This window comes from Engystomops pustulosus, chromosome 2, assembly GCF_040894005.1.
Source record: "Engystomops pustulosus chromosome 2, aEngPut4.maternal, whole genome shotgun sequence".
In the NCBI taxonomy this organism is placed as follows: Eukaryota; Metazoa; Chordata; class Amphibia; order Anura; family Leptodactylidae; genus Engystomops; species Engystomops pustulosus.
Genome location: NC_092412.1, coordinates 200,434,957 through 200,507,045, shown reverse-complemented (window position 1 = coordinate 200,507,045; position 72,089 = coordinate 200,434,957). Strand labels below are relative to the sequence as shown.

General features: G+C 43.8%; 1 long non-coding RNA gene across 2 annotated transcripts; it reads right to left on the bottom strand.

Moving 5' to 3' along the window:
• Nucleotides 1-16,975: 16,975 nt before the first annotated feature.
• LOC140116711 (uncharacterized) lies at nt 16,976-55,200 on the bottom strand. 2 transcript variants are annotated; one of them, XR_011852931.1, is made up of 7 exons: nt 54,891-55,200; nt 36,692-36,731; nt 26,996-27,091; nt 24,585-24,649; nt 22,342-22,424; nt 17,578-17,682; nt 16,976-17,433 (listed from the first exon to the last, which is right to left on the bottom strand). It is a non-coding gene; the product is annotated as an uncharacterized lncRNA (long non-coding RNA). The 2 variants fall into 2 exon arrangements; XR_011852930.1 differs by having other exon boundaries at nt 16,976-17,682.
• Nucleotides 55,201-72,089: the final 16,889 nt, after the last annotated feature.

The window sequence follows — 72,089 nt, the reverse complement described above, 5'->3', positions numbered from 1 at the left end:
ACAGCTAATGAAGCTGCACCATGGAGGGGCTCTGGTAATGAGCCCTTTTTATTTCTACATTATTATTAATATGTATTGTCTGTTCTTCTGTAGTAGAATGGACTGTCAAAGAGTCAGAATATAACAATATATCATTCAAGTCCTGTACATTTGAGGTGGAGCCCCAAACTTTTAGTAGTTCCAAAGATGCCTAATTAGATGTAGATCTGGAGAAATCAACAAATTTGTCTTTCTAAAAATGTAGGTAGATGTTGAGTCAAAGTAAAATCCATGTGAATATCATGATGCCAGATGTTTTCCTACAGATATTTTTTTAATTCAATTTTATTGAGCAACAATAGAACAATACAAACATTCTAGATTTTTGCAGAATAAAGATAAAACATACCACCACATCCAATAGTCAACAGCAGTTCAAGCAAAATACAGTTTTTATTATTGTTACATGATGGTTACTTGTAAAACAGGAGGAAAGTATAAAAGGGACCTAATATAATAATAAAGTAGAATTCTCTATCAATATCATGCTTGGCGGAGCCTCTATTAAAAGTAGTCACTCCAGAAACTCCAAAACGGTCAAAATTTTCTACACCACAGCAACACAGGATAACATCTGATTAACATGTAATTTCCACATGCTCATGGTTGGTATGTTTTAAGTTACCGCCGTAGTGCTATAAATTTGTGCACCCTAAACAGAGATTCCCCATGAAAAATTGAAAAATAATGGGACCATTCATCATTAGGTAGACCTAAATAATGGGACCATTCAACAGATCGATCTCTGGTGGGCACGCCACTAGAGATGAGCGAACATACTCGTCCGAGCTTGATGCTCGTTTGAGCATTAGCGCACTCGAAACTGCTCGTTGCTCGGACGAATACTTCGCCCGCTCGAGAAAATGGCATCTCCCGCCGTTTTGCTTTTTGGCTGCCAGAAACAGAGCCAATCACAAGCCAGGAGACTCTGCACTCCACCCAGCATGACGTGGTACCCTTACACGTCGATAGCAGTGGTTGGCTGGCCAGATCAGGTGACCCTGGAATAGACTAGCCCCTGCCTGCGCTGCTCGGATCATTCTGTGTCTGGATGCCGCTAGGGAGAGAGCTGCTGCTGGTCAGGGAAAGCGTTAGGGTGTTCTATTAGAATAGTGTTAGGCATGAGTGATTCTACAAGAACCCAACAGCCCTTCTTAGGGCTACAATAACGTTATACTTTTTTTTAAAAATTTGCTTGTGGCTGGGCTTGCTGGCACTAGTAGTGCAGCTAGTACCATATTGTGAGGAATTTGCAGGGGGACTTGCTACCGTTGTGTTTAGCTCTTAGTGACACACATATCCACCTCAAACACCAAAGTGGGACAATTTATTAGGGGTTTGATAAGAATTAGGCAGAGTCTGCTGATTTTTTTTTTTTTTTACCTTTATTTCATTTTATAGCTCAAACTCATCTTGCAAAGCAGTGTGCTTCCAGTGTCGGCTACAAAATAGCCATAGGAGAACCCCAACGGCTTACTTAGGCCTACAATAGCGTTATATTTTCCTTTTTTTTGTTTGCTTGTGGCTGGGCTTGCTGGCACTAGTAGTGCAGCTAGTACCATACTGTGAGGAATTTGCTGGGAGACCTGCGACCGTTGTGTTTAGCTCTTAGTGACACGCATATCCACCTCGTTATAGAGGATAGTGACCATACATGGTGCCCAGCATGCGTAGAATACACAGACTACAGGAATCAGGACTCTAGATGCAGCATCACCCTTTCGTTGTCCTTTTTCTACCACCTCTACCAGTTGTGTGCTGTCAGTGTAGGTTAGAAACTAGCCATAGCAATAGGATATGTTTTGTTAAAAAAAAAAAATAATAAAAAAAAAAATAAACACACACAAAAAAAAAAATTAAAAGTTTACACTTTAATTTGGAAAATGTTTAACCCGAGGGCTAGGGGTAGAGGACGAGGGCGTGGACGTGGGCGTCCAACTACTGCAGGGGTCAGAGGCCGTGGTCCTGGGCGGGGTAAGACACCACCTGCTGATGAGGGAGCAGGGGAACGCCGCAGAGCTACACTCCCTAGGTTCATCATGTCTCAAGTTACTGGGACTCGTGGTAGAGCACTGTTGAGGCCAGAACAGTGGGAAGAGGTGATGTCGTGGATTGCGGACAATGCTTCTAGCCATTTGTCCACCAGTCAGTCTTCCACGCAGTCCACCCATGTCACCGAAATCAGCACTCCTCCGGCTCCTCCACCTCAGCCTCCTTCCCCCCAGTCTGCCCCCTCCCAGCAAAATTTGGCATTTGAAGCGGCATACTCTGAGGAACTTTTTTCTGGACCCTTCCCACAGTCACAAACCACTTGTCCGGTCGCTGCTGAGCAATTTTCCGATGCCCAGGTTTTCCACCAGTCGCAGTCTGTGGGTGATGATGACATTATTGACGTAGTGGAAGAAGTGTGTAAAGAGGTGTCGGACGATGAGGAGACACGGTTGTCAGACAGTGGTGAAGTTGTTGTCAGGGCAGGAAGTCCGAGGGGGGGGGGCAGACTGAGGGATCGGAGGATGATGAGGTGACAGACCCAAGCTGGGTTGATAGGCCGGGTGAACACAGTGCTTCTGAGACGGAGGCGAGTCCTATAGCAGAACAGGTTGGAAGAGGCAGTGGTGGGGCCAGACGGAGAGTCAGGGCCAGAGCTGGTGCATCAGCGCCAAATGTTGCCCGTAGTCAAGCTCCCGTGGAGGTTCTTTAAAGAAACACCGGATGACCGACGGACTGTGGTGTGCAACCTTTGCCAAACCAGGATCAGCAGGGGTTCCACCACTACTAGCTTAACTACCACCAGTATGCGCAGGCATATGAATGCTAAACACCCCACTCAATGGCACCAAGCCCGTTCACCTCTGGCCGGGCACACCACTGCTCCTTCCCCTGTGTCATCTGCTAGTCAGCCCCCTGCCCAGGTCCACGGCCCAAACACCTCCCGTGCGAAAACCCCATCTTCGCCTCCAAGATCCTCCACAGCATCCACCAGCGTTCAGCTCTCCATAGCCCAGACGCTGGAGCGCAAAAGGAAGTATAGCGCAACCCACCCACACACCCAAGCCCTCAACGTCCACATCTCCAAGTTGCTTAGCCTGGAGATGCTGCCCTATAGGCTGGTAGAGACCGAGGCCTTTCGAAACCTCATGGCGGTGGCCGCCCCTCGGTATTCGGTCCCCAGTCGCCACTACTTTTCCCGATGTGCTGTCCCAGCCCTGCACAAGCACGTGTCAGAGAACATCATCCGTGCCCTGACCAATGCCGTTTCTGACAAGGTCCACCTGATCACGGACACGTGGACGAGTGCTGCCGGGCAGGGCCACTATATATCGCTGACGGCACATTGGGTTAACTTGGTGGAGGCTGGGACCGAGTCTGACCCTGGGGCTGCTCATATACTGCCAACGTCGAGGATTGCGGGGCCTACCTCGGTCCAGGTCTCAAAGGCCTACTATGCCTCCTTCTCCTCCACCTCCTCCTCCTCCGAATTACCATCCGTGGGCATGGCGCCATAGTATCATAGTATATAAGGCTGGAAGGAGACGCAAGTCCATCAAGTCCAACCTTCAAGAATTAAATAAATGTTTTATCCCCATAACCCGTGATATTTTTTCTCTCCAGAAAGGCATCCAGGCCTCTCTTGAACATGTACATAGAGTCGGCCATAACAACCTCCTGCGGCAGAGAGTTCCATAGTCTCACTGCTCTTACAGTAAAGAACCTTTGTCTATGGTGATGGTAAAATCGCCTCTCCTCTAGGCGTAGAGGATGCCCCCTTGTCCTGGTCACAGGCCTAGGTATAAAAAGATCTTTGGAGAGATCCTTGTACTGTCCGTTCAGGTATTTGTACATTGTAATGAGGTCTCCCCTCAGTCGTCTTTTTTCTAAACTGAATAATCCCAAATTTTGTAATCTGTCAGTGTATTCTAATCCCCCCATTCCCCTAATAATCCTGGTTGCTCTCCTCTGCACCCGTTCCAGCTCTATTATATCCTTTTTATACACTGGTGCCCAAAACTGTACACAATATTCCATGTGTGGTCTGACCAGGGATTTGTATAAGGGCAAAACTATGTCTTTATCATGAGAATCTATTCCTCTCTTGATACATCCCATTATTTTATTTGCTTTAGCAGCAGCCGCCTGGCTCTGGTCACTAAAATTAAGTTTACCATCCACCAATACGCCCAAGTCCTTTTCAGCTTCAGTTTTACTAAGTAATTGACCGTTTAGAACATAATTATACTTTTTGTTTCCATGGCCCAAGTGCATAACTTTACATTTATCTACATTAAACCTCATCAACCATTTCTCTGCCCATCCCTCAAGCTTCCACAAATCCCTCTGTAATGCTAAACTATCGACCTCAGTATTTATTACTTTACACAGCTTAGTATCATCTGCAAATATTGAAACTTGACTGTGTAAACCCACTACAAGGTCATTAATAAAAATATTAAAAAGAAGTGGCCCCAATACTGACCCCTGTGGCACTCCACTGGTAACATCAACCCAATCTGAGAATGTGCCATTAATGACCACCCTCTGTTTTCTATCACTAAGCCAATTACTTACCCAGATACACAGATTTTCTCCTATTCCCAGCAGTCTCATTTTATATACCAACCTTTTATGTGGCACGGTGTCAAATGCCTTTGAGAAGTCCAGATATACAACATCCACAGCGTCCCCCAGATCCAGTCTTGAACTTACCTCCTCGTAGAAACCAATCAGATTAGTCTGACAGGACCGATCTCTCATAAACCCATGCTGACGCTGGGTTATAAGGTTGTGCACAGTGAGATACTCCAGGATAGCATCTCTAATAAACCCCTCAAATATTTTCCCCACCACAGCAGTTAGACTTACGGGTCTGTAGTTTCCAGGATCGCTATTTGATCCTTTTTTGTATATTGGTACCACATTTGCTATGCGCCATTCCTGTGGAACATAACCAGTCCTCAGTGAATCTTCAAATATTAAAAATAACGGTCTGTCTATAACCGTACATAATTCATGCAGAACCCGGGGGTGTATGCCATCTGGCCCCGGTGATTTATCTATCTTAGTGGTTGCGAGGCGGCGCCGTACCTCTTCCTGGGTTAAACTGTTGACATTATAAAAAGAATTAACATTATTCCTCATTGTGTCTTCCACCAGGGGATTTTCCTGGGTAAAGACAGTTGAGAAGGCGACATTCAGTAGATTGGCCCTTTCCTCGTCTCCTTCCACCATGACCCCCATGTTATTTCTAAGGGGACCCACACTCTCTGTTTTTAGTTTCTTATCATTTATATACTTGAAAAATAATTTGGGATTATTTTTGCTCTCCCTGGCAATATTTCTCTCAGTCTCTATTTTTGCGGCCTTTATCTGCTTTTTACAGGATTTATTTTTCTCTCTATAATCCTGTAATGCCTCATCGCTACCTTCACGTTTTAGCACCTTAAACGCTTTATCTTTCTCGCTTATTGCTTTCCTTACAAGACTAGTTAGCCACATAGGCTTTTTCTTGTTCCTTTTATGCTTTTTACCATAAGGTATGTGTTTCTCACAGGACTTTTTCAGAATATATGAGAAAAAGTCCCATTTTTGGGGGGGGCTTTTGTCCTTGAGAGCATTATCCCAGTCTATGCCTTTAAGGTCTTCCCTTAGTTGCTGAAAATTTGCCCTCCTGAAGTTTAGAGTGTTGGTTGCCCCTTCACTAACGCTCTTAGTAAAGCGTAATACAAATTCAATGATATTATGATCACTATTCCCCAGGTTCCCCCCAACCTGTAGTTTTGATATCCTATCAGGTCTGTTGGTAAGGATAAGGTCCAGCAGTGCCCCCCCTCTTGTTGGCTCCAGGACTAGTTGCGACAGGTAATTGTCTTTTGTTGTTGACAAGAACCTGCTACCTTTGAAGGACCTGCAGGTTTCTGCCCCCCAGTCAATATCTGGGTAATTGAAGTCCCCCATGATAAGTACTTCACTATGCTTTGAAGCCGCATCCATTTCACTTATCAGCATTTCCTCTGCTGCCTCCATTATATTTGGAGCCTTATAACAAACCCCTAGTAATATTTTATTTTTATTTTTCCCTCCTCTTATCTCCACCCATAGGGACTCCACATTTGCGTTACTGATGTCATCTCGCAGGACGGGCTTGAGGCAAGAATTCACATATAAACAAACCCCTCCACCTTTTTTATTTATACGATCCTTTCTAAAAAGACTATAACCATCTATAGTAACAGCCCAGTCATAGCTACTGTCCAGCCATGTCTCGCTGATACCCACTATATCAGTCGGTAGCTCTAGGCACAGCAGCAGTGCCATTGCTAAGCGACAGCAGGCGGTGCTCAAACTTCTGAGCCTAGACGATAAAAGGCACACCGCCCAAGAGCTATTACAGGGCATCACGGCGCAGACTGATCTGTGGCTGGCACCGCTGAACCTGAAGCCAGGCATGGTTGTGTGTGACAACGGCCGTAACCTGGTGGCGGCTCTGCAACTCGGCAAACTGACACATGTGCCATGCCTGGCCCATGTGTTAAATCTCATAGTTCAGCGTTTCCTCAAGACATACCCCAATCTGTCTGATTTGCTCACAAAGGTGCGCCGCATCTGTGCGCATTTCAGGAAGTCCAGCACAGATGCTGCCACTCTCAGGGCAGTGCAGCGCCGCCTCCAACTGCCCGCTCACCGACTGTTGTGCGACGTGCCCACGAGGTGGAATTCAACATTAACCATGTTATCCAGAGTTTACCAGCAGCGCAGAGCGATTGTAGACTGCCAGATGTCAACTTCCACCAGAACTGGTAGTCAGGTCAGTCAGCTTCCTCAAGTCTACAATGAGGAGTGGACGTGGATGTCTGATATCTGTCAGGTGCTGAGTAACTTTGAGGAGTCAACACAGATGGTCAGTGGCGATGCCGCCATCATCAGCCTCACCATCCCGCTGCTTGGCCTGTTGAAAAACTCTCTGGTCAGCATGAAGTCGGAAGCTTTGCGCCCGTCACAAGAGACGGGGGAAGAAGATTCCCTTGTTGATAGCCAAAGCACCCTTAGGTCTGTTTCTCAGCACATATCGGAGGAGGTGGAGGAGGATGAGGAGGAAGAGGAAGAGGAGGAGAATGTTGGCGAGACAGAAGAGGGGACCATTGTTCAGTCCTTCACTGTTCAGCGTGTATGGGCAGAAGAAGAGGAGTTGGAGGAGTTGGAGGAGGAGGAAATGGGCAGTCAGGCCAGTGAGGGGAGTGAATTTTTGTGCGTTGGGACTCTGGCGCATATGGCAGATTTCATGCTAGGCTGCCTATCCCGTGACCCTCGCGTTCAAAGAATTTATTCCAGCACCGATTACTGGGTATTCACTCTCCTGGACCCACGGTACAAGCAAAATCTTTCCACTCTCATCCCTGGAGAGGAAAGGAGTGTGAGAATACTTGGTGCACAAGCTGAAACAGTATTTCCCTTCTGACAGCGCTAGCAGCAGAGGGCGTACTTCTGCGGGACAAGTAGCGAGGGAGAGTAGGCGAGCAGGCAGCTTGTCCAGCACTGGCAGGGGTACGCTTTACAAGGCCTTTGCCAGTTTTATGTCACCCCAGCAAGACACTGTCTCGGCAGAGTAGGGCTGATCTTTACAGAAAGATGGTGAGTGAGTACGTAGCTGACCATACCATCGTCCTAAATGATCACACAGCTCCCTACAACTACTGGGTTTCAAAGCTGGACATGTGGCACGAACTGGCGCTGTACGCCTTGGAGGTTCTTGCCTGCCCTGCCGCTAGCGTGTTGTCCGAGCGGGTTTTCAGTGCAGCTGGTGGCAGGGCCGGCTCCAGGTATCAGTAGGCCCCTGGGCGAAAGAGCCTCAGTGGGCCCCTTTGCAGTGAACTCACGTGCCAGCATTAAAAATTCAAAAACTAAAAAACTGTCTCCTGTTCCCTGAAATATTCCCCAGTTTATCATCCCAAACAGTCATGTCACGGTCAGGGCAGTTTTGAGGCATTTAACCAACAGGGCGAACCTAAAAATGTGTGCCCCTCCACTCTGCCAAGTAATAAAACTGAAACTTCAACTCAGCTGCTGCGGAACCTCTAACACACACCTGAGCTGCTGCGGAACCTCATAACACACACCTGAGCTGCTGCGGAACCTCATAACACACACCTGAGCTGCTGCGGAACCTCATAACACACACCTGAGCTGCTGCGGAACCTCATAACACACACCTGAGCTGCTGCGGAACCTCATAACACACACCTGAGCTGCTGCGGAACCTCATAACACACACCTGAGCTGCTGCGGAACCTCATGACACACACCTGAGCTGCTGCGGAACCTCATAACACACACCTGAGCTGCTGCGGAACCTCATAACACACACCTGAGCTGCTGCAGAACCTCATAACACACACCTGAGCTGCTGCGGAACCTCATAACACACACCTGAGCTGCTGCGGAACCTCATAACACACACCTGAGCTGCTGCGGAACCTCATAACACACACCTGAGCTGCTGCGGAACCTCATAACACACATCCCTGCTTACACAGAACCCTCTCTGCTTCTCATGTGCATTTGAGATGATTAATATCATTCACACATCCACACAACCAGCAAGACATATATACAGGCAGACAGACATGCATACAGATACAGGTACATGCAGATAGATACAGAGACATGCATAAAGATAGACAAGCATGGAGGCAAACACACACACACTGACAGACAGATACATGCAGGCAAACACATCACACATACCATACACTCACTATATACACATCCATACATGTCACATACCATCACACTCCCTGAAGTGTCTGCAGCAGCCCTGGAATCATACAGAGGAGTCTTCAGGCTTCTCCTCCTCCTCCACCTCTTCGTCCCGATTTCTGAGCTGCCGGATTTCAGCTTTACTGCAGCTCCATGGGAAGAGGTGATAGGGGGAGGGTTTAACCCATAATGTGCTGCACCACACAGGCAGCTCTGCAGCCTCTGCCTGTGCTGTGTCTTGTCTGAGTGGGGGAGGAACAGTGCAGGACACAGCTCAATCACAGGAAGTAAAGATTGAAGATGTGCACAGCGTGTGTGGGCCCCCGGCAGCTCTCTGGGCCCCGGCACCTGCCCAGGTATGCCAGGTGCTGGAGCCGGGCCTGGCTGGTGGCATCATCACCGATAAGCGTACACACCTGTCGACTGACAGCACTGACAGGCTGACGCTTATCAAGATGAATAAAGCCTGGATTCCTCCGGATTTTCATTCTCCAACAGGTGAAAGAAGCTCAACCTGAATAATGTATGCACTCCTCCTCCTTATTGTCCTCCTTCTCCTCCTCTTTGTACACTAAAGCATAGGAAACTGGCTATTTTTTGCCAGGGCCAACTGGCTCTAGCTATAGTACTCTATGTATTTAATTTTTCTGGAGGGCCACCTACCCGGTCCTCTGTTTTAAGCAATTTTTGGGAGTGCCACATACAGGCACTAAATCTATTTAATTTTTCTGGAGGACCACCTACCTGCTCCTCTGGTTTGAAAACTTTTTTGGACTGCCACATACAGGCACTCAATTTATTAAATTTTTCTGGAGGACCACCTACCTGCTCCTCTGGTTTGAAAACTTTTTTGGACTGCCACATACAGGCACTCAATTTATTTAATTTTTCTGGAGGACCACCTAACTGCTCCTCTGGTTTGAAAACTTTTTTGGACTGCCACATACAGGCACTATCCAAATTAAATTGTCTCCATAGCAGCCTCCACATGTCGTCTTTTTAGCTGGCTCCACACGTTGTCTCCATTGCTACCTCCACACGTCATCGCCATAGGTGCCTCCAAAAGTCGTCCATATAGCTGCCTCCATACATGGTCTCCTTATCAAACGAACTGTGTCAGGCAGAATTTTGGGTTGTTTTCATGGATTCCACATCAAACTTGTTAACTTTGTCGCCACCCTGCTGTGTAATCCACAAAATATACTGGCAAACTTTTATCATTTACCAGTATTATTTCTGCGCTTCTTGCGCATCTGTTTACATTCCCCTCACCCGCCATATCCTAAACTTATAAGAACGCTACTACACTTGATCTTATACAAAAGGTTCTTAGAAGTGCTGTTTGGGGAGTAGCCTAGAGACAGGGGCTTGGATTGGCGAAAGCTCGCCTGGCTGCGGAGCGCCAGCTCCATCTCAAAATCCAACTAACATAGTTTTAACTGCAGCACCTTTAATCTACTACTAGTTCACTGCCTCCATACATGGTCCCCTTATCAAACGAGCTGTGTCGGGCAGAATTTTGGGTTGTTTTCATGGCTTCCACATCAAACTTGTTAACTTTGTCGCCACCCTGCTGTGTAATCCACAAAATATACTGGCAAACTTTTATCATTTACCAATATTATTTCAGCGCTTCTTACGCATCTGTTTACATTCCCCTCACCCGCCATATCCTAAACTTATAAGAACGCTACTACACTTGATCTTATACAGAAGGTTCTTAGAAGTGCTGTTTGGGGAGTAGCCTAGAGACAGGGGCTTGGATTGGCGAAAGCTCGCCTGGCAGCGGAGTGCCAGCTCCATCTCGAGATCCAACTAACATAGTTTTAACTGCAGCACCTTTAATCTACTACTAGTTCACTGCCTCCATACATCGTCCCCTTATCAAACGAGCTGTGTCAGGCAGAATTTTCAGGTGTTTCACCAGATACGTAGTGGAACGCGGCCCATCTGTCGCCGCCATGCTGGAGACCTGAAGTTGCAATCATAGCAGCGCAATATGGATGCCCCATACTGTCGCTCTTAATCATGGAAGTCGTCTCCATGGCTGCCTCCACATGTTGTCCCCTTATCAAAAGAGCTGTGTCAGGCTCATTTTTCGGGTGTTTCACCAGATACGTTATGGAACTTGGTCACTATGTCGCCACCATGCTGTGTTATCGACTAAATATACCGTCAACCTTTTGTTCACATAGGAAATCATTTCACCTCCTTTGGTGAAACCTGAGTCCATTTCGGGTATGTCGCCATGAGACTCTCTAGCCTGCCACTGCTGCCTCTGCCTCTGCATGCCGTCCCCTATAGTGTTAGGGTCAATTATTGTATGTTTTAGATGCTATCTAGTCAAATCAGCAATTAGGGGGTAGTACAATGGAGGGTTACATTATTAAAATATAACTTTTATTAATCATTCATAAAAAACACCATTTAGGTGGATACAAATAAATATGTCAACAGGGGTAACAATGGGCACTCATCACCCGATACCCATGCGGAAGTGTATGTATGTGATAACACAGAGAGCTTAAACACAAATCACTGTGGAATGCCTTAACTCAATAGATGACGGTCTCCTACCATGATTCCAGTGTCATCCAGCTCGACGGGTAGGTAGTGGGGGCAACTTTGAACTGTCCTGTCCCTCAGGCCACCCCTTTAACTCCTGCCCTGACAAGGACAGTCCACATCTGTCCTTATCACTAAGGTGTATGCCCGCTGTCAGCGTCACTTATCCCTGACGCGTTTCGTCATTAGACTCTTCAGAGGGATAGGAACTAGTATCGCCTTCCACCCTTTGCGGTTAGGCGTGCGTGGAGCATATCAAGTTCGATGAAAGCATGTTATCCAGCAGTGCTTAGGGAGATTCCTGCACCTCTCCTGTCCTGGTGGTGGACTCGGAGAGTCTGTGTGCAGGTTGGCGGTGATGAGCGCCACAATACAGGCACTTCCGCCTCATAAAGACCAGAAGCCCCGCCTCCGCAACCTGTGATTGGGCACACCTCCATCCCTCCTTAACTGCTATAGGTCAAACCTTTGTCCGTCGTATGCGCGCGGCGGACCGCGTTGAGAGCATCTTCTCAGACGGACCTGAGTGAGAACTATTGCTTCATAACAGAACGGAAAGGCGGAGGAGAGTGCGCATGCGCAGAATCAAATGGGGGAGGTCTATGGGTCGCGTCTCCTAGAGACGCTGATGCGTCCAGCCCCCGTGCTGGACGTGAATGTACTCATAGTGGTATGACAGAATCTTACGGAGGATACCAGATCAACAGCGATGTGGATATCGGGCTAAACTTAATGCATAACAACTCGACTCTATTATGTACAGTACACAATCACAAATATTAGTGAACGTTTGATGACCACATAATGAGTCGGTGAGTAGTGCTGTGAACTCAATGCCCCAACGGATCAGCATTTTAAATGGAGCAAATTTAAATTAATATACAGCATATTTATGCTAATGATAGGGACAATATAGGTGGAATACACAGTTATTGCTAGAGATAGGAACTCACTGGATGGAATACCAGATTTAGCAGCTGCTATTACTGGCGATGCCATTGCCGTGCAGGGACAGGGACATTCAACATTTATCATTAGGAGTAGTTATTGTGTCATACTGTGGAAGTCCTGAGGTCCCTCTAGAAATGATATAGGGTCAGGAGGTCCTCACAGGAATGACACAAAAGACAGTTGATCGTTGAGCCCTTTAGGCTGGATAGTATCCAGCCTATAGATCCACTTCGCCTCCTTTTGGAGGATCCTTTTGTCCCAGTTGCCACCCCGTTCAGGATAAGGGACTTTCTCGATCCCCATAAAGCGTAGAGCTGTTGCGTCACCTTTATGGTGTAACCATATATGGTTAGATATGGGTTTATCCCTTTTATGGGTTATATCCCCTAGATGTTCTCCCACTCTTCTGCGCAGTTCTCTGAAGGTCTTGCCTATGTACTCAAGGCCACACTTACAGGTGACCTTATAGATTACACCCATACTTTTACAGTTTATGTAATCTCTAATGTTAAATTGGGCCCCGGTCGTATTACTCCTGAAAATTTTCCCAGTCTGTATGTATGGGCATGCGATACACCCACCGCAACGAAAACTGCCCGTTATTTGTCTATCCAGCCATGTGCCCGGTGGTTTAGGTGGTGTATAATGGCTGTTGACTAACCGATCTCGAATTGATCGAGTTTTTCGAAAGGTTATTGATGGCATTGGGCCCACTAGGCATTTTACATGCTCATCCATAAGCAAAATAGGCCAGTGTTTTTCTATGATTTTCCGGGCCTGGTCGGCCCCATTGTCAAACGTGGCTATTACCCTAAGACTTTTGTCTTGTGTTTTTGCCTCGGATGAGCTCCTCAGTAGGTCACTCCGATTCCTGCTGAGGCTGTGTTGATATGCCTCTCTGAGAGTCCTGTCCGGATAGCCACGTTCCAGAAATCTGTGTCTCAGTTCTGCGGCTTGTACTCGGAACTCCCTCTTCGTGCTACAGTTGCGACGTACCCGCAAGTACTGGCCCTTGGGGATGCCTCTCCGAAGTGCCAAGGGGTGATGACTGTCCCACTTAAGTAGTGAGTTAGTCGCCATCGGTTTGCGGTATATGGATGTCTCCAGGGAACCATCCTCCGATTTCCTGATAAGCACATCAAGAAAAGGGAGCTCTCGGTTGTGCATCTCGGACGTGAACCGAAGTCCTATATGGTTGTCATTTAGTGACTCCACAAATTTTTGGAAGCCTTCAGGCTCCCCCTTCCACAGTACAAAGACATCATCGATGTATCGCAAAAATAATTCTACATTTTCGATACCCTGTGGTGGGTTTTCACCAAAGACCGTGGTGGCCTCCCACCAGCCCAGGAGCAAATTGGCGTAGGAGGGAGCACAAGGGCTCCCCATTGCCGTGCCCCTGAGCTGGTGGTAAACCCGGCCATCAAAGAGAAAAACGTTTCTTGTGAGCGTAAAATGCAAAAGATCCCGAACAAAATTATTATGCAATCGATATTGTGTGCCCCGTGTTGATAAAAAATATTCTACTGCCTCCAAGCCTTTGTCATGGGGAATGGAGGAGTACAGGGCCTCCACATCGATACTCCCCAGTATCGTTCCCTCTTCCACCGTAAGACCCTCCAGATGGCTCAGAAGGTCAGACGTATCCCTCAGGTATGATGGTAATGATAGAACAAAGGGGCGTAAAATCTTATCAATGTAGATCCCTAAGTTCTGATTAAGTGAATTCACCCCCGACACGATGGGTCTCCCTTTAAGGGGTGTAACCCCTTTGTGTATCTTCGGGAGACAGTACTGTATCGAAAATGTAGAATTATTTTTGCGATACATCGATGATGTCTTTGTACTGTGGAAGGGGGAGCCTGAAGGCTTCCAAAAATTTGTGGAGTCACTAAATGACAACCATATAGGACTTCGGTTCACGTCCGAGATGCACAACCGAGAGCTCCCTTTTCTTGATGTGCTTATCAGGAAATCGGAGGATGGTTCCCTGGAGACATCCATATACCGCAAACCGACGGCGACTAACTCACTACTTAAGTGGGACAGTCATCACCCCTTGGCACTTCGGAGAGGCATCCCCAAGGGCCAGTACTTGCGGGTACGTCGCAACTGTAGCACGAAGAGGGAGTTCCGAGTACAAGCCGCAGAACTGAGACACAGATTTCTGGAACGTGGCTATCCGGACAGGACTCTCAGAGAGGCATATCAACAAAGCCTCAGCAGGAATCGGAGTGACCTACTGAGGAGCTCATCCGAGGCAAAAACACAAGACAAAAGTCTTAGGGTAATAGCCACGTTTGACAATGGGGCCGACCAGGCCCGGAAAATCATAGAAAAACACTGGCCTATTTTGCTTATGGATGAGCATGTAAAATGCCTAGTGGGCCCAATGCCATCAATAACCTTTCGAAAAACTCGATCAATTCGAGATCGGTTAGTCAACAGCCATTATACACCACCTAAACCACCGGGCACATGGCTGGATAGACAAATAACGGGCAGTTTTCGTTGCGGTGGGTGTATCGCATGCCCATACATACAGACTGGGAAAATTTTCAGGAGTAATACGACCGGGGCCCAATTTAACATTAGAGATTACATAAACTGTAAAAGTATGGGTGTAATCTATAAGGTCACCTGTAAGTGTGGCCTTGAGTACATAGGCAAGACCTTCAGAGAACTGCGCAGAAGAGTGGGAGAACATCTAGGGGATATAACCCATAAAAGGGATAAACCCATATCTAACCATATATGGTTACACCATAAAGGTGACGCAACAGCTCTTCGCTTTATGGGGATCGAGAAAGTCCCTTATCCTGAACGGGGTGGCAACTGGGACAAAAGGATCCTCCAAAAGGAGGCGAAGTGGATCTATAGGCTGGATACTATCCAGCCTAAAGGGCTCAACGATCAACTGTCTTTTGTGTCATTCCTGTGAGGACCTCAGGACCCTATATCATTTCTAGAGGGACCTCAGGACTTCCACAGTATGACACAATAACTACTCCTAATGATAAATGTTGAATGTCCCTGTCCCTGCACGGCAATGGCATCGCCAGTAATAGCAGCTGCTAAATCTGGTATTCCATCCAGTGAGTTCCTATCTCTAGCAATAACTGTGTATTCCACCTATATTGTCCCTATCATTAGCATAAATATGCTGTATATTAATTTAAATTTGCTCCATTTAAAATGCTGATCCGTTGGGGCATTGAGTTCACAGCACTACTCACCGACTCATTATGTGGTCATCAAATGTTCACTAATATTTGTGATTGTGTACTGTACATAATAGAGTCGAGTTGTTATGCATTAAGTTTAGCCCGATATCCACATCGCTGTTGATCTGGTATCCTCCGTAAGATTCTGTCATACCACTATGAGTACATTCACGTCCAGCACGGGGGCTGGACGCATCAGCGTCTCTAGGAGACGCGACCCATAGACCTCCCCCATTTGATTCTGCGCATGCGCACTCTCCTCCGCCTTTCCGTTCTGTTATGAAGCAATAGTTCTCACTCAGGTCCGTCTGAGAAGATGCTCTCAACACGGTCCGCCGCGCGCATACGACGGACAAAGGTTTGACCTATAGCAGTTAAGGAGGGATGGAGGTGTGCCCAATCACAGGTTGCGGAGGCGGGGCTTCTGGTCTTTATGAGGCGGAAGTGCCTGTATTGTGGCGCTCATCACTGCCAACCTGCACACAGACTCTCCGAGTCCACCACCAGGACAGGAGAGGTGCAGGAATCTCCCTAAGCACTGTTGGATAACATGCTTTCATCGAACTTGATATGCTCCATGCACGCCTAACCGCAAAGGGTGGAAGGCGATACTAGTTCCTATCCCTCTGAAGAGTCTAATGACGAAACGCGTCAGGGATAAGTGACGCTGACAGCGGGCATACACCTTAGTGATAAGGACAGATGTGGACTGTCCTTGTCAGGGCAGGAGTTAAAGGGGTGGCCTCAGGGACAGGACAGTTCAAAGTTGCCCCCACTACCTACCCGTCGAGCTGGATGACACTGGAATCATGGTAGGAGACCGTCATCTATTGAGTTAAGGCATTCCACAGTGATTTGTGTTTAAGCTCTCTGTGTTATCACATACATACACTTCCGCATGGGTATCGGGTGATGAGTGCCCATTGTTACCCCTGTTGACATATTTATTTGTATCCACCTAAATGGTGTTTTTTATGATTGATTAATAAAAGTTATATTTTAATAATGTAACCCTCCATTGTACTACCCCCTAATTGCTGATTTGACTTTTATACTGGAGGTTCGTGTATAATCTATACTGTATTTATTCGGCTGAACATTAGATGCTATCTAGCCTCATTCGGTCACTCTGTCATGGCCATGCTGTTGCCCATAATTTTGGCATAATGGTGTGATTAAGCAGCCTCAGAGGCATCCATGCATGCTGCCCCTGCTGTTTCCTGTCCATTTCCGTGGTGTTTCCATCCTTTTCTGAGGTTCCCAGGTGTTTGGCCAAGCTTCCCTGTGCAGAGCCTTGGTCCCCTTGAAAAATGCTCGAGTCTCCCATTGACTTCAATGGGGCTCGTTATTCGAGACGAGCACTCGAGCATCGGGAAAAGTTCGTCTCGAATAACGAGTACCCGAGCATTTTAGTGCTCGCTCATCTCTACACGCCACCATAGAGAACAGAGTAGGCAAGAAAGCAGTTGATGAATTCCATATGCTATGACTTGTCAAGCAAGTCTGATCATATGCCAGAAATCTGCATTAGGTGAGTGCCTTCTAGGATTTTTGAATCATTTTGAAGAGAGAGACCGGTGTGAGGTAAGCCCAGTGGATAATATACAATCGGGTCAGCCTGTTATTGTTAGATGGTGAAACTGTGGTGCTTGATTCTAACAAATCTGAAATGAGTTCCTCTGCAATGTTATCCTTCCACACATCTAAAACTTTCAGGGGGTATTGGAGACTTTGCCAGAAAGCTGGTGGGTATACAATGTAGAGACAAGACCTAGTGGTCCATGAGATTGACAGGGCAGAAAAGAAAGTTCATACAGGCAGTATATACCTTTATACACAGCTCTCACCAACAGCGAACTTCCCCAAAGCTGCCTCTTACGGTGCACAGGAACTGGTCCGGAGCCTGACCGAACATAGAACACTTGTGAAGGCAAAACCCATTGACCCAGCACGACATAGATAGGCATAAGATTGACACACTCCAATATATCTGGATACAGCCATTCTGGGTACAGATGATCCTTTAAAGAGTACAAACCCGACTCACTTGTGTCCTCCAAAATAGGCGTCTTCACTATGACCAGCCTTGATCCTGGGCCTGCTCTGCCACACTTTGCAGGAGACTCGAGATGGGGCCATTGTTTCTGTGCAACTATGGTAGGGGGAAACAATTGTTGCTTTTGTATATCGTAAATCCACATTTTATCTTGCATATTTTAGTTTCAAAAAAAGAAAAAGTCAAAAAAGGAACCAAAACTCCATCCTCCATCCTTTGAAATAAAATGACAACACAAAAATTTGCTAAATCACAAAAACGATTGTATGAATAGTATTCATTAAAACAGTAAGACTTCAACTTTCATCACCGTATTCAGGAGTCTGCGGCATGATCATTCAAGTTACCAACTTTTCTTTAAAATGTGCTGCATCTCATATTTTCCCAAAGGCCTCTCGCCCTCCAGCTTCAGATCACATAGGTAGCTTTAGCTATTAATTCTCTCACATCCAGTACCTTGTTAAAACTGAAGATATATATAAGCGGTGTTCTGTGCCAATTACTAGGAAAACATACAGTGTTTATTGCTAATGTGGTGAAGTAGGAATAAATAATATGGTAATGTCGTATTAATTCTGCAGAAGTAAAGTAACGCTGTGTAAACTCCCAGTGATGGTCTTTAGAATGTGCTAAGCTGCCATTACTTTACATAAGTGTTTCCCTGAGGCAGGTCGCTAGGCTTCAGACCCTGAGTTATGGGATAAGGTTAATAACAGCCAACATTCAGCAACGGACCTTCTGGCAGATGAGCTTTAACTGTAAGAGCTTTCTTTACAAGTTTTATTTAACGTTAAATAAAAGTATCTTAATTAAAAAGCACTATGATATTTTATTATGTTCAGTTGTTGTTTTTAGCCATTGATTTTTTTCTTGTTCATAATTTTTATGGGATTTTTAATAATTACATATATTATATATTTGCATAGAAAAAAATATATGTATGCAAAAAATTCTGGTTGTGTTTTAAACTTGCTTAGAGTTGGTCAGTATGACATGTATTTCTGTCACTACTACTTAAAGGAAACCTACCACTGCTCGCATGATAAAATCATGCGAGCAGACCACCTGGTAAGCTATTTAATACTGATGCCGGCACATACTTTAGTTAGGCACGGCGATCGTTAGTTTAGATAAAAAAATGTTTTACTTACATATGAAAATATTCCTCCGGTGCTACCCCTACGTCATCTTCGGAAGGGACATGCCTTCCGATCTTTAATTATTCACGCCTCCTTCATTGTAGCCATTTCCTTCGGGTGCCGAGAGCCGTGACGCTACCAAGCTCTCGGCACCTATCGCTGTCCGGCTGTGTGAGAGTTAGTATCTGCGCATGCGCGATAGGTGCCGATTTCAGTTCTGGTGCTGTATTTTTTCTTATCTGAGTTTAGCTGCTTTTTTATGTACTGCACTTGGTTCTGGTGTTGAAAAAATGTACAAACTTGGTTTTGGTGCTGTATTTAATGTAAGTACTGAATTCGGTTCTGGTAAGTATAGAATTTGGTTGTGGGGCTGTATTTATGGTATGATCATAAATGATCATAACTTTTGAAGTCATAAATGTGATTATAAACTTATATCTCATACTGTCAAGTGTAACTTTAACTGTGGATATCTCAGAGTCCGTGGAATCTAGAAACACAATCCTTGTGCAATATTAAAAGGCACATTGTCCTCTTTAAAATGACACCAGAAAACCAAAATTGATATATAAAAGGTGTTCCAAAGATATTATCATTTATAGATTAGCATATATAGAGAAAATACACTTTATAATGAAAGGGAGAAAGACCTTTTAAAATTGAATTCAAAAAACAAATGATAGTTTTACAGGTGTGGGCAGCAATACGGCCTTTTAACCACCTTAAGACAGCATTTCTAGTTTGAGTTTGATCATTACATCATACTAGCTTCTACTCCTTTTTGTTGCAAATAGTTTTACTGCGTAACGATGGATCTCTCAGTATATAGAAGTACACCATTGTGTCCCTGTTACCATCCTGGACTTGTGAACCTAAATCCTCATGATAGATCCCCTAAGTATTAAGGATCAACTCCACTATCTCATATACACCCATAAAGGCTTTACCTAGAGTCCACGCTCCACAGATATTGTGGGATATTTATATTGTACAAGCTTCTTTTTTTAACTTAAATTATACAGGCTCACGCCAACAATAGAAATAGAAATTTAGATCTCTGCCTATGCTACCCAAATGTGTTATGTTATATAATAGTCATTGGCTACTGTGACAATGCAAGAAGGATTGGCTGGTGGGATAAGTGCAGGCTGCGTACCATGCACAATAGAACAATAAAAGGTGGAATAAATCCCGTACTCAAAACAGCTTGAGTTCTAATTACTTAGAATTTGAGATGAGCAAATCATTTTGCCTATTTCACTTTTGGCAAGAATTCAGGCTGCTTCTCAGCAGGTGAAACATTTCATGGAAACAGGGTGCTTTGTATCATTTTAGTTTTAATGACTTACTCTGGCACCAGGACAGCAAATCTACGAGGCAAACTATGCGGATGCTTAGCGAAGAAGAGAATGCAATGAGTGAAAGACAATTTCACTGGTCATCTCCGCTGTCTCCTGGGAGCTTTATTATCAAGCACCATGTATCTAGTCCTAATGTAATCCGCCAACGGTTTGTTTAACGTATAGATAATAACACATACTTCTGATTTCGAGGAACATCCTGCAAATCCACGGTGATTTCTTTCATATTTTTTTCCATTTTTTTCATCAAAAAAAATCTGGTACCAAAATGAAGCATGACAGACCATGAATACTAACACATAGATCCTGACTGTGGTAATCTTCTGATATTCATTATCCATAGCCTCCTTCCTGCTAAAATAAGCTTTCAAAATTATGCTAATGAGCCAAAAGGGTGTAGGGGGTTACCAGATCCTTTCCATGCTGCAGTTTCATAGGCTGTTACATTGTTCCACTGCTCCTGCACATTGTAACAGCCTGTGCACTATATAGGGGTTCTGGTAATGTCCCCAGAGCTCTTCTGACTCATTAGCATAATTTTAAAGGTTGATTTTAGAAAGAAGGAGTCCATGGACAACAAATATGTGAAAATATATATACAAATATTAAACCTGTGCTAAGGAGTAGATGACCGTTATTCCTGGAGCCTGTGAAGGAGAGCAGCCTCTTTACCATATAATGAATGTAAACACCAGTTGAGCTACTGCAGGCTACATGGCCCAAAAAAAGACATTGGGGGTCATTTACCCACGTTTTGCCGGCGGGTTACCCGAATTTTTCCGTTTTGCGACGATTTTCCCTGAATTGCCCTGGGATTTTGTCGCACACGCTCGGATTGTGGCGCATCGGCGCCGGTGTGCATGCGACGGAAATCGGGGGTGTGGCCGTACGAAAACCAGACGGATTCGGAAAAACCGCCACATTTAAAAAAAAAGTGTCGCCTGACACACGCTTGCATGCACTCGCCCCGACTTGGTGAAGTTCAGTGCATCCCGACGAACTTCAGCGCAGCAGGGACACCTAGTGGACATGGGGGGAACTGCCTTAGTGAATCCTTCACCGAATCCTTCACACAGAACGCGCCACTGGATCGCAAATGGACCGGGTAATTAAATCTGCCCCAATATTGTCTAGAGGAGGACAGGGGGATCTGGAGGAAGTCAGAGAGTTCTGGAGAGGACAATAGAGTCTGGCGGAGGAGAGAGGGATCTGAAGGAGAACAAAAGGGCCTGGAGGACGACAGAGGGGAGTGGAGAGGACAATAGGATCTGAAGGAGAACAGAAGGGTCTGGAGGAGAAGAACAGAGGACGCTGGAGGAGGGAAGTGAGATGTCTAGAGAACAGCACAGTTATCTTGAGGAAGACAAATACAGTAAAAGGGTCTGGTGGAGGATAGAGGTGTTTGGAGGAGGACAGAACAGTTTGGGGGAGGACAGAAGAGACTAGAGTTGCCAAAAATCCAAAAGGTGAAGTTTATTGAAACTGTACACCCCCTCTAATGAGTTTTTTTCTCCACTGCACGGACTTGGTTTTCTTTTTTTCTAACTATAGTTGTAGCTATACTCTACAGGCAGTCCTTGGGTTATGTACAAGATAGGTTCTATAGGTTTGTTCTTAAGTTGAATTTGTATGTAAGTCGGAACTGTATATATTTTATCATTGTAACCCCAGCCAAATTTTTTTTAGTGTATGTGACAATTGGATTTTAAAAATGTTGGATTGTCATAAGAACTAGGATTAACAATAAATTCTTAATTGCAGACACCTTTGATAACTGTTATAGCTGATTATTGTAGCATGGGGCCAAGGTACAGTAAATTACCAATTACCAGAGGTCTGTTTGTAACTAGGAGTCGTCTGCAAGTCGGGTGTTAGCTAGGGAACCGCCCGTATATGGAGGAAGCTGTTTTTCCAATTCTGGACAAAGCTTTTAAACCAAAGCATTATTATTGGATGGCCATAAATTAGGTCACAAACATTGTCATATGAAAAGTAAAATAGATAACTTGATTCTATTAAGAAAAAACTGAGACTTAGAAACTCTTGTCATGGCAACACTCTGGACTAATTTCATCTATGTACTTCCCATCCAAGATACAATACAACATTTTTTCTCAATCCTCACATCACACAAAAACTAAGATTTCTGCAAAAATACTATATGAATCATGACAGTCATTTTCCAATTGCATCACCACCTGTTCCATTCTTTGTACAAAAGAAAACTGATCTGCAGCCTGCGGCTTTTCACAAACCTCAGCCTGGATCCAGACCCACAGGGCTTCAGTAAGCGATGAGCTTGTCTTAGCGAAGGGTTTTAACGTTCGCTCCGTATAATCTGTGAAGCAGAATTTCATAGTAAGGGAGAAAACCATTCACCCTCCCAGAAGCCCAATGTACTTACTATACTACATAATAATGCTGAATTGGTTTGTGATATTTTTAGTGGTCAAAAAAAATAATAAAGTAGCTTACATTAAAAATAAGATTGATAGAGTAATTGTCAAAAAGCAAAATCATTGTGAAAAAAAAAGAAAAATAGATCTAAAGCACAACCAATAAAATAATAAATTCAATGGGGCAGATTTATCAAGCTGTCTGAAAGTCAGAATATTCTTAGTTGCCCAGCGTAACCAATAACAGCTCAGCTTTGTTTTTACCAGTGCTCATGAATATCTTAAAGGGGAGCTGTGATTGGTTGCCATGGTCAACTATGAATATTCGGACTTTCAGACAGTTTGATAAATCTGCCCTGTTTGTCTTTTTGTCTTAACTTTGTAGAAGTGCCAAAAATAAGTGTAGCATGCCCAAAAACTCTACAGCTCAAGATCAACCCAATTATAATTTACCAGTATGAGACCTGGTGTCATATTTGTTAGAGCAACCTTCATTGTACCGGTATAATTGATGCACTTCTCTAGTATGGAGCCTTATATCTATTGTAAGGAGCTATAAAAACCTGTGTGCACATAGATTGTATAGTCAGGCCTATAATACTGGAGCAACCAAGCAGTCATATAATACTAGAGACCCCAAAAACAGGCACTACTACTGGAGACCCCCAGAGCAGGCACTACTTCTGGGAACACCCTTGAACAGACAAACCCAGGGCAGAGCATATGGCGAACAAGAGGAGGAGCCGAGCAGTGTAGTGCACATGTCTTTACCACTCAGATCCCCTCTCGCTGCACTGGCCTGGGTCTTAAGGCGGGCCCTTACAGCCAACGTCAGAAGCCAGGGCAGACCAAGTGATACCAGGAGTGATGAGCTCTTGTCTTATCTGCTCACTGCTGTCCAGCCTTCTGCACCAATAAGCATTGCCATCACTGCTCACACCACCTATTAGCTATCTTACCTGGGCCAAAACTTTTCTTTACTATCTATGTTTTGAATAACTTTTTTGTCCAGGGTAGGACTACTGGGGCCTCCACAGATCACAAGATGGGTGTAAGTCCCTACCAGCAGTTGATAGATCCCCTCCAGTGACTGATACATAGTGAATGGAACCAACAGAAGATTCATCTGACCCAAGTGTAGTGATCATGTAGGCTTTCACTGCAATGGTTACACAAGCCTCTGTTCATTGTGTAGTGGTCTGCCACCTGTTCTGCTGATCCCAGGAGGTGCCAAGTGTCACACAACCCACCAAATTTTTCCTATGGATAGGCCATTCATATACTAAGACTGGTAAACCCTGTAAAATGCAATGGCCATCTGCAGTTAGGAAGTTTGTATTAAAAAAAAAGAAATTGTTTTCTTTGTAACTAATAGTACGGCCAATATATTGTTTTTGGCATGAACATTGTATTGTATAGATAACCCCTTTACTTTCACATGTTAAAGTTTCATTGATAGTATATTCAAAGTTGTTTATAGTTGATGTAGGGGTTGTTATTTTTCTAGAGAATTTTGCAGTTAAACAACCTACACAATATCTGCACCTAAAGAATCATTACCCTTTAAATTTAACCAGTTGTCGCCATTTTTCCTCTTATCATGTATTTTCACTGTCAAAACAATCTTAAGTCCTAAATTTGGCCCTTCCTATATACAAAATACAACATGGTTTATTTGGAATGATATCTGATAAGATTTTATCATCCTTCAATAGATCCCAATGTTAAAAAATGTTCTTCAGCACTTTTTTATATCCTGTGTTAATTGGTATTAACAGTTTTATATTATTATCCTTTGTAGTATTTTCCTTTATTTGTTTTATTCTTTATTAATATATGAAATTTATGTTTTTTTGTTTCTATAAGTCATTTGTACCAAATAAAGGGGTTTTTCTAAGAAACAGATTTTGCCTTGTATCCATTTGAAGTGCTGAATAATTGTATTATTGAGATTAAAACTTTTTTGATCTCTGCGACAATTGGATTTTAAAAATGTTGGGTTGTCATACGAATCAATATTAACAATAAAGCTTCATTACAGACACTTCTGATAACTGTTACAACTGATCATTGTAGCCTAGGACTAAAGTACAATAAATTACCAATATCCAGAGGTCCGTTTGTAACTATGAGTCGTAACTATGAGTGTTCTTAAGTAGGGGACCGCCTGTAATAGAGAGAAAAGGTAACCATATTGCTGGATATATAGTGTGAATACCTCGCAAAACAGTGTCCCAAACTAAACACACAAAATACATAATGTGAATATTTCCCATCCCGGTATGTAATAGATCATAAACTAAAAACATTACAAAATTCATAGTGTAACTATTGGCCCATATAAAGTGTTAGTAAATGCCAGATACAATACAATAAAACATGTGATGTGAATGTTGCCCAACAGAACTCATGAGCCCCTAGGGTGGGCAAGGCGGAGTTTATCCCACGGAATGCAAGGAAAATTCATGCTTGGAACAAGATCAAAACAATCCCAATAAACAAGGAGCTCTCTATTTCATCATAGACATACAAAAGGTCCAAGGGCCCTCTATGAGCTCACCCTGGAGGTGAACCCCAAACATACTATGGATGAGGTCAAGAACCTGGTTTCAATAGGCACTTATATGTGTAAATATTTTTGTAGTTGAGAATTATTAGGCATATCTAGCCATGCTTTCATATTAAATAGATTTGCTTCCCATCATTAAAGTTTAATACAGTTGTTCAGTTTCATCCAACTCATTATAATTCATTGGAACATCATAACAGGGACTGGTTGGCCCAATGAACACAGCGATAATCATTCACTATGCATACATTATGATGTTGACTGGGTCTAATTTTTGGACTATATCTGAAAATAAATTTTAATGAGTTGCCACTGTCCAGAACAAAGTGCTAACTATTAAAAACAAACATTTTTCTGTGCAAATCAGTATTGGGCAAAATCCATCAGCCAAATACTATTGCATTGCAAGTTTCAATCTATCATGCAGCAAAGATACTTTTCCACAAAAGATCATCAACAAGTAAACGTTGTTGATACTCAAAGTCTACTAAAAAAATAACATCTTAACCTTATTCCTGAAATCACCTCCAGAGGGAACACAAAGTTTAAGCAGTACACTGATCTTAGTATTATTTTTCAGATCAGCTTGATTCTAGGTGGTCTCACATATTGGCCCCCCTAACAATAACAAGAAAGTCCAATATCTCGCATGACATCTCAAGCTGAGATTTCCTTATATGGCATATATTTAACCCTATATATGATATAGAAATTATGTTGACTTGATGTAACAAGTCCATTGAGAGTAAATTTTTCCTCACTATAGACATTATTCAACAGTCCACAGGATCATAATTATATGATTACTGGGAGCCCCTGTAAAAATACACAATCTTTTTTACTCTAATCAATAGCAATCCACAATTACATGTACAATAAACTGCAACATCCCCCACCGGGGCCTAGCCTTTTTTTGTGGTCTGGAGACAGTTGGGGCCCAGAATACAATATGTGTGAAGAACACATTGCAGATGTTTCGATACATCTGCAATGTGTTCTTCACACATATTGTTCTTGGCATACTATTGTGAAGAACACGTGTCTTCCGATAGGTTAGCAGATGTTCGAAACATCTGCAATGTGTTCTTCACTGTGTTCTTTCAATGTGTTCTTCACTTAAATGATCCTGTGTTCACTGTTTTAATTGTATTCTTCACTGTTCTTCACTGTGCTTCGTTAACTAAATGCTCGATCTCGAGCTGGCGAAAAACTAATCCGAGCAACGAGCCGTTTCGAGTACTCTAATACTCGAATGAGCATCAAGCTCGGACGAGTATACTCGCTCATCTCTAGACATAACCTACCTTTCTACAGGTACGGAGCAGTACGGTGCCGCACGTGTGCGCGCCGTGCGGCCATTGCCGTCTATGGGGGATGTATAATTGCAGTATATACGTCCCCCATTCGGCAGTGCAAATGTAGCCTTACTCTGATTTTCTTTCACCTACTGTCAGGACAATGTATCCTGAAGCAATAGAAAGAATTAAAACAGATATTGAGGGAGGAAGAACAGATAGATATGCATTATATATATATATATATATATATATATATATATATATATATATATACAGAGAAGTTATTTTGAGTTCATGCAGACCTGTTATATGATTTGATCTGTTCTCATGACTATACTCATTACAGATAATGGTATTCTTTCCTGCCTAATAAGACACAAAGAAAGAACTTCCTATTCACGCACGACCAGCTGAGTTAAGAGTGGGAGGGAGACATCTTTGAAGTTGTTTACTGATGCCCTCATACCTTATCCTCTGTGATTATCAGGCAGCAAATCATTTCTAAAGCTGGGTTCAACACTGTGCACTAACACTCCATTATCATTTATTTAACATAGTTGTAAAAAAAACATCTCAAATTACACTTCAAGTTACACATTAACAAGGGGACAGGCATTGGTCCTTTATTTACAGATGCTGTACTTACATCCATCAATGTAATTACCTCCGGAGGTTAATCAAGATTCTTCCGTAACATTCTGCTTTTTTGTGCCATCCTGCTTTTTCCATTGAAATGTGGCTTCTGAGGGGAACAGAAAGTATTTCTATATTATTTATATATCTGCTTTGTGACTGTGCATCTTTCAAGTGTGTAGACTTTTTTTTGGATATCTCTATTTATCTTCTGTAAGATGTTTCATATTTTCAAAGCACCGTGTGAAGATGCATTTCAGCATCTAAATACAAGGATGTTGTGAAAGATTTTGGGGGAAGCATACAATAAATTAGAGGGTATATTTTACTATTTTAAAAAGCTGTAGATCTGTTCAAATAGCCAACGTTTTCTCCTCACAGGCTGCATCCACACTTGGGGGGGGGGGGATTTAACAATGTGTCTCAGGTTCCGCCAGTCCCTAGCTGGAAAACACTTGTCTTTTCCTGCGCCAGATTTATCACTATAATGATGAATTCTGGTGCAGGATAAGACTGTCGGTTCCTACTTTAGACCTACTTTTAGTTGGTCTAGACCAGTGGTGGCGAACCTATGGCACTGGTGCCCTTTCTGTGGGCACCCTGGCCATCCCCCCAGCACACCAGACAAGACTCAGAGAATCTTCCTGCAGTTCCAAGCAACTTAAAAGATGCTGCTTTCAGTCGTATTTTGATACTTCCTTCGCTACTTGGGACTGTAGGAAGAGGGAGAATTAGACAGGGTCGAATTATCTTTGAAGGACCTCCTGCTGGCCCCACGATTCTCTGTGTACAGTGGGTCACTGGAAAGAAGCTAAAATGATGCAAATTTTCCATCTTTCTACTGTGTTGCTGTCCTCAGGAGGCCAATATGATTGAAAGTTGTTGAACAAGGAGCAATAAGTTACTGCTTTCATTTTTGATTGCCACCTCGCGATAAATAAGGGGGGTTTTGGGTTGAAGTTTTGTCACTCGGCCTCTAAAAGGTTCGCCATCACTGGTCTAGACTGTGCGACAGAACATTGGGCGCATGGACGATTTCCCACAAGCCACGCCCATTTCTCTCAGGGGCCATGCCCCCTTTTTTTGTACAAGTCGGGAAAGTGCCAAAAAAGGTCTAAAAGCCTTGATAACTGTGGTGCAAGGCATTTTAGACAATGGGGGAGATTTACTAATTCTGGCGCAGGCACGACTGTCGGCATCGGACATAATTCTCCGGAAAGCACAGCCTGATGTATTAGAGTGGCACAATAGACCAGGAAAAAATGGTCAGAGAGCAAAATTAAGGCGCAGTTCATGTAAATGTAATACAGCAGCTGAGGAGAGGAGATTTCACCAAATTGTTAACTTTTGTTAACAGTCCCGCTACAAAACGTAATAGTTAACACAATGCTAACACACATGTTAACTATATGTTAACAAATAGGTCCACTGAAAGCTAACATGTGAGTTAACATTGCGTAAATATCAAATGTTAACAGCAATGTAAATACGCAAATCTCCTCTTCTCAACTGTTGTATTGCATTTTGAAACGCAATAAAGACAGCAGGTGTGAACGCAGCCACATCTGGTTGTTTGTGAATATCAATTTTTATATAAGGCTGGGGGCCTTATATTCCTGGATAACGCCTTTAAGATATAGCCAGACATTGCACCATTTGCACATGCCAAACATGGGCCCAGCTGTGACACCTAGGGGGGATTTATAAATGCACTTGCGCCACAATTCGGGAGCTTTTGCGTCTAAAATCACCTTGCAGCACAGTTATTAAGGCTTTTAGAACTTTTTTTTGGTCACTTTTCTGACTTGCCTGATTAGGGGGCATGACTTTCGGGAGATGGGGTGTGACTTGGCGGAAATCATCCGTGCGTCCAAAATTCTGGCGCAGTTTAGACAAACTAAAAGTAGGTCTAAAGTATTAACCGATTGTCTTATACGACACCAGATCTGGCATAGCTGTTTTCCAGCTAGAGACTGGTGGAACCTGAAGCACATTGTTAATTCCTCCACACACACACAGTCTGCTTGCAACTACTATCTACAGATATTGGAGGAGGAAGGCTCCTTTCACACTTGCGTTTTTCACACGCATGTTCTGTATGTGTATTTGATGTGCACAACTTGCATTGAACTCTGACCCATTGGTATAGATTTATTAAAGCCCCTGCACCAGTTTTCTGGCTGACTTTGCACATTCTTTTCAGTGCAAACTGTTTGCACAGTTATTTAAGAAGTCCTAGACACATTTGTGTCGCAGCTGCTATATACTGCACTGAAATGGAACGTGCAACACATTTATTATACAGAGTCTGACAGAATTGTGTTGCACACCCTGGGGCACATTTACTTACCCGGCCCATTCGCGATCCAGCGGCGCGTTCTCTGCACAGGATTCGGGTCCGGCTGGGATTTAAGATGGTAGTTCCTCCGCCGTCCACCAGGTGGCGCTGCAGCGCCGAAAATAATCTTAACGCCCCGGAATGCACCATCCCATAGAAGGTGAAGGTGAGCGCTCCCCAAGCGACACATTTTCGGTTTTTAAATGCGGCGGTTTTTCCAAATACGTCGGGTTTTCGTTCGGCCACGCCCCCCCGATTTCTGTCGCGCGCATGCCGGCCCCGATGCACCACAATCCGATCGCGTGCGCCAAAAACCAGGGGCAATTCATGTACAAGCGGCGCAAATCGGAAATATTCGGGTAACACGTCGGGAAAACGCGAATCGGGCCCTTAGTAAATGACCCCCCCTATGTTTAAAGTCCTCCAAAAAAAGTTGGTGCACTCTTCAGAGCAGTGCAGAGTGCGCCAGATTCATGAAGAACGTGCGCCACAGTTTGCACTATTTTTGATAAATGTGTTTTAGTGGGTTTTGTCACAATTGCATTTTTCTTCACGCACATTTTTTTAATGCATGTTAGTTTTACAAGTCTAAGGCCCCTTTTACACGTGCGTTGCAGATCACATCAAAGTCTGATCAGCGTGCAACAGGGTTTGGTGAGTAAAAAACTGACATTTTTCAACCAGTTTTTAATTAACCCAACAATACAGACAAACAAAGGATAACCTATTAGTGCTAATACCAAGTCTCAATAAGTACTGTTGATGCCCTATCAAAAATGATTTCTTGACTCATGATGAACCCATTAACTAATGCATACATTTAGGAAAATTCATACACCAGATACTATGAAAAATGTATTTATTAGATATGTGTTAAAATATATATTTTGTTTCAGTAAAAACAAGATAACTGACAATGGACGCTCAAGATAATGACATGATCATACACAACTGAACTAATACACAATATATATAATACATATTTATGAATATTGTATATTAGTTTATTTGTGTTTGATCATGTCATTATGTTGAGCATCCATTATTTGTGGTCAGTCATCTTGTTTTTACTGAAACAAAATATATTTTTAATACATATCTAATAAATACATGTTTTATAGTATGTGGTGTATGGATTTTCCTCCATTTTTGCATCAGTAAATGGATTGTTCAGTTTTCAGTCAGCGTTTGCTCAGTGTCTCAGTTTTTGACACTCGTTTTAGGGGCTTTTTCAATGTGAAGATATGTATATATGTATGACTGTGGTCTATCTTTAATATGGCAATTGATCAGTGAAAAATACATTGCACTTCCATGTGTTCACAATTGGAACCTTTCTTCTTACTCACCTTCCGTTCTTTAAAGGTGCCTGGGGCCCACCAGTGAAATTGATACTGACGCTCCACCCAACTGCTACATAGAATTATTACCCATATCACAAGAGTTAGGCTATATTCACACTGCCGTTGCCCGCCTGTACCGTACCGTAGAAGGCAACGGCAGTGCACGGGGAGAGAAGGAGGAGGTGAGTGCAGCTCACCCCCGCCCCTCTCCATAGGAAGTAATGGCGCACGGCTCCGTACTACGGGTAAAGATAGGACAGGTTCTATCTTTTTCCCAGGAACGGAGCTGTATGGTGCCGCACGTGTGCTGCACCATACCGCTCCCGTAGGGCGCCGTGCGCCCATTGCCGTCTATGGAGGACGTATATCGGCCGTGTATACGTTGGCCGTATATACGTCCTGCATACGTTAGTGTGAATGTAGCCTTAAGGGAAATTTTAGGTACAGGTAGGGAGGCAGTGAAATAAAGAATACAGAAATTCACCTTGCCTCTTTTCCAGTGCACAGCTCTCGGTTTGTAAACTGAGGCTACAGTGAGAATATCAGGACATTATTGTTGTGGATTTATAGGAATTACCCCTGGTTTCCTGGCTTTCTGCTGCTGGCTGGGCTGTGGTCAGGAGGATGTGAGTGTCAGATCCAATGTTACCAATTAGTGACTGATGACCACATATAGAATTACTGAAGATAATAACCCTACATACGCACCTACATAATACAACACAGGAAATAATGGAATCTGGTACCTCACAGATGACATGTCCTTTGGGTTCTGACATGCATAATGTCTTCTCTTTGTCATGAATTATTGCTGAAGAATTTTCCACAAATTTTTTTGATGCCTTCAACTCTCAGTAGCACATATCCACACAGTGCAACTAAAAATACCACAGTCACTATTAGAAGAACTACAACACACAGCAATTTCCTTATGAACACATTAGGGCACATTTACTTACCCGGTCCGGAGGAGATCCCGAAAGTGCGGCGACAATGCACTGTGCCACGATTCACTTACATTTGTGCGCTTGACTTGCTGAATGTGTCGATTCCCCGTTCAGGTCCGCCAGAGTTCACCATCTTCTTCCTGGTGCATGTAAGTGCATGGTTTGTGACTCAATTTTTAAGTTAAATCCCGCAGTTTGTGCGAATCCATCGGATCGTCCGATAGCCCGCCCCCCGATTTGTGTTGCATGAAAGTGGGCGCGTTTGCACCAAAATTCGATCGCCTGTGACACATTACCTTTTTAATGGGCCGCAAATCCGAAATCGACAGAATATCCGACGTTTGTGCGGTGCCATTCCCTAACCACTGAACCATTGCTGAGGTGCACTCTAAACTATTTAAAATTTAAATCACTACCTTGTGAAAATCTGCAGAGAGGAAGATTTACAGTCTGTGACCTGCTGCTTCATTTGACTGTGTGCCTTTAATGAGACTGTGAGTTTTGTTCAAGATTTCTGTCTCCATGAGTGATCCCTGGCCTGCTGCCATTAACACCAAGGGCCTCCCCATCACCATCTGCCCAGGGATTTATCACTACACATACACTGGAAGTGTCCTTGGGGGATCCCTTCCCTACACTGCAGCCTCCCCATTTTCTTGAATATATGCGCTGGACTTGATGGGCGTGGATTAGGCCTGTAGTCCTGGACCAAGCCAACACTACAAGCCAGCCACTCATGTCCCAGAGAATCCAGCAGCTCCTGTGTTCAGACCCAGGTGGGTTGGCGCTGCAGAAACACATGTTGATGGCAGTTTAGGGTGGAAAACCACCTGACAGGTTCCCTTTAATTGGCATTTAAGTATTATTTTTGTTTAGTATTCTTTTTACGCCATAGCTCTGACATTTTTAAGATCCAGGAGTGAATCAGTGTGTCAGGGTCGGTGGACCCCCTGAACACCCACAAGTGTTGACGTAAGCCGACACCTGGGAGCAGAGTCTAAGTTGCACCCGGCATTCACCATAGCCCGCCACAAAGAGGGTTGGACTTTCTGCGGCAGGATACAACCAGGTTGCTCCACAGGTGCAACGTTGCTTGCGGTGATGGCCAAGGCAAGGTACAGAATCGGCAAGCAGAATTGGAGTTGTGGTCAGGCAGAAGGTCAAGACAACAACACTTTCGAGCAACCGCTCACTCACGTGGACCTCGAAGAGCCGTGGGAAACACCTCTGTGGAGTCCGGTGCACGTATCCCGAATGGGCTTGTCGGAACGCCCAGGCTTCAAGACAGGCTGCACAGGATTGGAGTCGGTGACGTAGCAAAAGGTCAATGCAGACAGGAATCGAGGTCAGGAACGTAGCAGGAGGTCACAATGGATAATGCACAGGAATCACAGGAAACTGATTTCTCTAACGCTATGAGGCAGGGGTTACAGGAAGAGGCTGGCTATTTAGGTCAGCGGGCAGCGAGTACCAATTAGAGTCTCAGCGGACCACAGGAAACGTCACTGGAGTGCAGAGTAACCAGTGCCTGCAACCCGAGATATGAGTCACAGTAGCACCCACGACAATCCGGTTCCTGTTCTATCAATGATTACAAATTCTGGGACCAACAGAAGCTGAAACCCAATCCACCACCTCTACTGTGTGACCTGATAGGTCACCTGCAGCTTCACAGTAAGCCAAACAACTATTATTGTACAGTACAGACAGTCACTAATGTGTTAAAAAATGTTTCAGGATTGTTGTTTTTGCATCTCCCTTACATTTTATATAAAATGACTACCCGTAGGGCATCATAATCAATTTAAGGAAATGCTAAAAAACATCCAAACATGTTCACACGCTCTGTAGTTATTGAAAATGAATGATACTCTTAGCCTTTTTTCTGTGGCCATACATTGTTGCTAGTGCTGATCCTATTAACACAGAACGTCAGTAGAAGGAAACCACACTGAGCAGTGGAAAACATCAGAAGACTGCATGAGGTAGGAGACTCTTTTCTCTAGTGTGCAGAGCCAGAGACCCTTCACCACATGATCACGGGTCACTGAAATATAGAAAAAAAAGCAGTGGACTCCTGCCATGGCTTTCCTTCAAAGAGTTCAAAGAGACCACTCAAAACCAATTGATTTCCTCTTTGGGACAAAACAATTTCACAAGTCCCTCTTTTAGGGTAGATGATTAGATAGATGCAACATGCTACAATGGCTAAAAGAGGTTGCAAAAGAGAACAATAAAAATCTTTGTTATAAGAAAAAAAAACATAAGATTGTTTCTCGATAACCTTCACAATCATTGAGAATGGACATAGAGGATACCAGATAAGCAAACTCGGAAATGCTTGGAGCGAGATAAAAGCAGGGCTTTCCCTTGAAAGGTTACATGTCTAAAGTGAAAAAGAAGTCTTCATGGTCTGTGAACCACATGGATATCAAAATCTTTTGTCACGGTCCAGTAAATTGTATTGTACTTTTGCACTGTATGGACAGGGTTGGGGAGAACAATGTATCTTTTGCAGACAAGGAAGGTCTGTTCCCAATACAATGTAAATATGTCTCAGTGTGCTCTAACAAAGTATCTGTAGGTGTTATTAGCTGCTATCATAGAGGTAACTGGTTCTTCTTCACAGGGCATAACCTACCATAAACATCTGTAATATAGTCAGCTTTCCTAGCAACTAAATAATCATCCAAAAGTATGTCAAGGGACAATACAAGTGCAGGACATCTATAAGGGGTGCGCAGACAGTAATGACTGCATAGCCCACTTGATCCTGGATGTCAGCAGGATGTGAGAAGTTACAGGAAGTCCCAAGTCCTGCTGTCGGCGACCCACATGATCAGCGGCTCCTGTGGACTAAAGTTCACAGGTTTAACTACAATATGGGTTAAGTTTACTGGGTTAAGAACAATATTGTTGACTCTATTAGGGTCTTTTACTTACCCTGGTAAAATTATGTGGCCAACCTAAAATGCCCCATTGGCTGGCAGTTACATTGCTGATGTATACAAACTATATTCTAGTATAACACAGACTATATGACATTGTTATGCGCTGAGCATGGCTAATAGAAAACTTTATAAAAGACATCCTGTCCACATCCAGAGCTGCTTTGGATAAGGTGCTATTTATGCTATATGATCAGGGGCTATGGCCAAAACATGACTTGTGACGTGCAATGTTATTGTATAAAACATAAAACTCTTTGCTTGTAAAATAATGAATAGTAATCAATGTAATTGATGAACATTTATGTCAATTTTTCTTTATAAACCTGATCTTGATGTGACACACTGAGAAATGTGAATATGTGGGTGGAACGATTGCTACAATTTACATATGTGAATAACATGACTTGGATTCATGCTATTTGGAAGAGCTGTGGTGATATCATAATGTACTACATAAATGTACAGTATATATATTGTAAGGGTGCAGGAGAGCAACACAAAACTAGGATTGAATAATACCTTGACCACAACCATCCCTGTTCAATTCCAGAGGGAGAACAAACAACAAGGCAGTGCCCCATGTCTTGAAGTCAGCAGGTAGACTTTGGACAAGTTAGAGACAAGTGGTCTGTCTCAAGAAGACCGGAATCCAGAAAGGACTTTGATTGTTTGATCTCAAGCCAGAGGGCTAAGGAGGGACCTCGGTAGTGCCCTAAGTGGGGGCCAGTTGTATGTTACTTTTCTTCCTGCAATTGTTTTAAAGCCAAATAAAGCCATTTCTTTTCGATACAAGCTCCTACACTATTTCTATGGCACTCAGCATCACAAAGATGTCTGTAAGGTCCCGGAAGCTTCTACCATTGATATTACGTTACCCTCAAATGTTTATACACACATATATATATATATATATATATATATATATATATATATATATATATATTTTACACACGCAAAACTCCTATGATCTATCAAATATTGCACTTCACCATATCATAGTAATCCACATTACTAAGTGCAGATGAAAGCAGTATACACGTAATATGCGACTGAGATGGTGTGATCAAAGGCAGGTTTCAGTTAGTATTTTGATACATGCATAAGGTCTATTTTGAGGGACAGGTGCTGAATAAATACATTATATTATTACTGCTTATACAGCTTTCACATATCTATTCCATAATGGGGATTTCAGGTGCTGAGTTTGTATTATTCACATGGACCCTAAGGCAAGCTGTGAAGGAAAGAATCCGCTAGTATTTCTTATTGTTTAAAAAGCACTATTAAAAAAGTTTTAAAAAATCACCTTTTGTCTAATGTGGACATAAAATGATTCACATTTCCTATAGTCTTTAGGTCCTTACTATGCCTCCAATTTTAAACGTAAAGGCCCACATTTACTAATAGGAAGACAAAGTTACTTACTTACTAAGCCTTACTCTATACAGAGGGCGACACATTCATGTAGACCAAGATCCAGTCTTCAAGAATGTGGCGCACGCTGCACGTGCATGTGCAGGAACTGTGTGCAACAGATTTTTTTCTGGTGCGCTTAGTTTGCACATGCATTTATGTGCAGTCTATGTCCGAATTTTGCCGCAAACTGCTTAGTAACTGTGCCTCAAGGTTTTTTTCACACAAGGGAGCTCATAAGAATAAGTACAATGACCTGTTACATAACATTACTTTACACATTATTCTATTTGTTTTGGAAACATTTCTCTTAGGAGAAAATACAGCTGGATAGGGAGTGCCTATGATTTCTTAATACAGACATGTATAGATTCTATATGCCACATGAATATGTATATACGCAGCAATGTTTAAAAGGCTTAAAGATATCATCAAAGACCATGGTCCGTTTCAGGAACAATAACTGATTAGTAAAATGTACTGCTCCTTTTCCATGTTATAGATGGTATCTTATCTGCAGTTATGTGATCTGACCACTACACAGAGTATTTCTGCTTTGTATTTCATTCTCTTACAGCAGCTGACTTGTGGGGGTGCTGGTCTGACAAAAATAAATACTTCTCACTTGAAAAACATTTTTAACAATTTCTAGCAGACAGGATCACGCATAGATCTAACCACTAATTAGCTCTAAATTTACTTTAATTTACTACTTACGAAAAGTAGGGAACGTTTTAACCCATCATGCATCCCAAAGCTGCCAAAACAAAAAAAGGACATATTTTAGGAAATGTCATGGTCTATGTTGCATGATCGTCACCTTACAAGGTATTACAAGGTAGGAAAAGAGGCATGGTTTTTCCTTGTCCAATCCTGGAAAACGTATATTGCATATTTCCCCGAATCCCCTAGTGGAGCATAAATGGCTATAAGATTCTGCATGCCTATAAGGTGGCCTTAATTGGCAAAGTCTCCATAAGTCTCACTTTTTGACCTTCTAACCATCCAAACAGCATTTCTCAACAAAATTCTTTTAAAGCAACAGGTATAAAAATGCTCAAAAATTTCAAACTGCTCAGTTTTACTTAATAGCTATATACCAATATATAGCACTATAGCACATATATGTATCAGAATTATTTCATTCAGCCCTATATGAGGTAGTATTACAACTGACTCCAAGCTATAGTAAGTATCTGATCATAAAAGAGTAGTATTTCTGTTTGTCAATACTAAGTAAACAAGGACACTTCATTTTCAGGGCCAAAGTTCTAGATGGAGGTGAAACCTTGTAATATCCCTATAGATTGGGGACAATTGTTCTGAATAGAATATATGACCTTGTGTAATTACAGCAAACCTCATATAAGGCTCTTGAAACAAATAATGTTTTGCTTTTGTTATCATGATATTTAATTGCTAAGTGCTTTATTGATTTTCTATCTAATATGCAAAGGAATTACCACTATACGAAAGGTATTTAAGATCTCTGAATGTATAGAAGGAAATATTGATAATTCTGCACGCCTCATTGTTCTGTATTCTCCTCTTGCAATCCCAGCTTTCCAGGAAAAACTGTTATGAGTTAGATAGATATCTTCCACTTGCTGACAAATAACAAATGTAACTAAAAATGTCTGCATTGGATCATCTACTCGTCAACTGATGCTACTTTGGACTAATAACATGTTCTATTCATCATGTGAAGCGTATATTATATAAGCTGACACCTTTGCTTTCTGTATCCTCTATGAGTGCAGAATGCTGCATGCCAGGATTGTCTTTAGGTTACAAGCCTGAAAATCCCTGTTGGTTATATCAGAAGAATTTGTAAGCCACTGTTTTCTTTAACCTTGTTTTTTATCTTTTGCAATGGCCCCAGATCAATGGCCAGCCAAGAAAAACATCTGCTTGTGGGTTACTATGAAGTGAGGAAAGGGGGGCATATTTGCCACCCGCAGGAACAATTTTTCATGCTGTGTCTGACTTTGGTCTGCACTGTTATTTGATATGCATGAGATCTATGCGAAATACTTCAGAACTATGACTATGGTTAGATTATATATAATAAGTATACATTTTTTCTATTCTCTTCTATGAAAGCATACATGCCTGTGTGTACATTGTTACTACCGACGAAGATACTACCGACTAAGATAGCAACATTGTAATGACCATTTAATTACTGGCAAAACTTGTCCAGGAGATGCAAGTTTAACATTTTTTATTTTGTTATTAGTACTTTTCCATTACTTTCTGGAGTAGGTTTAAAATACTAGCATGAAAAGGGATAAGACTTGAAATGGCTATATCTTCTAATCTGTAGCACCTAAAAACACATTGGAGCACTGAGCACATTAACTAAGAATTTAGGAAACTGCACTAAAAGTGCTCTGCCTGCGTATAATGCTCCATGTTCCAGATTTATTAGGAGCTTGCGCCAGAAATCATGAATCTGTCGCTTCCCTGCACTGGCTCGACAGAGTTCACCAACTTTTTTTTGGTGCCCCTTTAACATAGGGAGTGCAACAGACTTTGCATGTAAAATCTGACGCATGGTCCGACTGAGCCCCGGAACGCCCCCTAATTTGTGTTCGCATGGTGCCTAGTGCAGCTGCACCACGAAATGGTTGCATGCGGCACAATTGAGGTGCAGACAATTTTTAAATACCTGTGCAAGCAGTTTAGACTAGAAAGAACATGCAAAGTCCACCAGAAAACAGGCACAAAGCACTTAGTAAATGTGCCCCATTGATATTAAAGAGGAAAATTCAACCTTTAATAAAGCAGGGTTGTGTTTCTTGGTACCACAAAATGGAAATATACACAGTTAAAGGGAACCTGTCACCAGGGCTGTTTTTAGAAGTGCCTAGGTTCCCACAGACATAGTAAAGCTTAATGTAACTGCTTTTACAAAATCTCTGTTTTGGTTAATAAATTAGATTACACTTTACCCGGCTCCCTGCCAGCTTTTAGCTTCAAGTCTTGGGATGTGTGGTCCATGCAGCAGAGTCCCCTCCAAACAAGGTAATCGCTTGCCATGTGCAGAGAGCAGTGAAGGTGGGAGGGAGTAGCAGGGACACTGGTTTTGAAATTGCATGTGCGGGATGATGAGCGATTACCTTGAGTGGATGGGAGGGGACTCAGCTGTATGGACCCCCCTCCTCCCCAGGACTAAAATAGTAATCTGACATTAGGAATAGAAAAAAAAAAACATCTCTTTGACTTTGTATTGTATTAAAGTGGAAGCCCCATAACGGTCCCATGGACTCAGTAAAACATGGAACTTGAATGTAAAATACCACTATGTGCTGGACCCTGCTTATAGTATATATATATATATATATATATATATATATATATATATATATATATATATAGAATCTAATATGGTGAGGACACAGGCCCATTTGCGGACCACAAGTTAATATCATATATATTAACTTATGTAATATCATATGTAAAAATATAATAAACAGCTACCATCAACTTATAATATATAATTTTTAGATAACCATTGTTTAGCATAATACCATAGTTTTAATTGCATGCTATAATTTTAGATATTTAATTTAGTTATTTTATATTTCCATGTTCTGCCTCACAAGGAATGGTCTGTTGTATGATCTGACCTAATTGGTTACAATAAGAGATGAGCGAGCACTGAAATGCTCGGGTACTCGTTATTCGAGACGAACTTTTCCCGATGCTCGAGTGCTCGTCTCGAATAACGAGCCCCATTGAAGTCAATGGGAGACTCGAGCATTTTTCAAGGGGACCAAGGCTCTGCACAGGGAAGCTTGGCCAAACACCTGGGAACCTCAGAAAAGGATGGAAACACCACGGAAATGGACAGGAAACAGCAGGGGCAGCATGCATGGATGCCTCTGAGGCTGCTTAATCGCACCATTATGCCAAAACTATGGGCAACAGCATGGCCATGACAGAGTGACAGAATGAAGCTAGATAGCATCTAAAACATCCAATAATTGACCCTGACACTATAGGGGACGGCATGCAGAGGCAGCGGCAGCAGCGGCAGGCTAGAGAGTGGCATGGCGACATACCCTAAATGGACTCAGGCTTCAAACCAATGGGTGGCAGAGAGGAACCAAAGAAGGTGAGCAAGAAGCGCTCAAATAATATCGGTACATGATAAAAGTTTGCCAGTATATTTTGTGGATTACACAGCAGGGTGGCGACAAAGTTAACATGGAAGCCATGAAAACAACCCAAAATTCTGCCTGACACAGCTCGTTTGATAAGGGGACCATGTATGGAGGCAGTGAACTAGTAGTAGATTAAAGGTGCTGCAGTTAAAACTATGTTAGTTGGATCTTGGCATGGAGCTGGCGCTCCGCTGCCAGGCGAGCTTTCGCCAATCCAAGCCCGTGTCTCTAGGCTACTCCCCAAACAGCACTTCTAAGAACCTTTTGTATAAGATCAAGTGTAGTAGCGTTCTTATAAGTTTAGGATATGGCGGGTGAGGGGAATGTAAACAGATGAGCAAGAAGCGCTGAAATAATATCGGTAAATGATAAAAGTTTGCCAGTATATTTTGTGGATAACACAGCTGGGTGGCGACAAAGTTAACAACTTTGATGTGGAATCCATGAAAACAACCCAAATTTCTGCCTGACACACCTCGTTTGATAAAGGGACGATGTATGGAGGCAGCTATATGGACGACTTTTGGAGGTAGCAATGGAGACAACGTGTGGAGGCTGCTATGGAGACAATTTAATTTGGATAGTGCCTGTATGTGGCAGTCCAAAAAAGTTTTCAAACCAGAGGAGCAGGTAGGTGGCCCTCCAGAAAAATGAAATAGATTGAGTGCCTGTATGTGGCAGTCCAAAAAAGTTTTCAAACCAGAGGAGCAGGTAGGTGGCCCTCCAGAGAAATGGAATAGATTGAGTGCCTGTATGTGGCAGTCCAAATGAAATCTGCCATATGCGCCAGAGTACCAACGCGTAAGAATTCACTCCCCTCACTGGCCTGACTGTCCATTTCCTCCTCCTCCAACTCCTCCAACTCCTCTTCTTCTGCCCATACACGCTGAACAGTGAAGGACTCAACAATGGTCCCCTCTTGTGTCTCGCCAACATTCTCCTCCTCTTCCTCCTCATCCTCCTCCACCTCCACCTCCTCCGATATGCGCTGAGAAACAGACCTAAGGGTGCTTTGGCTATCAACAAGGGAATCTTCTTCCCCCGTCTCTTGTGACGAGCGCAAAGCTTTTGACTTCATGCTGATCAGAGAGTTTTTCAACAGGCCAAGCAGCGGGATGGTGAGGCTGATGATGGCGGCATCGCCACTGACCATCTGTGTTGACTCCTCAAAGTTACTCAGCACCTGACAGATATCAGACATCCACGTCCACTCCTCATTGTAGACTTGAGGAAGCTGACTGACCTGACTACCAGTTCTGGTGGAAGTTGACATCTGGCAGTCTACAATCGCTCGGCGCTGCTGGTAAACTCTGGATAACATGGTCAGTGTTGAATTCCACCTCGTGGGCACGTCGCACAACAGTCGGTGAGCGGGCAGTTGGAGGCGGCGCTGCGCTGCCCTGAGAGTGGCAGCATCTGTGCTGGACTTCCTGAAATGCGCACAGATGCGGCGCACCTTCGTGAGCAAATCAGACAGATTGGGGTATGTCTTGAGGAAACGCTGAACTATCAGATTTAACACATGGGCCAGGCATGGGCCAGGCATGGCATGGCACATGGGCCAGGCATGGCACATGTGTCAGTCTGCCGAGTTGCAGAGCCGCCACCAGGTTACGGCCGTTGTCACACACAACCATGCCTGGCTTCAGGTTCAGCGGTGCCAGCCACAGATCAGTCTGCGCCGTGATGCCCTGTAATAGTTCTTGGGCGGTGTGCCTTTTATCGCCTAGGCTCAGCAGTTTGACGGCACTGCTGCTGTGCCTAGAGCTACCGACTGATGGCGCCATGCCCACGGATGGTAGTTCGGAGGAGGAGGTGGAGGAGGGGTGGGAGGAGGAGGAGGCATAGTAGGCCTGAAACACCTGGACCGAGGTAGGCCCCGCAATCCTCGGCGTCGGCAGTATATGACCAGCCGCAGGGTCAGACTCGGTCCCAGCCTCCACCAAGTTAACCCAATGTGCCGTCAGCGATATATAGTGGCCCTGCCCGGCAGCACTCGTCCACGTGTCCGTGGTCAGGTGGACCTTGTCAGAAACGGCGTTGGTCAGGGCACGGATGATGTTGTCTGACACGTGCTGGTGCAGGGCTGGGACGGCACATCGGGAAAAGTAGTGGCGGCTGGGGACTGAATACCGAGGGGCGGCCGCCGCCATGAGGTTGCGAAAGGCCTCGGTCTCTACTAGCCTATAGGGCAGCATCTCCAGGCTAAGCAATCTGGAGATGTGGACATTAAGGGCTTGGGCGTGCGGGTGGGTTGCACTATATTTGCGTTTCCGCTCCAGCGTCTGGGGTATGGAGAGCTGAACGCTGGTGGATGCTGTGGAGGATCGTGGAGGCGATGATGGGGTTTTTGTGGCAGGGTCCTGGGCAGGGGGCTGACTATCAGCTGACACAGGGGAAGGAGCAGTGGTGTGCACGGCCGGAGGTGAACGGGCTTGTTGCCACTGAGTGGGGTGTTTAGCATTCATATGCCTGCGCATACTGGTGGTAGTTAAGCTATTAGTGGTGGAACCCCTGCTGATCCTGGTTTGGCAAATGTTGCACACCACAGTCCGTCGGTCATCCGGTGTTTCCTTAAAGAACCTCCAGACTTCTGAAAATCTAGCCCTCGCCGCAGGAGCCCTCGCCACGGGAGCTTCACTAGTTGACACATTTGGCGCTGATGCACCTGCTCTGGCCCTCCCTCTCCATCTGGCCCCACCACTGCCTCTTCCAACCTGTTCTGGTCGAGGACTCTCCTCCGTCTCAGAAGCACTGTGTTCACCCGGCCTATCAACCCAGCTTGGGTCTGTCACCTCATCATCCTCCGATCCCTCAGTCTGCTCCCCCCTCGGACTTCCTGCCCTGACAACAACTTCCCCACTGTCTGACAACCGTGTCTCCTCATCGTCGGACACCTCTTTACACACTTCTTCCACTACGTCAAGAAGGTCATCATCACCCACAGACTGCGACTGGTGGAAAACCTGGGCATCGGAAAATTGCTCAGCAGCAACCGGACAAGTGGTTTGTGACTGTGGGAAGGGTCCAGAAAACAGTTCCTCAGAGTATGCCGGTTCAAATGCCAAATTTTCCTGGGAGGGGGCAGACTGGGGGGGAGGAGGCTGAGGTGCAGGAGCTGGAGGAGTGCCGATTTCGGTGACATGGGTGGACTGCGTGGAAGACTGACTGGTGGACAAATTGCTCGAAGCATTGTCGGCAATCCACGACATCACCTGTTCGCACTGTTCTGGCCTCAACAGTGCTCTACCACGAGTCCCAGTAACTTCAGACATGAACCTATGGAGTGTAGCTCTGCGGCGTTCCCCTGCTCCCTCATAAGCAGGTGGTGTCTCACCCCGCCCAGGACCACGGCCTCTGACCCCTGCAGTAGTTGGACACTCACGTCCCCGCCCTCGTCCTCTACCCCTAGCCCTCGGGTTAAACATTTTGAAAATGAGAGTTATAACTTTAATTTTTTTTTAACTTTTTTTTGTGTTTTTTGTTTTTTTTTGTGTTTTTTAGTTTTTAAAACCAAACGATGCTATCCTATTGCTATGGCTATTTTCTAGCCAAGTATGAAAGCACACTGCTATGCCAGATGAGATGACGCTGAGTTATTAAAAAAATAAACGTAAAATAAAAAAGGAAATGGCAGACTGTGCCTAATTGAAATCCAACCCCTAATAAATTTTCCCACTTCGGTCTTTGCGATGGATATGTGCGTCACTAAGCGCAAAACACAGTGGTCGCAAGTCTCACTACAAATTGCTCACAATTTGCTAGTAGATGCACTGCAGCAAGGACAGCCACCAGCAGATCAACCAGAAATCAAATATATATAACGCTACTGTAGGCGTAAGTAAGCCGTTTGGATTCTCCGATGGCTATTTTCTAGCCAAGTATGAAAGCACACTACTATGCCAGATGAGATGACGCTGAGTTATTAAAAAAATAAACGTAAAATAAAAAAGGAAATGGCAGACTGTGCCTAATTGAAATCCAACCCCTAATAAATTTTCCCACTTCGGTCTTTGCGATGGATATGTGCGTCACTAAGCGCAAAACACAGCGGTCGCAAGTCTCACTACAAATTGCTCACAATTTGCTAGTAGATGCACTGCAGCAAGGACAGCCACCAACAGATCAACCAGAAATCAAATATATATAACGCTACTGTAGGCGTAAGTAAGCCGTTTGGATTCTCCGATGGCTATTTTCTAGCCAAGTATGAAAGCACACTGCTATGCCAGATGAGATGACGCTGAGTTATTAAAAAAATAAACGTAAAATAAAAAAGGAAATGGCAGACTGTGCCTAATTGAAATCCAACCCCTAATAAATTTTCCCACTTCGGTCTTTGCGATGGATATGTGCGTCACTAAGCGCAAAACACAGTGGTCGCAAGTCTCACTACAAATTGCTCACAATTTGCTAGTAGATGCACTGCAGCAAGGACAGCCACCAGCAGATCAACCAGAAATCAAATATATATAACGCTACTGTAGGCGTAAGTAAGCCGTTTGGATTCTCCGATGGCTATTTTCTAGCCAAGTATGAAAGCACACTGCTATGCCAGATGAGATGACGCTGAGTTATTAAAAAAATAAACGTAAAATAAAAAGGAAATGGCAGACTGTGCCTAATTGAAATCCAACCCCTAATAAATTTTCCCACTTCGGTCTTTGCGATGGATATCTGCGTCACTAAGCGCAAAACACAGTGGTCGCAAGTCTCACTACAAATTGCTCACAATTTGCTAGTAGATGCACTGCAGCAAGGACAGCCACCAGCAGATCAACCAGAAATCAAATATATATAACGCTACTGTAGGCGTAAGTAAGCCGTTTGGATTCTCCGATGGCTATTTTCTAGCCAAGTATGAAAGCACACTGCTATGCCAGATGAGATGACGCTGAGTTATTAAAAAAATAAACGTAAAATAAAAAAGGAAATGGCAGACTGTGCCTAATTGAAATCCAACCCCTAATAAATTTTCCCACTTCGGTCTTTGCGATGGATATGTGCGTCACTAAGCGTAAAACACAGTGGTCGCAAGTCTCACTACAAATTGCTCACAATTTGCTAGTAGATGCACTGCAGCAAGTACAGCCACCAGCAGATCAACCTGAAATCAAATATATATAACGCTACTGTAGGCGTAAGTAAGCCGTTTGGATTCTCCTATGGCTATTTTCTAGCCAAGTATGAAAGCACACTGCTATGCCAGATGAGATGACACTGAGTTAATAAAAAAATAAACGTAAAATAAAAAGTAAATGGCAGACTGTGCCTAATTGAAATCAAACCCCTAATAAATTTTCCCACTTTGGTGTTTGAGGTGGATATGTGTGTCACTAAGAGCTAAACACAACGGTAGCAAGTCCCCCTGCAAATTCCTCACAATATGGTACTAGCTGCACTACTAGTGCCAGTAAGCCCAGCCACAAGCAAACAAAAAAAAAAAAGTATAACGTTATTGTAGCCCTAAGAAGGGCTGTTGGGTTCTTGTTGAATCACTCCTGCCTAACACTATTCTAATAGAACACCCTAACGCTTTCCCTGACCAGCAACAGCTCTCTCCCTAGCGGCATCCAGACACAGAATGATCCGAGCAGCGCGGGCAGGGGCTAGTCTATTCCAGGGTCACCTGATCTGGCCAGCCAACCACTGCTATCGACGTGTAAGGGTACCACGTCATGCTGGGTGGAGTGTAGAGTCTCCTGGCTTGTGATTGGCTCTGTTTCTGGCCGCCAAAAAGCAAAACGGCGGGAGCTGTCATTTTCTCGAGCGGGCGAAGTATTCGTCCGAGCAACGAACAGTTTCAAGTACGCTAATGCTCGAACGAGCATCATGCTCGGACCAGTATGTTCGCTCATCTCTAGTTACAATCTGTATTTGGGCTTTTGGAAATTTTCTGAATTTAAAAACGTTAAAAAAATATTTCCTACTAATAAATTTTGGTTTACTGGTTTACTAGTGTTATTCTAGAATAAAAATAATAAATAAATGGAAATCCTACAAAACCTACCATGTGAACCCTTTTTGTTTGGGTGCATTTTTTTTGTTAATTTTTTACTTTTATTTTTCTTTCCACTGTAGAGGTCCAGCCAAAATCAGTCACTTTTCAAGAAACAAAGCACACACCACATTTACAGGAAAATGAGCCACAGTCCAATGTGATGCTCTATTACAAGCGTCATGTGTATTAATATAAAAAATTAAAAAATTATTTTAAGAGGCACTATTTTTTATAATCCATAAGAGTATATTACCAACCAGGCATAAGAGGACACCTTCTATCAGGGGCCTAGTTCTAGAATTTATCAGGGTATTTTTCAGTACAGTCTATAGATAATTAATGCATAAAGCTAAATCTCCCAGAATATAGCTGGACATCATAGTGAATAAGCTGGTGATGGCTTGTGGGACTACTCAAACAAAGACAAAGTAGTGTGTCACTGACATAATTGGTGCAAAAAGACATGAAATAATTTTTTTTTGGTTTTTGGGACTACATGTCCATGAACGCTTCTCTGAAGCCTTGGTCCAAACTTTACCATGAATATTTGGACATTTGTTTCCTTTACTCATGAGAATATTATATTTTTATTTATGTCTGTGCTTGTGTTACTGAAATAAATTGTTTTAATTTTGGAATAGGATTCCTTAGGGGAATAGATAATATAATCAGTGAAGATAAAATCGGGAAATATGAGAGAATTATCTAAATGCAAGTAATTCAAACCATTGTTGCAGCAGGTCATTCATCATCATAAACATTATATGAAGATCGATCCCTACATCTGCAATATATTAATGCATAGGATATTTTGTGGTGTAGGATCTAATTTTGAAGGCTTATGAGATTGCGTTTCCTTTAGGCAGTTTCTGGCTTTTGTCTGTGTGACAGCCTATACTTTACTCTTTTACATGTGAGGCATGCTCAGTTTAAAGAGTTACATTGAACAGGTATAAATAGCAGTAAAAGACTTAAGTGAGCATATTCACTTTTCTAGCGCTGTGTGTGACAGGGGATATCACTTCCTAACCCTGAGAGATGCTTAGATGAAATCCTTGCTCTACGGGAGGCCTTAATGTAAGGGATTATTTCTCAGCTAGGAGTCAGAAGACACTATATTTCGCCAAGGCGTAGAGAGGTAAGTGGTAAGGTTAGTGTCAAAGTTATAGCATAACAGGTTGAGAATTTTGCAGTAGGGTTTATCTGTATTACTTTTCTTGTCCGCTACTTAAATTATAATTTGTATCATGTGTTGTATTTATACTTTTCAGCATTTTCTGATTGATGCCCTGTCTAGAACTAGGAATCTTTTTTCATATTGGTGGTAGGTTCATTGATGCTGCTGTAAGAATGACATCTGAAATTAGGAAAGGGAAGGGGGGGGGTATTTAATTTGCTGTACGTGATTGTAAATCTAATATCAATATGTTATGCTCTATATAATTCTCTTGACATAAGTGCCACCTATGTTCCTAATATATTTTTAAAAAAATGCTGCTTTCAGACAAAATTGTAAAGTTGTAAGTTTTTTTTTTTCAGAAAACGTATATTAAAAAATCTATCCTTTTTTTGATTACCTGTCCTTAGGTTTGGCTCAGCGTGGCTCAGATCAGCTGTTCATTGCTGCCTCTGAAACTCTATACCAGTGGTTCTCAACCTTTCTAATGCTGTGACCCCGCAACACAGTTCCTCATGTTGCGGTGACCCCTAACCATGTACAAGAATATTGTATTTGTGTCAAAAAATGCAATAAAATCGTGGCTCCGATGGCTTTAGGGGACCCCTGTGTTTTGATCGTTCGACCCCCGCCGGGGTCGTGACCCACAGGTTGAGAACCACTGCTCTATACAAAGGACAGAAGATATCCCAATCCAGAACCTGGGGGTGGTACATTTGCATAGGGATGTCAGCTGAGCTACAGTACCTTGACACTGCAAGTCCACAATGGACAGAGCTGACTGTTTTTGGCCACTGTGTATTTCTGAAACTGTGGGGTTGCAACTGCCAGATTAATCTGACATTGATAAACATCCCTTAAAGGAGTTGTCCGAGAGTTGTGAAAAAAAACTAGGTGGCCGGAGGGGGCTGCTTAAAAAAATAAAGATCTACTTACCTTCCGGCGCCCACCGGTGTCCCGCGCTGCTTTCGCTCTGTTCAGGGCGCCATGTAAACAAACATGGCCACCGGAGCAGTGCTGGATTCAGCTTCTGGCCATCCGTCCCTATTAACAGCATTGTGTATGGGGGCCGGAAGGTTGTTTTGTCGGAAGCTAGAAGGTAAGTAGATCTTTATTTTTTGAAACAGCCCCCTCCAGCCACCTTTAGTTTTTTTCACAATTCTCGGACAACCCCTTTAACAGCTTGAGGAAAAGGCCTGTTTGGGATTTTAGGACGAAGCATTTTATTTGGGAATTCCATGCTCAATTTCCACAACATCACTTTGTTACTTTTTTATCTGACATTGGAAAATGAGCAGTGTTTTTAAATAAAACTTAAGGATTTTCACCCTCCAGTATATGTACATGTTTATTATTTCACCTTTTTCTATGTTTTACTTTTACTGCCCGCTAGGGTACTTGCACATGCAATCACTTTTTTAATACACTGCTATACTTCTGCACTGCATTGTATTATTTGCACTGACAGCAAGCCTAATAGATCCAGCCTGTAGTAGGGCCTAATAGACTTCCATATATGGAAGACCTGGTGGACATGATCAGGCCTCAAACTGCCATGGCAATCCCTTTGCACCTTGCAAACATGTTGCAGGGTATCGTAGGGGCCTGTCTGCCTCTTTGGCTGCTACATTCACCATTGACCAATTAGGGCTTTAAACTGCCCTGAACAGAGCTTTCTCCATTCAGTTCAGATGCAGCAAGGGCCAGGCTGTGTAAAATAAGACGTTACAGAGCTTACAATCTATGAGGATGAGGGAGGAGACAAGGGCTTACAGTCTATGAGGATGAGAAACGTCGCTGTACTTTATTGTACTTCTAAACATGGAATAAAGAACACCACTTTTTTTCCACTGGACATTGGATGTCTTGGAGTGCTGCTTACCTTTCATGTGTTATCTTAATATCTAGCGATCCTAATTTTTTTCTTATTACAGACAGTCCCCTACTTAGGGTTCATTCAGATGGCCGGTAGGGGTCGTAATTTGGTTGCATGATTAGCAGCCATATATTTTGGCAGACTTGCAGTGTAGCCGCTTGTCTGCCTATGGAGAGAGGAGCGGTGGATAGTGCCTCCCCCTCACACCGCCTCCTTGCGCTGTGCTTGCACCTGGCCATCTGGGTGCACCCTTAAGAACACCTAACTTACAGACGTCCCCTAGTTACATACGGAGCTCTCTGGCCACTTTAACCGCTGGTGAAGCTCTCTGGATGCTGATAATTTACTGGACTTTTGTCTCACGATGCAATGGTCAACATAAAAGTTATTAAAGGTGTCTGTAATGAAGCTTTATTGATTAACCTTGTTCCTTTGACAGACCAAAATTAGGTATCCATTTAGACCTAGCCTTAGGTACATGGAAAACAAAACCCCATTACTCCAAAAAAGAACGGAGGAAAAAACACTACGGGGCATCAAACTATGGCTTAGAGGTGTGCTGCTTGCACTAAAACCATGTAGCGTGAATGGGATTTTGTGAACTTCTGTTCACCACGTGTAACATCTGGTCTATGTGGAAAATCAGTCTATATGTAAAAGGATGGAAAAAATGCAAACATCCTAATCAACTAAATATATTGCTTTCTAAGAAGCACCATCAAATACCAAAGCAAACAATATTCTTTAAGCATATGGGTTTTTATTCTGCGCAAGGGGTATGCAGGACTTGCTAAGGTAGAACTGCTATTGGTATGTAATGAGACCTACTACAATATGCATACATATTTGTAAAGATGTCTATTCTTGAACTTATGATTTTATCTTTTCTTCATGTAGCCAGTCCCATCAGTGATTCTGCTACAGAATCAATCAGTGATTGGTACAAAAAATTTGAGTTCAAACCATCTCCATTTCAGCTAGTACTGACGGAAAATACTGTGGTGGAGCAACCAGTGATTTCACTGTGGGAAAGTCCATGGGGACATTTATCATAAGTCTGGAAACATGTGTCTAGTTTTTTAAAATTTGTGTAAGGCTTTGGGCTTGCCTGATTTTTCTTAGTGGCTTATAAATGATTCAACCCCTGCCTTCACCTGCTCTGGACTGGGGGTGATTAATGTAAAAAATTGTGAATTTTTACATCTGGAAACTTATGACAAATCAGGCAAACATGACAAACTTTGTCAAATGTCAACAAAGGTGTCACGAGTGTTCCCGCAACCCACATCTGGGGTCGTGCTTCAGCACCCTGCAGCTCCAACTCACCTGTCCAAGCTCCTGTTACTAGTCAGTGTGCGCCGGCTCCTGAAGATTTAAAGGGCCAGTGCACTATTGATTGGTGCTGGCTACTCCTGGGATTCTTCATTAGCCAGCCTCTTCTAGCACACCATGAACCATATGATCTATGGCCCACATTTATTAAAGCCCCTGCTCCAGTTTTTTGTCTGACTTTGCACGTTCTTTTCATGTATTGTATTGTACATTTATTTATAACGTGTCCAAATTGTTAAAGGTGCAGCAAAAAACATTGGTGTTTAAATGTGGGCCTGTGTGTTAAAACGTAGAGCATGTCCTAGTCAGAAAAGTTTTTCAATAATAATATTTATAAGGTATGAGGATCTGTGAAAAACTGTTGCAAATCAACTGTTAAAACAGAAGAACACGCCCATTTTTCACATTTGAAATTCAGGATGCTCATCCTGCAGGGCGCATCAAGGCTATATGTAAAGACTGCTTTTCTTCTACCTGGGTCCCTTGCGTGAAAGTAAGGCTATATGCACAGAAACATCATTCTCTGTTTTATTTGACTGATGGCACACCAACTGATCCATTCACATTAACATGTTTTTCACGGATCCTTTTGTACGCTGTAGAATACTCAGAATAGAATAGAATAGAATCCCAATAGAAGTGTTAGGGGACATGAAAAAATATGGATTCTATCCATCGTGTCATCCATGAGCTGTCCGTAATTGCAGAGCAGTTTATAGGTACCTCAAATTATGTAACCCGTCTAGCAAGAGGTTTGGACAAGCTAGTTACATAATTTGCTAGTGGATCTGCAAAAAAGGATGACATTTGGATGACACACAGGCCATTTTGTGGACACACACTCCAACAACCAGTGACGTAACAAAGACTGTGCCAGGGCCCCCGACTATAATGTAGGGTATAGTAATAGTCTTCTCATATGGGAAAGTGACACCGTAAGTGCCCCCTAAACCTCTTGGGTCCGGGTGCGACCGCAACCTCTGCACCCCCTCAAGTTACGCCCCTGCCAACAACAGCACAAGTTTCTGAGCATGTAGCCTAAGGGCTCTCACACTTCAGTTTTTTTCCACTGATCCAATGTTGTCATTAAACAGAAATAGTAAAGGCTCTAAATTTTACTAAATTGTTCTAAAAAAAACTGAAAAAGCACACCAAAAGAATGGATCAGTAAGGTATCAGTGAAAAACGCAGATGTGAAAAACCGATATTTAAAGTGTGGGGATCTGTATCAAAACCATTGTGACACTGAATCTGACTATAGGTATGACATGTAAATCATTATATATCATAATAAGTATAAACTGTTGTCAGTATCTAGTATGGTCAGTTTGCATATAGATATGATTATGAATGTATTAGAAGCTGAGTAAGCCGGTCAATGAGAATATGCAACATATTGCTATTTTTTCTCTAGGCAGACTTTAGCAATGATTTTTAGGAAGTTGCCAGGTCAATATTTAACCCACTTGGCTATTATGGTTTTGCTATGCTAGTGGTTTTGCTGACAAAGTTTGAAAATAACAGGGATTATTGATCCCTATTAAACCTATCCATTTGAAACGTTGACATTTCTTATAGTGGTGCATAGAAGTACATGACTAGTACACGGACGTGTATATGGATTTCTACACTCATTTTTCTACACATTGGATTATATATGTGTTTTAGGTGGTGGTAACCAAAAATGTAAATGGATTGAGAGAAATAAATGTACAGTATGCTACCAATATATTCTGTGGTTTTCCAATAAGTGTTAAAGAGAACCACTTGGTTTGGAATCAATAAGTAAGTTTTGCTGCGTCTGTGTACATAAGCAGTAAAATAAAGTATACTGATCTTCGCTTCACCACATTTACAAGTTTTTCTTAAATGGTCTCAAGTCTGTGGACCCTGTTATTTATCCCTTCCATTATCTGCAGAACCTGACAATGCAGTGCCCAGTTTAGGGGTGGCCCCAACTCTATGCTGGGTCAGCCAAGCACCACCGAGGAGTCATCACCTGTTGCTGCCCTCTGGAAGGTATGGTAAGGTGAGGTCCACCCCAATAATTCCAGAGAGTCAGGGTCTCCAGTGAAGTTTCCTTCTTTACTGTAGAATGTTGCTTTCAGGTACAAAGCAATCCACCAAATCACAGGGCTGACTTCTCCAATCTCCTCCCTGGCAGAAGAAGGGTTCATGCTGAGGAAAGGTCTGGGCTAGCTGTCCCTCCCTTTCTCAGATGGCTAGTACCCTGATCACAGGCAAGGAGCCCAGAGTCTAAGGCAGAGTATCCCCATCTCAGCTTCTTCTGGTAGTACAGGTAGACTGGCAGTCTCCCTCTCCAAGTTCTGTTCCCTAACTGCAAGACTAAGGACTGGGATTATTCTCCTTATATACTTTCTACTAGGGGAGGAGTGGTTACATTTTGCACAAACATAATGACAAAGTGTTTTCGCGTAGACTTACATTGAGCCCCCATAATACTTTTAGGGTTCTAAAGCGTAAACTATTTTCCAGACAGCACCTGTCATTCTAAATGTCAAGCTGCAAGCTGTCTGGTAAACAAGTCTGTTTTAGTCTTCTGCTATTACTGAGAGATAGAGATACACAGTCAGAAATGTCTCTCAATGTTCATTACCCCTTTTCTACTTGTCTATAATCATACAGTAATAATAAACAGAATGTATACAACAAAACACTACAGATTAATACAAGTTAACCCTTGATATAAAATAAAGTAAGAAGTGATGCCTAGGAGAAATATTCAAATGTCCACAAATGTCCAGTGTTTAATGCTCCTCTGTTTCAGGGCACAACCACAACCAACACTTCTCTACATAGTTCTTGTAACTGCCATTAACCCCTTCCTACCGATGCTCCTTTTCGTTTTCACATTTCAGTTTTTTTGCTCCCCTTTTTAAAAAATCCATATTGTTTTTTATTTTTCCATGTATGGAGCTTGATAGGGTTTTTTTGCATAGCTTTTGTTGTTGTTTGTTGCTTTTTTGTACTTCCAAGTAGCACTATTGCCATGCTGTGTACCGTAAAGTTGGAAAAAAATCGATATGGAGTAAACTTGCCAAAAAAAAAAAATCACTTTTGACTTTTGCAGCATTTTCTTGTAGGCTCTGTTTTAGGGCTTTCACTGTGTGCTCCTCCCTATTTTTGCCATATTCCGATGCTATTAACTTTTTTAAACTTTGGTGTATTAAGTATCATTTGTTGCAGGACAAGATGAAATTTTCATTGAAAACATTTTGGGAACTGCATGACCTTTTGGTCATGTTTTATTCACATTTTTATGTGTTGGAAAACAACAGTTACGCAGGGAAAAAAATTATACGTAAGCCAAATGTTGCACAAAATATCTGTAAATTAAAGATACATAAGGCACAATACACAAGGTGCAGACAAATGTGTGCTTGAGAAACAACAGCAAAAGTCTCAGTTAAAAGTCACAAAAATAAGAAAACTCTGTAAAATTTAAAGCAACAGAAATAAAGATACATGTCTCCCATTGATTTATTGATGTTTCTTCAGCCTGAATGCTATAAGGAAGCTCTTTACTGCAAAGGTAATGTGACTTAAGACAATGATCCTAAAAATTTCATGCAGGATAAAATATCACCCTGTCTGTATGTATTAATAAACCCAACTGGGAAAGCCTTTCCCCATAAATTACCAAAGTGAGAGGGAAAATAAAAGCATCAAAGTGCTGAAATGGACAGATGGGGGCACATTTACTAAAGTCCCTGCGCCAGTTTCCTGTCAGACTTTGCACATTATTTCTAGTGCAAACTGCTTGCACAGATATTTAAGAAGGGTCTGTGCCACATATGTGTCACATGCACTATACCCGAAGCAACACAAATTTCTGCAATAAAAGCGGCATTTCGATGCAAAATCTTTTACAAATTTTGTGTAAAATGGATTGGTCAGAGGAATACAGTCTCACCACATGTGATGTGGTGGCACTGTATCCATCAATACCCCATGATTTAGGCATTTTTTTCTTGGGTGGGCATTTAGTTACCTATAGCCCAACACTTAAGGAATACATACTTTAAGTGACCAAGTTTCTACAAAATTAGAATATTTTTTATGTTTAATGGTACGTATTGTTTGCAGGTGAAGGGTGCCCTATGGCAGGTAAATGTTTCCTCTGTTGCTGTATCATGTCCAAAAGTTCATACGCGCTTTATTCGGCTGTATTGAGCTCTGAAACATTTGAATTTGCAGTATAGATCATCCAAAGTAATAACAGATTTTGTGTAGCACCAGAACTTGTCTATGACAGTACTAATATGTCTGCCCTGGGATTTTTTATCCTAATTACAAATGTATTTACAATTTTGTACAGGGGCTAAACTGTTGAGCGTTACCTCACGTGGTTCCTGTAGGTGTCCCGCATTACTCTGTTGATGCCCAGAGCTACCTCTAGTTATTGATGAAGCCTGACAGTGAATAGCTACAGCTGCCTCTGCCGAACTGGCTGTGCCTGGAATTCTATTTTTATGATGGAGGTGGGAGGGGAACCAGCTGTGGGTCTGTCGAAAACAGCAGGGTCTGTCTGAGAGCAGAAAAAGGATGCCTCAGCCGCTTCATAGTTTAAATCAAGCTATCACATCTGCACACCCTCGGATCGATGAAAAGAATGGATAATATTTGTCAGCTGCGGACCTTTTGCCTTTCATTGCCTGCGAGAATGAGAAAGAGAGAGATGAAGCAGGAGGATTGTGGTGACTGCCAGGGGCATTTCCTGCCTTACCCAAGTGTAACCTATAGCCAGAGAAGATGAGCAGACAATGGTCTGACAGCAAAATCCTGACTCCTGTCTTAGCCTTCCTTAGCATTACAGTAAGGAGCCAGGTCTGTGCTCATCATCACAATCTTATTCTGTCTAACCCTTTGCTAACCCATTGCAAGTTATGGTTTTTTCTCATAAAAACTTTTACAGAGCTGAGATGTACATCTTATATGTGCCTCCTCTTACACAGAAACCCTGCCCCTCATAGCCTGTATCCACCTTAACCCTATTCTGGTTAATGATAATGAGCTGCACTAACAAACATAGACACTTTACAACGTATGTTGCAGTGGTCAGTAAGCAGTAAAGAGACAACAGCAATGGCTGCTTCAAAAACCAAATTGACTGAATCCTTGGCTAAAGGCCTTTCCTAACGGTAGTTTATCATGAAAAAAGCACTGACCACTTGATTAAAATGATAATTGATACCAGGTCCACTGTTCGATTTGGCAACATGGATTTTGATTCCCTATATTCCAAGTGAAGTTTCTAGGTTCATTACTCTACAGGGAAATTATCAAAAAGTACCCCACCCCCTTTCATAGTCATTAAAATATATTCAATGCCCCTCCACCCCCCAATTAACTGTAAAATCAATCATTACCCGCCCAAATTAAATATCTCAAACATTGCATTCCTGGATGGATTTTAGTGCAGTCATGATTACAGGGTTACACATAGGACCAGCCACTGCCTCTATTCTTGCAACTGCTTGTAGCAGGGACCTGACATTCAGGTAGATGCCTAAAGGGCTTTTAGGGACCTGAACTGCCCAGTGTAAATACACAGTGGAGAGTCCAACACCAGTTGAAGATATATAGTGACATTGTTTTTTTTATTAATATATACATATAAAGTATCCCCTTTTCTTTAAAGGGGTATTCCAGGAATAAACATAATTCATATACAAATGGGTACTCAAAATATAAGCTAATGTGTAATTAGTTGTTATTTAAAATTTTGCTCCCCTTAGCAGAAAAATGCTGTGGCAATAGACTGTAATGAAGAATTAAAATGCTACTGGCCCTTTAATCAGTCCGTTAATTTCCTCCGCACGGTCCATTGCGGAGCATACACAGGAAGAAGATGGCCGCAGGTCACATGTCCACATCACATGTCCTTCACCTGTCTGGGCAGGTCATGTGATCACCACTACATTTGGCTGTAGTTGGTTGGTTGCAGTGCATCCATTATGGCTAGTGTTGTGGTGATGTGCAGTGATGGCAGTTACACACATCATTACTATGGTAACAGAGCAAGACAGTCTGTTATATCATCACTGGGAGCAGAGCATAAGAGGTAGGAAGAGTCACTGAGAACTAAAGGATCATGGAACTTGTTGTTTGCAGTGGTGGCCATCTTAGTGATAACTCCACCTATTTTAGAGAGGCCATAAATTTTGTAAATCATAAAATCAAACTATTTAAGCTCCGTTTTGTGACTAATGACATTGAGTTTTGTTGTATTCATTAATTTAGATCATCATGGGTTTTTGTGTCAGACATTCATATTCCCGGAATACCCCTTTAACCCTCTCATGGCTTCCTCCTGCTTCGGCTATGAACACAGGCAATGATGTCATCACGTTGCCGGTGTCACAGAGAGGGCACCGCACAGGAATTCAATGTAGCTGTCTCAAAAATATGGGTACTATTTATTATAGTATATCTTGGAGCAACTGGGGCCAATGAATTTTATGGGTATGGTGCAGCACGTCTACAAACTTATATGGAGAGGGTTCACAGGTTGAAAGACTAAAAAAAAGGACACCTGGTAATAAGCAAAAGTCTAAAACTGTGTGGTTTTTTTAATTTCAGTGCATCAAATTTTTTTCTAGCTTCCTAGTACATTGCATGGACTGGATTACTATTTGTTCTTATGTCTGACTTTTGCCGTTTCTTCTTTAATTATTTTATACATAATACATTTATGAGAAATTATCTTCATACAGGTAAAACATTTTTTAATAACATCTAATTGAAGAAATGTATATATATGGCAGATTAATGAAACTGAATGTGAATGCCCAGATGAGAATACCCCTTTAAGTTCTATCCTTAACAATTGGCCGTGTGCTTAATTTCTGGCCACAGTTAGTGAGAAAGGGTTAGGTGACATTTTGGTGAAAGCTAGGAAATCCTGCCCTAGTTCCAGAGAACCTGAAATTCCACTTGTCAATCTTTTCTCCGGCAGCAAAGAGAAGAAACCTGCTGATCCAATTACTTCTTCTATGAGTTTGTATATATGTTACATTCATTTATAATGCTGACCAAGAAATAAAATGATGACTATACCATGCAATACTCTGAACTTTTGCAGTTAGCATAGCATTCACTTCTTTAACCGGTTAAGGACCGAGCCCTTTCCCGTTTTTTCATTTCCATTTTTCACTCCCCACCTTCAAAAATCTATAAGTTTTTTATTTTTACACGTAAAAAGCTATGTGATGGCTCGTTTTTTGCGTAACAAATTGCACTTCATAGTGATGGTATTAAATATTCCATGCCATGTACTGGGAAGCGGGAAAAAAATTCCAAATGCAGTGAAAATGGTGAAAAAACACATTTGTGTCGTATTCTTGTGGGCTTGGATATTACGGCTTTCACTTCACGCCACAAATGACGCATCTAATTTATTCTTTGGGTCAGTACGATTACAGGGATACCAAATTTGTATAGGTTTTATAATGTTTTCATACATTTACAAAAATTAAAACCTCATGAACAAAAATTTTTTTTTTATTTTGCCGTCTTCTTGTGCTTATAACTTTTTCATACTTTGGCGTATGGAGTTGAGGGTGGTGTCATCTTTTGCGACTTTTGATGATGTTTTCAATGATATTATTTTTAGGACTGTACGACCTTTTGATCACTTTTTATAGAATTTAAAATTTTTTTTTAAATGGCAAAAAAGTGCCAGTTTTGACTTTGGACGCGATTTTCCGTTACGGGGTTAAACGCAGTGAAAAACCGTTACTATATTTTGATAGATCGGGCATTTTCGGACGCGGCGATACCTAATGTGTTTATGATTTTTACTGTTTATTTATATTTATATCAGTTCTAGGGAAAGGGGGGTGATTTGAATTTTTAGGTTTTTTTATTATAATTTTTTTTTTTAAACTTTTTTTTAATTTTTATTTTTACTATTTTTCAGACTCCCTAGGGTACTTTAACCCTAGGTTGTCTGATCGATCCTATCATATACTGCCATACTACAGTATGGCAGTATATGGGGATTTTACTCCTCATACATTACAATGTGCTGATAGCACATTGTAATGAATGGGTTAACTCGAAGTAGCTTCGCGTCTTCGTGAGACCCGAAGCTACCATGGCAACGGATCGCCGCTCCCCGATGACGTCACAGGGAGCGGCGATCCTCGGAAAGATGGCGGCGCCCATGCGCCGCCATCTGTTTGGAGCCGCCGGCAGCTTTGCCGGCGGCGTTCTGCAAGAAAACACCCGCGATCGGTGCCGGCACCGATCGCGGGTGTTACCGGTAAGCCTTTGCTGCAATATGCAGCAGAGACTTACCGGCTATGGAGAGGGCTCGACCCGCGAGCCCTCTCCATGCATCGGAACGCGACCGCCGCCGTGAATACATGGCGGGCGGTCGCGAACCGGTTAAAGCAGGTCTGCAGTAACCTTGTGTTTGTTATCATTTGCCAATGAACTGAAAGACCCTGGGTCAGAGACGGGGTCAATGTTGTAACCTGCTAAGTGTTATAGAACAAGCACACAATGATTTTATTGTCATCCTCTCACTCTCGCTCTCTCTCTGGCTCATTGAAAAGCATCACATTTTGCCAAAGTGTTCAGTATCTGGATCAGCATGTTTCATTCTATTATCTGGAACACTAAATAACATGTGCTGTTTGTCCAGCCAGACCCAATTCTCTGGTTTCTCTTGTACCCACTGCCCACATACACTAAAAGTTAAATATTTTTTTGTAACGTGAGGATTTATAATTCTCAGAAGAGCCATATAATAATTCTGTTTAGAAATACCAGTTCCTCTGTAGATCTTCCTATAACATTTTCCCACGGTATTGCCAAGGGCTAGGCCATTGTATGTGATCTCGTCAGGTTCAGCAATGCTGTTTCAGGGATGATGCACGGGCAGGTTCCACTAAGACTGACCAGAACTCCTTGAAGGAGATGATATCAGCCATATGGGTGTCCCCATGCTAAGGCCTTCCCGGATAGAAGTCTGATAACAAACGCCACCTTGGACCACTCAGAAACAAACTGTGAAGGCATAAGTTCAATATGCAGGGAGCACTGGTTGATGAAGCCCCTGCACAGTTTGGAATCCCTGTCATATTTGGACAGTATAGAAAGTCTCCACCCGGGAGGTGGTACTAGCTGACATCTGGGACCGGAGTCTAAGTGGCACGTGGTCTTCACCAGAGCCCGCTGCAAAGTTAGATGGACTTACTGCGGCAGGGTGCCACCAGGTCGTTCCACAGGTGTGACAAGCCTGCGGTGGCAGCCCGAGGTACCTTACCTAGGAGGTGAGGAAATGCGTACGGCAGTCCGAGGAGAAGCCTGCCCAGGAAGGTTAAGTCCGGCGCTGCAGAGGGAGTGGGGGCGCACGGTGGGACATGGGTGTACCCGCAATCTGAGACAGGGATTGCAGGAGCACCCGTGACACTTTACCATTAATATGGTCTTACTAATGGGTTAATGGCCATAGTTTAGCCTTCAGTGCTTGATGTTGAGTGGTAACTTGCCTTCTTAGGCCCTAGTTCTGTCCTGTGCCCCAACCACAAATAGAATGTAGGAGCTAGAGAACCCTACACTGCCAAGACCATGATGGTTGCAGCTGTGTGGCTCCAGGGATTACTACATACACATGCACAATCAATCCATTGACCTCTATTTGACTGTCGGAGATACAGTGTACAGTGTTTAGATATCCAATAAAGAATGAATAAAGAAGCCGTGCATGTGCACTGAGCCAGTTCATTTGAGTGGGGGTAACAATCATGGGGGTCAAACCATCATGATTCAAAGAAAAAGGGGTCCATTCTTCCTTAAAATCACTTTGGTTAGGAGAAAATGTGCTATAATCAGAATTTCTATTTAAATATTGCTCAGTTTGCTAAGTTGTCCAGCCTTTGGATGTTCTGGCCCCTGTCATGCTGTTTAATGAGCGAAGCCTACAAGTAATATCAAAGCAATTCAGCTTCAAAACGTGTCACCATAATAAGTATTTCCTTAATTAGTATTGGACCAAGGAGTTCCATCAGAATAGTGAAATCCATATAGTTAAAACTATATATAGCATCTACCATAACAGCCACCATGTAATTATTGACCACTCAGAAGCATATTAGGAGAAAATAATAGGGCCTAGATCCATAGAGAGCATAATTAACCTACACGTAGAGTGCTGAGACAACAAGGTCATACATAGTGTTTAAAGCCAGGCCTAAATGTACTTTTACAAATAATGTAACCAAATACTCATTAAAAAGAGTATGTGAACACAGCCTTAGCATACACTAGTAAAGGGACAAATCAAACAATGCCCTGAGAATTGCTGCTTACTTTACGCTATCCTGTAAAGGGATCCTTGCTTGTATGGGAATTCCAGCATGTCTTATGAGACGAGCTGATGGCAGAAATAGGCAGCCAAGGGTATAGGGGGAAAATGTCTTTTATGAAAAAACCCCTTTAAGAATCATATTTATTTTCTTATGATGTACCAGATCAGCATGAAATGTGATAAATTTCTTGCAACTTGCTAAAGTCTAGATACTTTTTTGCTATATTTGTATTGCAGTAGGCAAGCATTGGCCACTAGCAACCTCCCACCAGAATAATCCCCACCCTTACAAAGTAATGTTGTATGGTTGCTACTGACCGCTGCATGTAATGGGTTATACATAGAGATGAGCGAACACTAAAATGCTCGGGTACTCGTTATTCGAGACGAACTTTTCCCGATGCTCGAGTGCTCGTCTCGAATAACGAACCCCATTGAAGTCAATGGGAGACTCGAGCATTTTTCAAGGGGACCAAGGCTCTGCACAGGGAAGCTTGGCCAAACACCTGGGAACCTCAGAAAAGGATGGAAACACCACGGAAATGGACAGGAAACAGCAGGGGCAGCATGCATGGATGCCTCTGAGGCTGCTTAATCGCACCATTATGCCGAAATTATGGGCAACAGCATGGCCATGACAGAGTGACAGAATGAAGCTAGATAGCATGTAAAACATCCAATAATTGACCCTGACACTATAGGGGACGGCATGCAGAGGCAGCGGCAGCAGGCTAGAGAGTGGCATGGCGACATACCCTAATTGGACTCAGGCTTCAAACCAATGGGTGTCAGAGAGGAACCAAAGGAGGTGAGCAAGAAGCGCTCAAATAATATCGGTACATGATAAAAGTTTGCCAGTATATTTTGTGGATTACACAGCAGGGTGGCGACAAAGTTAACATGGAAGCCATGAAAACAACCCAAAATTCTGCCTGACACAGCTCGTTTGATAAGGGGACCATGTATGCTTACAGTTCATGCCAGTCGCTGCACTGGCTGCCAGTCTCCTTTCGAATACAGTTTAAAATAATAATAACCCTCATCCATAAAGCTCTGTATAATGCTGCACCCCCCTACCTCTCCTCTCTTATCTCAGTCTATCGCCCAACCCGTGCTCTTAGATCCGCCAGTGATCTTAGATTAACCTCTACCCTAGTGCGGACCTCCCACTCGCGTCTCCAAGACTTCTCTAGAGCTGCACCAATTCTATGGAATGCTCTGCCCTGGACTATCAGACTAATACCTAACCTCCAAAGTTTCAAACGTGCCCTTAAAACCCATTTCTTTAGGCAAGCCTATAACACTCATTAACTGCATGAAGTTTTAACTCTTCTACTAACCCGTCCTGTGTCGTCCTCCCATCTGTTATCCAGCAACCAACAGGCACCAGACTTCTCTGCAGTCCCATTCACCCTGGACCTGGTATATAAGATGACGGCTGAGTGGTTCAAGCGACAGCAATTCCATTTATTATATTTTTTTCTATTCCCTAAGAAGAATGGCTTGACCATTAAATATTCTTTTACCTCGTGTTACCCCATCATCTTCATAAACCGTAAGCTCTGGCGAGCAGGGACCTCACTCCTGTTGTTCCATACAAATGTTGTGCTCTGTTACATTACATTTGTATTTGTTTCCTATGATTTGTAAAGCGCTACAGAATATGATGACGCTATATAAATAAAGATTATTATTATTATTATTATGGAGGCAGTGAACTAGTAGTAGATTAAAGGTGCTGCAACTATGTTAGTTGGATCTTGGGATGGAGCTGGCGCTCTGCAGCCAGGCGAGCTTTTGCCAATCCAAGCCCCTGTCTCTAGGCTACTCCCCAAACAGCACTTCTAAGAACCTTTTGTATAAGATCAAGTGTAGTAGCGTTCTTATAAGTTTAGGATATGGCGGGTGAGGGGAATGTAAACAGATGCGCAAGAAGCGCTGAAATAATATCCCTAAATGGTAAAAGTTTGCAAGTATATTTTGTGGATTACACAGCAGGGTGGCGACAAAGTTAACAACTTTGATGTGGAATGCCCTGTAATAGCTCTTGGGCGGTGTGCCTTTTATCGCCTAGGCTCAGCAGTTTCAGCACCGCCTGCTGTCGCTTAGCGACGGCACTGCTGCTGTGCCTAGAGCTACCGACTGATGGCGCCATGCCCACGGATGGTAATTCGGAGGAGGAGGAGGTGGAGGAGGGGTGGGAGGAGGTATAGTAGGCCTTTGAGACCTGGACCGAGGTAGGCCCCGCAATTCTCTGCGTCGGCAGTATATGACCAGCCCCAGGGTCAGACTCGGTCCCAGCCTGCACCAAGTTAAGTGTAGTAGCGTTCTTATAAGTTTGGGATATGGCGGGTGAGGGGAATGTAAACAGATGCGCAAGAAGCGCATGATGCGCATGGAGCTGGCGCTCCGCTGCCAGGCGAGCTTTCGCCAATTCAAGCCCCTGTCTCTAGGCTACTCCCCAAACAGCACTTCTAAGAACCTTTTGTATAAGATCAAGTGTAGTAGCGTTCTTATAAGTTTAGGATATGCCGGGTGAGGGGAATGTAAACAGATGCGCAAGAAGCGCATGATGCGCATGGAGCTGGCGCTCCGCTGCCAGGCGAGCTTTCGCCAATTCAAGCCCCTGTCTCTAGGCTACTCCCCAAACAGCACTTCTAAGAACCTTTTGTATAAGATCAAGTGTAGTAGCGTTCTTATAAGTTTAGGATATGCCGGGTGAGGGGAATGTAAACAGATGCGCAAGAAGCGCTGAAATAATATCCCTAAATGGTAAAAGTTTGCCAGTATATTTTGTGGATAACACAGCAGGGTGGCGACAAAGTTAACAACTTTGATGTGGAATCCATGAAAACAACCCAAATTTCTGCCTGACACACCTCGTTTGATAAAGGGACGATGTATGGAGGCAGCTATATGGACGACTTTTGGAGGTAGCAATGGAGACAACGTGTGGAGGCTGCTATGGAGACAATTTAATTTGGATAGTGCCTGTATGTGGCAGTCCCAAACATTTTTCAAACCAGAGGAGCAGGTAGGTGGCCCTCCAGTAAAATGGAATAGATTGAGTGCCTGTATGTGGCAGTCCCAAAAATGTTTCAAACCAGAGGAGCAGGTAGGTGGCCCTGCAGTAAAATGGAATAGATTGAGTGCCTGTATGTGGCAGTCCCAAAAATTTTTCAAACCAGAGGAGCAGGTAGGTGGCCCTCCAGTAAAATGGAATAGATTGAGTGCCTGTATGTGGCAGTCCCAAAAATGTTTCAAACCAGAGGAGCAGGTAGGTGGCCCTGCAGTAAAATGGAATAGATTGAGTGCCTGTATGTGGCACTCACAAAAATTGTTTCAAACAGAGGACCGGGTAGGTGGCCCTCCAGAAAAATTAAATGCATGAAGTACTATAGCAAGAGCCAGTGGGCCCTGTCAAAAAATAGCCATTTTCCTCTGCTTTACTGTACAAAGAGGAGGAGAAGGAGGAAAATGAGGAGGAGGAGGAGTGGATCAATTATTCAGGTTGAGCTTCCTTCACCTGGTGGAGATTGGAAATTCTGAGAAATCCAGCCTTTATTCATTTTAATAAGCGTCAGCCTGTCAGCGCTGTCAGTCGACAGGCGTGTACGCTTATCGGTGATGATGCCACCAGCTGCACTGAAAACCCGCTCGGACAAGACGCTAGCGGCAGGGCAGGCAAGAACCTCCAAGGCGTACAGCGCCAGTTCGTGCCACATGTCCAGCTTTGAAACCCAGTAGTTGTAGGGAGCTGTGTGATCATTTAGGACGATGGTATGGTCAGCTACGTACTCCCTCACCATCTTTCTGTAAAGATCAGCCCTACTCTGCCGAGACTGGGGACAGGTGACAGTGTCTTGCTGGGGTGACATAAAGCTGGCAAAAGCCTTGTAAAGCGTACCCTTGCCAGTGCTTGACAAGCTGCCTGCTCGCCTACTCTCCCTCGCTACTTGTCCCGCAGAACTACGCACTCTGCCGCTAGCGCTGTCAGAAGGGAAATACTGTTTCAGCTTGTGCACCAGGGCCTGCTGGTATTCATGCATTCTCACACTCCTTTCCTCTGCAGGGATGAGAGTGGAAAGATTTTGCTTGTACCGTGGGTCCAGGAGAGTGAACACCCAGTAATCGGTGCTGGAATAAATTCTTTGAACGCGAGGGTCACGGGATAGGCAGCCTAGCATGAAATCTGCCATATGCGCCAGAGTACCAACGCGTAAGAATTCACTCCCCTCACTGGCCTGACTGTCCATTTCCTCCTCCTCCAACTCCTCCAACTCCTCTTCTTCTGCCCATACACGCTGAACAGTAAAGGACTCAACAATGGTCCCCTCTTGTGTCTCACCAACATTCTCCTCCTCTTCCTCCTCATCCTCCTCCACCTCCACCTCCTCCGATATGCGCTGAGAAACAGACCTGAGGGTGCTTTGGCTATCAACAAGGGAATATTCTTCCCCTGTCTCTTGTGACGAGCGCAAAGCTTCCGACTTCATGCTGACCAGAGAGTTTTTCAACAGGCCAAGCAGCGGGATGGTGAGGCTGATGATGGCGGCATCGCCACTGACCATCTGTGTTGACTCCTCAAAGTTACTCAGCACCTGACAGATATCAGACATCCACGTCCACTCCTCATTGTAGACTTGAGGAAGCTGACTGACCTGACTACCAGTTCTGGTGGAAGTTGACATCTGGCAGTCTACAATCGCTCTGCGCTGCTGGTAAACTCTGGATAACATGGTCAGTGTTGAATTCCACCTCGTGGGCACGTCGCACAACAGTCGGTGAGCGGGCAGTTGGAGGCGGCGCTGCGCTGCCCTGAGAGTGGCAGCATCTGGGCTGGACTTCCTGAAATGCGCACAGATGCGGCGCACCTTCGTGAGCAAATCAGACAGATTGGGGTATGTCTTGAGGAAACGCTGAACTATCAGATTTAACACATGGGCCAGGCATGGCACATGTGTCAGTCTGCCGAGTTGCAGAGCCGCCACCAGGTTACGGCCGTTGTCACACACAACCATTCCCGGCTTGAGGTTCAGCGGTGCCAGCCACAGATCAGTCTGCGCCGTGATGCCCTGTAATAGCTCTTGGGCGGTGTGCCTTTTGTCGCCTAGGCTCAGCAGTTTGAGCACCGCCTGCTGTCGCTTAGCGACGGCACTGCTGCTGTGCCTAGAGCTACCGACTGATGGCGCCGTGCCCACGGATGGTAGTTCGGAGGAGGAGGTGGAGGAGGGGTGGGAGGAGGAGGAGGCATAGTAGGCCTGAAACACCTGGACCGAGGTAGGCCCCGCAATCCTCGGCGTCGGCAGTATATGAGCAGCCCCAGTGTCAGACTCGGTCCCAGCCTCCACCAAGTTAACCCAATGTGCCGTCAGCGATATATAGTGGCCCTGCCCGGCAGCACTCGTCCACGTGTCCGTGGTCAGGTGGACCTTGTCAGAAACGGCGTTGGTCAGGGCACGGATGATGTTGTCTGACACGTGCTGGTGCAGGGCTGGGACGGCACATCGGGAAAAGTAGTGGCGGCTGGGGACCGAATACCGAGGGGCGGCCGCCGCCATGAGGTTGCGAAAGGCCTCGGTCTCTACTAGCCTATAGGGCAGCATCTCCAGGCTAAGCAATCAGGAGATGTGCACATTAAGGGCTTGGGCGTGCGGGTGGGTTGCACTATATTTGCGTTTCCGCTCCAGCGTCTGGGGTATGGAGAGCTGAACGCTGGTGGATGCTGTGGAGGATCGTGGAGGCGACGATGGGGTTTTTGTGGCAGGGTCCTGGGCAGGGGGCTGACTAGCAGCTGACACAGGGGAAGGAGCAGTGGTGTGCACGGCCGGAGGTGAACGGGCTTGTTGCCACTGAGTGGGGTGTTTAGCATTCATATGCCTGCGCATACTGGTGGTAGTTAAGCTAGTAGTGGTGGAACCCCTGCTGAGCCTGGTTTGGCAAATGTTGCACACCACAGTCCGTCGGTCATCCGGTGTTTCCTTAAAGAACCTCCAGACTTCTGAAGATCTAGCCCTCGCCGCAGGAGCCCTCGCCACGGGAGCTTCACTAGTTGACACATTTGGCGCTGATGCACCAGCTCTGGCCCTGCCTCTCCGTCTGGCCCCACCACTGCCTCTTCCAACCTGTTCTGGTCGAGGACTCTCCTCCGTCTCAGAAGCACTGTGTTCACCCGGCCTCTCAACCCAGCTTGGGTCTGTCACCTCATCATCCTCCGATCCCTCAGTCTGCTCCCCCCTCGGACTTCCTGCCCTGACAACAACTTCCCCACTGTCTGACAACCGTGTCTCCTCATCGTCGGACACCTCTTTACACACTTCCACTACGTCAAGAAGGTCATCATCACCCACAGACTGTGACTGTTGGAAAACCTGGGCATCGGAAAATTGCTCAGCAGCAACCGGACAAGTGGTTTGTGACTGTGGGAAGGGTCCAGAAAACAGTTCCTCAGAGTATGCCGGTTCAAATGCCAAATTTTCCTGGGAGGGGGCAGACTGGGGGGGAGGAGGCTGAGGTGCAGGAGCTGGAGGAGTGGCGATTTCGGTGACATGGGTGGACTGCGTGGAAGACTGACTGGTGGTGGACAAATTGCTCGAAGCATTGTCAGCAATCCACGACATCACCTGTTCGCACTGTTCTGGCCTCAACAGTGCTCTACCACGAGTCCCAGTAACTTCAGACATGAAACTAGGGAGTGTAGCTCTGCGGCATTCCCCTGCTCCCTCATCAGCAGGTGGTGTCTCACCCCGCCCAGGACCACGGCCTCTGACCCCTGCAGTAGTTGGACGCCCACGTCCCCGCCCTCGTCCTCTACCCCTAGCCCTCGGGTTAAACATTTTTAAAATGAGAGTTATAACTTTATTTTTTTTTTTACTTTTTTTTGTTTTTTTTTGTGTTTTTTTTTTTTTTTGTGTTTTTTGTTTTTTTTTGAGTTTTTAAAACCAAACAATGCTATCCTATTGCTATGGCTATTTTCTAGCCAAGTATCAAAGCACACTTCTATGCCAGATGAGATTACACTGAGTTAGTGCCTAATTGAAATCCAACCCCTACTAAATTTTCCCACTTCGGTCTTTGCTATGGATATGTGCGTCACTAAGCGCAGAACACAGCGGTCGCAAGTCTCACTACAAATTGCTCAAAATTGGCTAGTACATGCACTGCAGAAAGTACAGCCACCAGCAGATCAACCAGAAATCAAATATATAGAACGCTACTGTATGCGTAAGTAAGCTCTTTGTATTCTCCTATGGCTATTTTCTAGCCAAGTATCAAAGCACACTACTATGCCAGATGAGATGACACTGAGTTAGTGCCTAATTGAAATCCAACCCCTACTAAATTTTCCCACTTCGGTCTTTGCTATGGATATGTGCGTCACTAAGCGCAGAACACAGCGGTCGCAAGTCTCACTACAAATTGCTCAGAATTGGCTAGTACATGCACTGCAGAAAGTACAGCCACCAGCAGATCAACCAGAAATCAAATATATAGAACGCTACTGTATGCGTAAGTAAGCTCTTTGTATTCTCCTATGGCTATTTTCTAGCCAAGTATCAAAGCACACTACTATGCCAGATGAGATGACACTGAGTTAGTGCCTAATTGAAATCCAACCCCTACTAAATTTTCCCACTTCGGTCTTTGCTATGGATATGTGTGCCACTAAGAGCTAAACACAACGGTAGCAAGTCCCCCTGCTAATTCCTCACAAAATGGTACTAGATGCAAATTAAAATAAAAAAAGTAGAACGTTATTGTAGCCCTAAGAAGGGCTGTTGGGTTCTTTGAGAATCACTCCTGCCTAACAGTAAGCTAATAGAACACCCTAACGCTTTCCCTGACCAGCAGCAGCTCTCTCCCTAGCGGCATCCAGACACAGAATGATCCGAGCAGCGCGGGCAGCGGCTAGTCTATCCCAGGGTCACCTGATCTGGCCAGCCAACCACTGCTATCGACGTGTAAGGGTACCACGTCATGCTGGGTGGAGTGCAGAGTCTCCTGGCTTGTGATTGGCTCTGTTTCTGGCCGCCAAAAAGCAAAACGGCGGGAGCTGCCATTTTCTCGAGCGGGCGAAGTATTCGTCCGAGCAACGAGCAGTTTCGAGTACCCTAATGCTCGACCGAGCATCAAGCTCGGACGAGCATGTTCGCTCATCTCTAGTTATACACTCATCATCTCCTGAGGTCAAAGGCTGTTATCAACAGTCATCAAATTGGATCTCTTCAACAAATAGTACGGCAGTCTTTGAAAGTGCTTTGAATGACTGCTATTAAACACTGTTTGTAAGTTGTTGAGGGTTAAATCCATTCACATGCAATCACTGTTTTTACTTATTAAAAGACTGTAGAAAGATGGGTCTACAAGATGATGTTGAACAACACCGGTAGTACAAAGTTAAGTGGTGTATTCTTTTTATGTTCAAACTGAAACACTGTTAAAGTTTAATTCTATGAGCACCAGAATCAATGGGGTACATTTACATACCCGGTCACTGAAGTTCACAGAAAGTGCATTGTCCATCTATAATGCTACGTGTGGTGATTCACTACAACAGTCAACATCGTACAGCCTCCGAGATTTGCTAGAGACCACTGGTGAACAAACAAGATCATGAAAACTAAGGAAAACACCATACAACACAGGGATAAAATTGTGACAAAGTATATTGCAAACTTAAGCTTTAAATAGTTCAAGTTCAAGATATGAACATCTCATGTAGAACTGTTAATCCACCATCGCTAAATGGACCGAGTATGGCACAACTGCTAACCTACCACAGCGATCTGCCGACAGAGAAACTAAGACGTGGCAGAGTCGCTGATGTCAGGGTTCGGTGTCAATGGACCCTCTGGACCACAGTGGGAGATGGTACTAGCCAACACCTGGGACTATCTAATTGGCACCGCCAAGAGTCCGCCACAAAGCTGGATGGACTTGCTGCAGCAGGGTGCCACAGATCGTTCCACAGGTGTGACTAGCCCACAGTGGCAGCCCTCAGTACAGAATCGTGATCCAGGCTCAATGTCAGGAACAGGCACGAAGTCAGGGCAGGCGTCAGAGGTCAGGTCTCAGGTCACAACAAGTGGTCAACGCAGAGGCAGGGAACGGAAACAAGGAACAACGTCACAGGAACTCACTGGGAAGATTTCTCTAGGGCTAATGAGGGCAAAGATCTGGCGGGGAGTGAAGGGAGCCGCCGGTCTTTATGGGAAAGCCAGAAGTGCTAGAGCCAATCAGCGATGCAATGACGGGGAAGGTGGGAAGGTAAGTGAGGGCCAGGGGCACCGTGCCGCCAGAGAGGGGCAAGGGTGTGTCTGTGATCTGAGGCATGGATCTCAGGGACACCCGTGACAGCCGCCAGCTGACATCATAGTTCTGTGGGGGGACAGCGCCGGAGTACTAACTTTATTTTTTTATTTGGCACTCTGTTGGACATTACACTAAGGGGGGGCAGTCTGATGTGGACATAAAACTAAGGGGGGCACTCTACTGTGGATATTACACTAAGAGGGACACTATGTTGTAGACATTACACTAACTGGGCAGTCTACTGTGGACATTATACTAAAGGGGAACTCTGCTGTGGACATTACACTAAGGGGGCACTCTACTGTGGACATTACACTAAAGGGGAACTCTGCTGTGGACAGTACACTAAAAAGGGCACTCTGCTGTTGACAATACACAACATTTTATCGATGAGGGGAGACTACTGGACATTTTATTGATGAGGGGAGACTACTGGACATTTTATTGATGAGTGGAGACTACTGGACATTTTATTAGAGAGTAGCGGCTGCATTTTCTACCCTAGTCTTATACATGAGTCAATACGTTTTCCCAGTTTTTTCTGGTAAAATTAGGTGCCTCTCTGTTTCTGTTACTCCCATATATTTGAATTAATCACTGTGCATTCATTAGTTTACAGAAACAATGTACTTTACAATTGTATGCGTCTATGTTTATGTTTCTGTAACTTTAGTTTAGTTTAGAAATGTTTCAGTAAAACCCAATCACCATTGAAAACCTGGATATGTGTGAAGAACACATTGCAGATGTATGGAAACATCTGCAATGTGTTCTTCACACATTTTGGGGCAGATTTACTTACCCGGTCCATTCGCGATCCAGTGGCGCTTTCTCTGCGCTGGATTCGGGTCCGGACGGGATTTATTAAGGTAGTTCCATCGCCGTCCACCAGATGTCGCTGCTGCGCTGAAGAGCATTGGAACGCCCTGGAATACACCGAGCCGGGCAGAGTGAAGGTAAGTTTCGTGACACTTTTTTTTTTTAAATGCGGCGGTTTTTCCGAATCCGTCGGGTTTTCGTTTGGCCACGCCCCCCGATTTCCGCCGCGTGCATGCCGGCGCCGATGTACCACAATCCGATCATGTGCGCCAAAATCCCGGGGGAATACAGGGAAAATCGGCGCAAATCGGAAATATTCGGGTAACTCGTTGGGAAAACGCAAATCGGGCCCTTAGTAAATGACCCCCATTGTTCTTCATATACTATTGTGAAGAACACCGTTCTGCACTTGTGTCTTCGGATAAGTTAGCAGATGTACGGAAACATCTTCAATGTGTTCTTCAGTGTTCTTTCAATGTGTTCTTTCAGCGAAAACATCTGCAAACATCTGCAATGTGTTCTTCAGTGTCCTTTCAATGTGTTCTTTCAGTGAAAAATGCTTGAGTCTCCCATTGACTTCAATGGGGTTCGCTATTCGATACGAGCACTCGAGCATCAGGAAAAGTTCGATTTGAGTAACGAGCACTCGAGCATTTTACTGCTCGGTCATCTCTAGTGATAATCTACACTCACCAGCCACTTTATTAGGTACACCATGCTAGTAACGGGTTGGACCCCCTTTTGCCTTCAGAACTGCCTCAATTCTTCATGGCATAGATTCAACAAGGTGCTGGAAGCATTCCTCAGAGATTTTGGCCCATATTGACATGATGGCATCACACAGTTGCCGCAGATTTGTCGGCTGCACATCCATGATGCGAATCTCCCGTTCCACCACATCCCAAAGATGCTCTATTGGATTGAGAACTGGTGACTGTGGAGGCCATTTGAGTACAGTGAACTCATTGTCATGTTCAAGAAACCAGTCTGAGATGATTCCAGCTTTATGACATGGCGCATTATCCTGCTGAAAGTAGCCATCAGATGTTGGGTACATTGTGGTCATAAAGGGATGGACATGGTCAGCAAC